General features: G+C 45.7%; 3 protein-coding genes and 1 pseudogene across 5 annotated transcripts; all 4 read left to right on the top strand.

The window, feature by feature from the left end:
* Window positions 1-11,728: 11,728 nt before the first annotated feature.
* On the top strand, window positions 11,729-14,716 carry LOC124249655 (transmembrane epididymal protein 1A-like; annotated as a pseudogene).
* Window positions 14,717-15,266: 550 nt separating this feature from the next.
* On the top strand, window positions 15,267-18,947 carry LOC124249652 (transmembrane epididymal protein 1A-like). The gene is made up of 2 exons (XM_046680814.1): window positions 15,267-15,319; window positions 18,144-18,947. The coding sequence occupies exons 1-2, from the start codon at window positions 15,267-15,269 to the stop codon at window positions 18,919-18,921; spliced, it is 831 nt and encodes a 276-aa protein (XP_046536770.1). The 3' UTR covers window positions 18,922-18,947.
* Window positions 18,948-29,825: 10,878 nt separating this feature from the next.
* LOC124250105 (transmembrane epididymal protein 1A-like) lies at window positions 29,826-31,869 on the top strand. Its single transcript, XM_046681880.1, has one exon. The coding sequence runs from the start codon at window positions 30,950-30,952 to the stop codon at window positions 31,853-31,855; it is 906 nt and encodes a 301-aa protein (XP_046537836.1). The 5' UTR covers window positions 29,826-30,949; the 3' UTR covers window positions 31,856-31,869.
* A 6,833-nt stretch (window positions 31,870-38,702) lies between these two features.
* GLUL (glutamate-ammonia ligase) lies at window positions 38,703-47,980 on the top strand. 3 transcript variants are annotated; one of them, XM_046681877.1, is made up of 7 exons: window positions 38,703-38,846; window positions 41,175-41,353; window positions 42,705-42,866; window positions 44,447-44,593; window positions 45,006-45,133; window positions 45,336-45,535; window positions 46,111-47,980. In XM_046681877.1, the coding sequence occupies exons 2-7, from the start codon at window positions 41,188-41,190 to the stop codon at window positions 46,427-46,429; spliced, it is 1,122 nt and encodes a 373-aa protein (XP_046537833.1). In that variant the 5' UTR covers window positions 38,703-38,846; window positions 41,175-41,187; the 3' UTR covers window positions 46,430-47,980. The 3 variants fall into 3 exon arrangements, with proteins under 3 accessions (XP_046537833.1, XP_046537834.1, XP_046537835.1); XM_046681878.1 differs by lacking the exon at window positions 38,703-38,846 and adding an exon at window positions 39,797-40,008; XM_046681879.1 differs by lacking the exon at window positions 38,703-38,846 and adding an exon at window positions 40,253-40,275.
* Window positions 47,981-70,735: the final 22,755 nt, after the last annotated feature.

The following is a 70,735-nucleotide window of genomic DNA, read 5'->3' as shown; positions in this document are numbered from 1 at the left end:
TCTGGGCCCTGGGTGGGCCTCTGAGAGAGAAGACTTGTTTGAGTTTCCCATCAGGAGAAGTGAGAGCTTCCTTACTGCTTTGTAGGTGGCAGGGCCATTCTGAAAGCTGACCCAGGGGCGTCAAAATAACTCAGCTCCCTTGAACAGCCGTAAGAAACAACGGTTTGGTTATGGGAACATCAGACAAAGGAGGACACAGCCCTTGTCCTGGTTTCCTATCTATGCAGATGTAAAAAATTACACATTAATAGTTTCACCCTCTCTGGACAGAAGTAATGTCACTCACTTCTGAAGTGAAAATAGAAGTGGCTCCAGCCCCAATCTCCCAGGTTGTCAGGAAGTGGATCCTTTGTCATCCGCCACAGTCCATCTCTCTCTTTCTCCAAGAACCCCACGGCTAACGCAGTCCCAGAAGATCTGTCCAACAGCCTTTATCAGAAAGGGAAGAGACATGACAGAGTGCTCTTGCTGTAGATACAGCAATGATGTCCCCGCCCCTCCAGCTTCAGAGGGGAACTGGAGCTCAGAGTCTCCAGGGCTGCAGCCCAGTGAGGTAGGGGCTGCCACAGCCTAGTGCCTGCTCAAGCTAGCAGGGGCTTTTGAAGGAGGTCCACTCTGAGTGGCCACAGTCACTCTGTGCTGCCTCAGACACCAGTGCTCCTTGCACAGGTCCCAGGACCTGGTTTCTCCAGTTGGATCCTGTCAGACCCCTGCTGACCCCACTGAGGCCCTGCTCAGAAGGCCTGATTGCATCTACTCCCAGCTAAACCCTGAGGCTCATGCTCTTCCCAGTCTCTGGGATTCCCTCCAAAGGCTGAGCTGCTGCTAGCTTTTTAACTTCCTGAAGCCCAAAGGGTCCGTCCTGACCCCTTCTGCTTCAATAGTTTGAGCACAGCAGGAAGGTTCTGCATTTTCAGGACAAAGAGAGGGCTGCCCACCCTCCTGAGAGACAAGGAGTATCCAAACTTCGGGAACACCGAGGCCTATGTGCCACCCAGGAGGGTATATAGAACAATACCTTTCATTCCTCCTTGATGCGTTTCCATCTCTTTTCCCAGGAAAGAAAAGGGAACTTTTACTGCAGCAGGGACACACAGACACATGGGCATGGATGTTAGCTCAGGGCCAGTCTTCCTCAGCAAGAAGAGGAGGATTGGTGGCAGATGCTAGCTCAGGGCTAATCTTCCTAAAAAAAAAAAAAAAGAGAGAGAGAGCTGTAGTTCTGCGCTGCTGATAGAGCCCAAAATCACCGATTTACAGCCGTTTTCTTTGCCTGCTCATTTCCTCCAGCTATGCATCTGCCCAATCTCTCTATATGAAAAACCCCAGGATCAAAAAGGATATTGAGTCGTAATCTAATAATCTAATAATTTAAAGAACTCAGAAATGACTGCAATCTCAGTTGAGCTTTCCTTATAACCTGGACCATGTGACTAAAGCAGGATTGCCAAAGAGTGGACTATAATCGGAGGCTAAGAGGGGCTGCACTGGGTGGAACTGTCACATTCCCGCCAGAAAGTACTGCCGCTTCTCTCCCATAGTTCTCCACTGACTCTGTCACTTATTGACTTGCCAGGACTGGAAGGCACTTAAAAAAACTAATGGCAGTAATAAACATTCTTTTTAGGTGATAAACAATGGGGGTAGTAAATCCTCACAATAAGCATCATCGCTGTTTGACAGTAAAGTAATTGAGATTCAAGGATTTATCAAAGGTCACGTAGCCAGGAGGTGAAAAGTAAGGATTCAAACCCGGGTCCAGCCAGGTGCTTGCCCCTGGGCCACACTGCCTCTCAGAGCCACCGTCTCCACTCGTTTCCCTGGGTAACTGGGCTGTGCCCACCACGCCTGGTCATAATCTCAATACTATACGTGACAAGATGAATTACCGTGACTCTGAAACACCCAGCCAGGTCACTGTTTTCTCATTCTGATTCACAGAAATGGGAGAGGCGTTGTTAAGGCATACTCACCCTCATCTGGGAAACCAGAGCCTGCCACCAACAGACCTCTGAGATAGCAGTGCCTTGCTTTCCGCAGAAACAGTCTGTTTTAAGGCCAGCATCAAAGGCACTCACTCAGCAGACCCATTCTCCCCGCCCCTCCTTAAATCTCTAAATTGAGTTTCTATTTCCCATTGATCTTTATCCCCAGAATTTTATTCCCAGGATTGTCCTAACTCAGGGAAGAAACTGAGGTTGGAGTTAGCATAAAAACGTATGCTTCTCATTAGCTTGTCTGGAGCATGAGTTGCAACCTGCCCAACTTCAACACTTGGAACAGAAGCACAGCACGTAGTCTGAAAAATATAATTAACGCTATATTCCCATTATGTTCCTGACTCCTCAAGATCTCTGGCTCCCTACTGATTCATTAGACCCAAAATAAATACCACGATCTGGCATTCAAGGTCTCCTGTCAGCTGTGTCTCCAGGTCTCTCTACTCAAGCCCGGCTGCTCCCTAAAAGCTCCCAGCTCTGCAGGCAGGCTGCCCCTCCTCCAGCCCCTCTCCGTCTTGGTGCCTCAGCCCGTGTCGGGACACCCTCTCATCTCCATGCTCCTCCTCTAACTCCATCATTTCTTTTAAGACTCAAAAGGAAAGACTCGGAGAAGCTCCTTCCCCACCAGCCCCTGTGGCTACATTTCTTTTTATTAGCGCTTCTTCAGTAGGCCACGGTTTACTGAGCACCTCCCAGGGTCCTCAAGCCCTTCTTGGGCCAACATTTACTGAGCCCTTCCTGTGTGCTAGGCGCTGTGTTAGGTGCTTCGCATTTCACCCTCTTGTTTGGCTCCCCTTTGCAGGAAACCTCCTCAAGGAAGTTGTTTACCCTCCTGTCTGGGTTCCTGGCCTCTCGTGCTCTTTTGAACCAACTTCAAACAGACTCTTGCTCCCACCTCTCCCCTGAACTTGTTCTTTTCAAGGTCACTAATGATTTCTGTGCTGCTAAATCCAGTGGCCAATTTCCACTCCTCTTCTCCATTGACCTTTCAACAGTATTTGATACAAGCATCTGACTATATCATATCTTCTTATAATGAGTAAGTTTTACTTAAGAGAAGTTAGATAGTATTCCAAAAACATTTTCTTCGTGTTTGACCTTATAAAATAAAGGCTGAATAAATATATATACACACACATAAAATCACTATAATTGTGTCAGCTACAATTGTAGTCTGATATACGTGTGGCTTCTCCAGTAACCAGTGTTGCTGCTAGCCATGTATTTTTTCATCCGAATAGTGACTCTTGATAGAATTCTGAACAAAGTACGATGTTCCTTTGATTTAAATGATTAAAGAATATTTTGTACCAAATATTCTTTCGTACTAAGAATATTTTGTAAAGTGGAAATAGAGTCTAGGCTTAAATAATTCAAATAATTATAACTTTTTTTCACTTAAGTGAATGCCTGACAGGACATTAAAAGTTGTGTGGCCCATGACATTGTTATTTTTGTGTGATACTGTCCCCTATATTGCAGGATGTCTGCTATCCCTGCCTCTGCCTGTGAAATAACAGTAGCACCCCCTGATCATTGAAAAACCAAAAATGCCCCTTAAAATTTCCACAATGCTCCTTTGAGGGTGATACTGTGCGGTGAGACAATTCTCCAAGGTCTCTTGCATTTCTGCCTGGCTCATGAGCAGAGACGCTAACTGGCTTTATTCTGGACTGTCTTTTCAAGGTTGTTTGTGTAGGAAGCAGCTTTGGGACACAGAGATAGTGTCCACCTCAGAGCAAAGAGCTTTTCGCCCACTACAAAATGTTCAGGTTTCCTCAGCCTGGGTTCCTTTCCTGTCATAAAATGCGCAGCGTGTGCAGGCATCTCTGGCCCTCTCCAGGCTGCCTTTGGGACTTGAGATTCATGGAACTGGGGAGGGAAAAGGTGGTTACTCTGGCTACAGCCATTGCTGTGAGTAAAAAAGGTCTCTGTCTATGACCCAGAGGCTCATGTCTTCTGCCGGCTTCCATGAGGCTGTGGTAGGCTGACTCGTTGACTAGTAAATAAGGTAAAACTCAGATCCTTCACACCTCTTGATAAGCGCTCCATTGAAAATCACCAGAACTATATGCTAACTCCCAAATCTATATTCTAGTCTTGATCTCTCCCGGAACTCCAAACATTTATAAACAACAGCCATCAATACTCAAACGTCAAACAGGCATCTCAAACTTAGCATGTCCCAAAGAAACTCCTTTCCCCCAAACCCTTTTCCTCCTGAAGCCTTTGCCATCCTCAAATAAAGGCATTTTCATTAATAGAATGCAAATTCATCTTTCCAGTTCCTCAGGCTGAAAATCTTGGTGTCATTGTTGATGCCTCTCTGTCTCTCAAGCCACACATTGAATCGATCTCTCGATCCTCCTGACAATACTTCAAAAAAATATACGAAATCTGACCCCTTCTCACCATCTTCACCTCTCTCATCCTGGTCTACACCACCGTCAGCTCCCATCTGGATAACCGCCGCAGTCCTAACTGGTCTCTTCCCCAGATGTTTGCCAACTCACTAGCTCACTTCACTTCTTTCGAGGCTCTGCTCAAATGTCACCATTATCACATAGGCCTTCACTGATGACCCTGTTTAAAAGAGCAACCCCTCACAGGCCTGCCACAGCCTATTCCCTTTCTCTGCTTTATTTTTCTCTCTAGCCTTTACCAGCATCTAATATATACATATATTACTTGCTTATTTTTTTATTATCTATCTCCTTCTGCTAAAATGTAATTATTTGTTGAATGAATGAATCAATTAATACAATCTTCACAACACACCCCTATAATTCCAAAAGTAAAATTTGAAATAGTCTCCAGAACTGAATTGCTTATAACATTTGTGGAGGGACAGGAACAAATGCCAGGAAACAACTAACAGACAGAACTTGAAAGCGGGAAGCCTGCGTTCAGATCCCAGCTATGCTATTGACCAGCCCTGTACTGCTGGGAAAGACAATAACACTGACCCACAGTAACTTCAATTGTCAAACAAGTATTAAGAGCATATTCCCAGCCTAGCCCAGGGGTTGTGGTCATTGTCAAACGAAGTAAGATATCCGAAAGAGCTTTGCAAACGGTATAGTGCTGTGAGAATTTAAGCTTTATGATTCCTATTTTTAAAACATACCACATTTTTCATTCCCACTGCCAGTTGTAGCCTATGTGATCTTGAACTCCAAGCATTCCTGCACTTTCTTGTATACCTGTCTTGTCTCAAGCAGTTCTGTGTGTATTGAATGTCTTTGCCCCACCTCAGATACCCTTCTACAAATGCTCCCAGGTCCTAAGATGGAATTTCCTTCCCATTTCCCTATATTCCATTGGAATGCTACTGGCAGGCTTTTCAGGGTGTGCCTTTTATTAAACTGCTCTTTAGCAGCCCCTAGACTGCAGAAATTGGGCTGTATTCAGCTCTTAACAGTGTGGTAATAGTTGGTTGAATGCGTGTGATCTGTCCAGGCGCAAGCTGGAAGCAGTTTATTCTTTCTCACCATGGACCCGCTACAAACCTGCTCCGTGGAACTGATTTTTTTGCTCCCAGGCCAATATCTCACTCACTCATATAATAAAGGTCCAGTCTGGTATAATCACCAAATAATCCAGCCCAACTCATATGTAATATCTAAACCCTAAACATTTGTCTAGTTTAAAACTCCCCGTCTCCTAGCTTGGGCTGCTCTAGGCTGAGAAGTCCACCAAGGTGGTGGAGGTGGCTGCAACAGTGCCTGTGGTCAGCTTCTCTCTCTCCCTTGCTTCTCCTCTGCCCACTCTCTAGCTGCCCTTTCCGATCCCTCCCTGGTTAGGCCCAGGGAACACTCTCCTCTGGGGTAAAGAGCACAGTCTTATGAGACTGGTATATCTGTCCATGCTCTCTGCTTGATGCTTTCTCTAGAGATGCCTTTGTGGCTTCCTCAGAGATGGTGCACTGAGGCTACCTTAATGCTGGCAACACCTCTCCTCCAGATGGCCACTTTTGACTCCTCCTCTGAATCCCTTAGGTCCTTTCACACCTCCATGGGGTCCTCTTGGGGAAAAACCCTCGAAGAAGCCCAGTCCTGCTGGCTTCCACAGGGTTCATTGCAGATCCTGGACACAACTGCCATTGTCCTTCTGTCAGTGGGCACACACCTCACCTCCAATGTATCACATCTCCCCGGCTGTGCACCAAGCAGAGGCAGCCCCATGAGGGCCTCTTGCCACAGAGTCAGACACAACCTCTTTGTCCCTCCAGAGAGCACATACCCTGCTCTCCACATAGCACCCTTGAAGCCCCTCTCACTTGGCTAAAGGTGAGGGGACTGCACATTCATCCCTCCCACTAGCCAGTGGGGATGGTGTATAGAGAATGAACAGGACATGACAGTTCTCTGCAAAGAAATCCCCACTTTCCAATCTCCTGTCAACCTCAGCTTCTTACATGGGCTCGAGCTGGCTGATGGGCAAAGGCCTGCGGCATGACTCCAGGCATTCCCTTTGAAAGTCTTGAAGGAGGCTCCAGCACCTCGCCTTGGAATGACAACCCGATTTCCCACCAACAGTTTTATTATTGGCCTTTGAAGCCTCTGCTGAAACTCAGAGGCAGAAAGATGATTACAGTTAAGATCCTGTTTCAAATATTTGTTGAATTGAATACCAAAAATGGAAATGAGAATTAAATATCAAAAATACCAAATGAGGTCTACTACTCTTGAGACAAGTCCGGAAGACCAACTCTGCTAAGAACAGAGCATCGGATGAATTGTTAAGCTCCTTTCTGGGAAAGTCTGCAACTAGAATACTGGGCAAGCAGTGAAGGAAATGTCTTTGAAAGAAGAGATTTTTGGTGATGTGGAGGTGACAGAGCACTTGGAAAAGATGACCATATCTTGCAACAAGGACGGGAACAGGGGGGATAGTGAGTCTAGGATTGGTTCTATGCAGGACACGAGGGCCCTTTTATGACGGGAAGGGACTGTCTATTCTGGGGACTGCCTGTGGCAATCCTAAACTTCCTTACTTAAACATCAGTATTGACCTGCAGATGCCTTGTTTTTGCTCCCAAACTCCATATTCCAGTAGAAATTCCTGGGGCTCTGCTCTCACCAGCTTAGGGACTGGAATAAAGTGTAGAAACAGAAACAGGCATGAGGGACACTAACTACCATTATTCAAGCACATACGATGATCTATGTATTGCCTATTACAATACAAGTCATTTAATCTTTACAATTATTCTGAGAAGTATATAGAACTAGCCCCATGGGGAAACTGAGGCTCAAACTGATTAAGAGATTTTCCCATGAAAACACAGAGAGAAGAAACAGGGTAGGAACAACTTACTATTCCCAGAACGTTCCCTGGACTTCCCTGCCAGTCCTCACACTGTGTGCTCCACCAGAAAGACCACTGCTCTCCCCCGCACCCCCCCAACCTGTCCAGATCCTACTATTCTTAAAGGGCAACTCCCATCTAACTTCCTGCATACAGCAGTCTTGGTTCCCTCCAAGGTGGAAGCAATTGCTCCTTCCTTGATCTGATGAAACTTTGTACCTCTTTTATGACATGTCAAAGTCCCCCTCCTAACTTGGTTTATTTCCTCTACTAGAGCATAAAATCCTTGAGGGCAGTGACAGTGTCTTACTCACCTTGGTATTACCCAAAGCATATAATAAAAGCATCAGAGCAAATTTCTTGCTTACGGTAGGTATTCAACACATGTTTGCTGAATGCGGAACACAGAGGCATTGCAAAAGATGAAATCTCAGGTATTCTGGTACTGGAGCCCCTTGTTTGCAGCTCAAATGAACAAGATCTGAGGGTTCGCTGTCATCAAAAGCAAACGCTGGCCTGTCTCCAGAGGGCATCTACCCCATCCTGGCTTCCGCTTCAAAGTTTCCCCTAAGTCCCCGTCGCAGCCCTCTTGATCTTTCCCTGTTTGCTCATTAAAGTTAATTTGGGACATGAAAGGATCCAGGAGGGAATATTTCATTAAGGCCAGGTCTTCTTAATGCAGCAACTGCAGACAAAACATAAAAATAGGGCAGAGGTTGCCAGTATGAGGCCAGCACATGCGGCGCCTTCTTAAACCCAGGACCCTCTGTTCACAGACTGACACCTTGAGTCAGTGTTGGGGATGCTGAGAATATCAAGAGAAGTAGATTATGTCTCTTCATAGAGATATCATGTGTCTTCAAGGAGCTCCGCAGCTCTCCTGGTGCCAGGTGGAGGGGAGGAAGAGGGGATTAGGGAAACGACAGTTTGTATGAAAATAGTCGTGTCTAGAGTCCTGGGTGTGGACTAAGATAATTATGAACAATATCAGCTACCATTTTCTGGGTTCTTCCTGTGTGCCCTGGACTGCCCTGTTTTTACATGAATTATGTCTTCTGATCCTCACAGTAACCCGCTAAGTGGTGCCGGTACTGACCCCAGGTCACTTATGAGGAAGATGGGGCTTGCAGAGGTTAACTTACTGGACTGAAATCTTATAACCATCGAACGGCAGAGACGGTGACAAAGCTGAGTTTCCAACCATGGCACAGTATTCCTGCAGTCATTCTACTAACCACCTCACCCTGTTGTTTCTTAGGATATCTCAAAATGTCTTTCTTAGCTGGCAGAAAAGACGCTAACCAATAACGCTGCAGTAACTGTGTTGCTCTGAATGAGGTACCCATGAGGGGAGGCCTTCATGTTTATTAAATTTCATATATAAAAATTCATTTATTTGAGGAACAAAAGAATGGAGGTTGTCACATAAACCGCTGTGTTGTGAGAACCCAGGCAAAACTCTCCTATGTGGCATGACCCTATGGCATATCAAGGTTCCAAGATCCAGCAGGATTGTTTGCAAAGTTTTACAAAGACAGAGCTGGACGGGTGAGGAAAGTTGGAGAACATGGAAACACAGTAATGTGTCACCGACCTCAAGTTCCCACAGCCTTCAGTTCTAGCAGACGTATCTTTATTTCCATGGAAGTCTTCATTCTAGTAAATGTAAGTTACTCATTCCTACGGAAATATTTTTAAAGGTCAGGACCGAGAAAGGAACAGGGAAGCATAAAATAAAATGTTAGAAATAAGTCTAAATATATCAGTGATCATGATAAATTTAAGTATCTTAAATTCTCCTGTCAAAATAACACAGATTTTTAGAACAGGTTAAAATACAAAGTCAAGCTACCTGCTGATTACAAGACATGTGCTTAAACAACTGGTCCCAGAAAGGTTGAAAATATAAGCATGAAAGTACGCTAGAAAATAATAAAGGAAAGCACATGTTATAATGCTAATATCAGACAAAAGTAAACTAAAGATGAGAATCATTAACAGCGAAAAGGGACAAATATATTTTCTTCTTTCTATTATATTCAATTCACCAAGAACATATAACAATTATGAATTTTAATGCATGAACTCTGTGGCATCTATATGCTAAAATAAAAAGTGGTAGAAATAAAAAAAGAAATGAACAAATCCAGAGTGGTGGACAAAGAAAATAACATACTTATCTCAGAAATCATCACATCATTTAAAATTAATAGGAATACAGGATATTTGTATACTTCTCATAGAAGATTTATGAAGAAAAATAACACTTTTAAAAAAGCAGAAATAACGTCAACATAAAAAGGATAATAAAAGAAAAAAGGAGGGGCCAGCCCCACGGCCAAGTGACCAAGTTTGCCCCCTCTGCTTCGGCATCCCAGGGTTCACTGGTTTGGGTCCTGGGCACAGACATAGTACTGCTCATCAAGCCATGCTGTGGCTGCATCCCACATAGAAGAACTAGAATGACCTACAACTAGAATGTACAACTATGTGCTGGGGCTTTGGGGAGGAAAAAAAAGAGGAATATTGGCAATAGATGTTAGCTCAGGGCCAATCTTCCTTACCAAAAAACACAAAGAAAGAAAGAAAGAAAAAAGGGCACAGTTTATTTGGAAATTAAAAGATGTTCTCCTAGATAACTTTTGGGTTAAAGAGAAAATAAAAATAGAAATGGGAAAGTTATTCAAAAGTGAACGATAATGAGAGCACTCCATATATCATAACCTGCGGGGTGCAGCCAGAGTGGACTCAGATAAAAGAGGCAGTCACCTTGCCATGCCACTGAGCCTTCAGAATCCTTACACCAGAGCTGTACCATTCCATACAATGGCCAGTATCCACATGTGGCTAGTCAAATTTAAATTTACTGAAATTAAAAGTTCAGATCCCTAGCTGTACTAGCCACATTTCAAGTGTTCAATAGCCACAGGTGGCTAGAAGTTATCGTATTGGACAGTACAGGTTATAGCAAACTCCCATCTTTGCAGAAAGCTCTATTTGGCAGTGCTTCTGGACTCAATGGTGGCCAGGAAAGTTCCAATATGCCATCTTCACTGACTGTAAGCCATCACTGAGTCCTGGTTTCAACTGGCCAAACTAGCAGACTATTTACACCATTCCCAGATCCTCAAGCCACATATTAAACCTAGAATCACAGGCAAGTAAACTCATATTGACAAATGTGGCTCAATCAACTCTTTGCATGGTCAGACACCTTTAGAATTCGTTCATATTCATGCTCCCCACACGCTTGCCAATACTAACTGGTGAGGTCTTGTAATTCTTTTGGTGTATTGATTTCCTCTCCCACTTTAGACCAGGTCTTGTACATCCTGGGCTATATTGGGATATACTCTCGTTATGGACAGGGAGGTGATAAGAGCGGTGAGAGTGGGTCCTACAAAGACTGGTGTACCCTTGTGATGGATGTCCCCCAGGTGTGATCATTGGAAGGTATTTATTCAGAGGAAGACTTTTTCCTCTCAGGTGGGAAGAGGGATTTCCTCCAGTGGAAAGGGAGGTCTGGTGGAATTGGGGAGTTCAAAGTTCTCAGCCTCACCTGTTTCCTCGTTCCAAACTCAGGGTCTCACTCTTTCTCTCACAAGTGTCGCTGTCCTAGCATTAGAGACTGGTAGGGCAAGCATTTAATTGGCCCTGCTGCTCTACAATCTATACAATACAGCACTGGATTCTTAGTCATAAGCGCCCCTGCAATGATAAGAAATGAAGGATTCCTTTAAAGCTGGTATAAAGGCTTTTGAAAGAACTTGACACTAAAACTTTCCCTGAGTTACTAACCGTTTTCTAGGATGTACCTAGGGATGATTCTGATTAACCTTGAACTTCCCCCATGAACAACTCCCGTCATTGAAACCTTCTAAAATGCACTCTACACATCACTCAGCATGCCATCCTCTAATTCTAAATAATTCTCTAACTAATGCATATTTGTGTATTTCATGTGTGAGTGTATGTCTGCGTATAATACACTTTTAACTATATTATAAGCTTTGTGAGGACAAGATTATCTCACAGCGCCCAGTAAATTCATGTTTACAAAATTCCTGAGGACTTTCTTGCTCACGCTGGTATTTCATATCAGACAAGTGGCAGCAGCTGTGCCAGGGGCGCCTGGAGAACGGGGAGGGGCTGTTGCAGGGCAGGCCTAGGGGACTCTCACAGTGGAGCAGCCAGGCCATGAAGGGCCTCCAAGGGCTCCTGCGGTCAAACTAAGTTTTCCTCATGACACAGGTTTCCAGGACTTGGTGTCCACAGGCTCCGGAGCTGTTTGCCAGTTCTGCTAATCATTCACCACCTTCGGCTTCCTTCTCATCTACTTGTGGGCAGTGTCTGGTTTGGGATGGATGATTCCTATCTTCAAAGTCTGAGATCAGGATGTCTGTGTTTTAATGAACAACATGTGGCTTTGGTGCCTGGCCAAGGTGGGGGCCCGAGCATCCCAGATGGGAGCGTAAGTGGGGCTACTTGTCCTCATACGTGTCACTTTCAACCTCGCATTGCTGTTGGGTCATTGCTGCTGTTCTCTCTCCTCCTCTGGCTACTGGCTCACAGCTGCCCAGAGTGGCCAAGAGATGGAGATAAAGGTGGTGGTCAGGAGAAGAAGGATATCTGCTTGTTCCTCAGTGTCCACTGCGTCCCGTAGACCCACAGCTCTGAGGTGTTGGAGATGATGTTACTACTGACCCAAAGCAACCTTTTCAACACCTGCAGTCATTCTCGGTAGAACTGTGCTACTCAAAAACATGCACTTGCTCTTTGCTGATGACGACTATTTAGTGCAGCAATGGACTTTGCTGCATAGAGGGCCGCTTCCCCTCAGAGCAGATCAATGACTTCCCAGAGCAAAAGCAAGGACCGAAGAGAGTAGCAGAGACTTCCCCCTGCTCCACTCATCACAATGTCAAGCTCACCGCTTCTCTTTGTACCTCCTCTGCCTGAGCATTCAGCACTTTGAAGTTTTCTGGATGTTTTGACCACTAGCTAAAAAGGAAAAATTGCAGTGCAACAAAATCACTCCCTTCTATGCAACAACGCCCATGTTTCCCTCTTTCCCACTCCCTCCCCCTCATCCTCTCCCTCCCTCTTCTCTCTCTCTCTACTTAGAGAACGCAGACACCAAAGCTCTTTCCAATCCTTAATAGAAAAACTGAAGCTCTGTTAATTAGGGGGAAATTGGGACTGGAATCCTGGTCTCTCAATTTCCAGTCATTTTATTTTTTCATTTCACAACCCTGCCTTCCTAAAGCTTGAGTTCTACAGCAAAACATGAACAGTGGTTATCATCAGGTTTGGAACTGCAAGTGCTTAATTTTTTCTCATTTTTTGGTTATGGATTTTTTCCAAATTTTTCTATAAAGATGATGTCTTAATTTTGCATTCTCTTGGGTGAACTAGCTGCTATGACAAACAACAGTGAAAATTTGCCCTGCTTTACCAAAATAAGTTTATTTCTTGACCACACATAGTCAAAAATGAGAGTTCCTGAACAACGTATGGGACTCCTAGAAGGAATCCAGGAAACCTCTTCCTTCCGTCTTGGGGTTCCTCCATCCTCAACAACATATGACTTTCAAGTAAGCTGTGATATTCTGTATAAAGCCAGAGGAAAAGAAAATAGCATGGAAGAGTATGTGAGGGAAGATTTTGTGGGTGAGACCATCTTTTCCATCACACTCCATTGGCTAGAACTCAGCTGCAAGGCTGTATCTAACAGCAGGGCATAACAACTTAACTTAGCAAATGATAATTAAAGAGAGAACAAAGTTAACGAGCTAACTCACTTAATATAAGTAACTCCCTGAATCTACTTGTCTCAAAATATCTGCATTTTATTAAGAAATTACCCCTTAACACCCTACAATTGATCTCAAAAGGGACCTTTTCAGGTTCATCTACTATTCATTGGAGAGAGAATTGGAGGCAGGTGAGGGGCTCTCTTGGTGGTTCCCCAAATCTATCTGTTACAGAAAAATAAAGAGGTCAGGTAGGTGCTCAATATGTATACATGTGAGCATACTCCCAAATGTTGATAAACTTTTATGTTCAGGAAGAATATATTTGCTTTCAATTTATGACCAGAGATATGAGTAAGGAGTTTTAAAAGATGTGCAAATGTTTGTGAGTAGCCTAGGCCTTTTCTGGGTGGTCTCCACGTTTATTCCCCTCTCCTCTGCTCCTCTAAGCACGGGACAGGGGAAGAAGAAAGCAAGCCACGGGAGAGAGGAGAAGTGTGTCCAGACACATCTCAAGGGCCCAGACATAGAGCTCACGAAAGCACACATTCTCACAAACGCATATTAGGAAATATTCATCCTCCTTTGTTGGCAGAAGTCAATTAGTTCTCAGTGTATCAGAATGGAATGGAACAATGAGCCCTACCTCGCCAAAAGTGTAGGCTTCTGTCCAGAACTTTCCATTCTGTCTGGGAGCGGTGGGCAGAGGGAGATGATAAAAGTAGGTACAAGTTAGCTCTGTCTACGCAGTCAAAAACTTGAGAGGCCCTAAGGGGGAGGAGGGCAGAAAGGGCCTAACTTCTGTTCTTCACTCCTTAATCAACCAGACCTATAAATTCATGGGAAAGATCAGTGGTCATTTTCACCCAGGGCTATATCTTTTCTGTTATAGACTGTATCAGGCAACATTGTTCTTTAAGGTCCCAATAGTCAATGACTCTCTCCTGTATCCTTCATGCTCTCCCAGGAATAAGGGAAGATGGGCCAGGCTGTGGAAAATATCCTATGGAGGTTTGTTGAAGATGGTGACTAGTCCATCTTAATGGTTTGTGTGGTCCCCTGTCTGGATGATGGGATGGTGTTGATGAACAAGGGGCTGCTGCCAAGATACATGTACCTCAAACAGTGGCAGTACCTCATCATGTTCATCCTCCTCACCCTCAACAGCTGAGTAGATGTCATGGGCAAGAACTCGCTGCCTCAGAGATGTGTACTCCTAGAAAAAGGTACCCTGGTCCTGACCTTCTACGTGCTTCTGCTGCTGCTGGTGTCACATGTTCAGGACTCGTCAGGGGTGGAGCTGAAGATTCATTCCCTGCTTATCTTGGTGGTCTTCCTGCTGAAAGGGTATTGACCGTAGAGTTGTGGGCACCCGACACATTTCACCTCTTGCTGATTGAGACCTTGCTGTTTCTCCTGATGGGCTCCTGGCTGACACAGGCAGCCTTCATTCTGTACAGACCTTTCATGAGCTACCCATGGCAGGACGATGACTTCAGTGACATCATGTTCATCACCACCTCCTTCTGCTGGCATGTGACAATCAATGCTTTGTGCCTGTTGGGAATCTATGGCGTCTCTTCCTTTTGGTATCCTTATCACAGTCCCAGCTTGAAGGAAGGAGGTGTGCAGTTATCCCAGGCTCCACTCTGACCTGTACCCAGAAATGTAAGCCTCAGCCAGGCGTGCAGAGGCCCATCAGCCTGTCCACACCCCAGGAAACCTGCAGGCAGAGACAGGAAGTGCTCTTTGAGGACAAGAACTATGTCATATACATTTTTATACACCCTGCCATAGTCAGTAAAATCTAGAGCAGTTACTAAATTCGGGTTTCCTGAACTCCTGAAAACATTCTTGCTCACTCTGGTATTTCATGCCAGACAAGTGGCAGTGGCTGTGCCACGGGCCCCTGGAGAACGGGCAGGGGAGTGGGGGCTGTTGTGGGGCAGGACTAGGGGACCCTCACAGTGGAGCAGCCAGGCCATGAAGGGCCTCCAAGGGCTCCCGCGGTCAAACTAAGCTTTCCTCATGACACAGGTTTCCAGGACTCGGTGTCCACAGGCTCCGGAGCTGTTTGCCAGTTCTGCTAATCATTCACCACCTTCGGCTTCCTCTCGGCTACTTGTGGGCAGTGTCTGGTTTGGGGTGGGTGATTCCTATCTTCAAAGTCTGAGATCAGGGTGTTTGTGCTTTAATGAACAACATGTGGCTTTGGTGCAAGGCCAAGGTGGGGGCCCGAGCATCCCAGATGGGAGCGTAAGTGGGGCTACTTGTCCTCATACGTGCCACTTTCAACCTCGCATTGCTGTTGGGTCAGTGCTGCTGTTCTCTCTCCCTTCCTCTGGCCACTGAGAACCAGCTCGCAGCTGCCAGGAACTGGGGGGGAGCGCGGGAGCTGGAGGAAGCTCTGCCGCCCCTGCCTCACTTGGACCACAGCCTCGAAGGACTAGGAGCAACATTAAGAGTGATCGAACGCAGCTCCTCTTGAGGCCTGCAGGCCACGTGCTTCCCAGCCCGGCCCTGCTGATGCTCAGGGGAGCAGTGGACCCTGTGCTTCTCCCAGAGCAACCCCAAACCAAAGGAACCCCTAGGCTTCTCTCCTCCCTGACTCACTTCAGAAATGTCGCTCAGAGTTTCCCCTTCTCAGTCCTGAGCTCTGCAGTGTGCTCCAAGGGTTGGGATAATACACCAAAAGGGAGAGAGACAGGAGATAAAGATGCTCACTACTGTGCAACCACATTCACGTCCTTTTATTTTCACTTTAACAGAAAGTTCAACCCCAACTTTTCAGCTAAGGGGTATGACAATCAGCAATCAGGGGGAACTGGGATTAGAACCCAGATTTCTGACTCCCAGCCAATGCGTCTCCACTTCCTCATGCTGCCTTCCTGAAACTATGTTTCTATACCTCAGTGGTGATAATGGCCACCTCTCGATTATGGAATTACAGATGATTTTTAATGTTCTCCTTTTTGCTTATATGTTTCACTTGGTTTTTCTACAAGGACTATACATTAATTGAATAAAAACACCTAAAATTAAAACTGAAAATAAGCAAATTCCTGCAGACTTAAGCTTTGTCTTTGCAATCTGCGTTCACACTCAAATCTCCAGCCCCACTAAATCTCTCAATAGTAAGAAGTAATCTGAATTATTGCCATCCTCAAGGGCAGAGAAACTTAATGTCCCTGGAGTTCAGTGGACTTGAGAAAGAGTCGGTCTCTGTATGGGAGTGAGGGCTCAGAGGCAGTGTTGTGATCTGGCTAGAAATGCTCCTGCCCACTAGGGGCGCTGTCAGCACGTAAGTGCTGCCTCTCTGCCCCACACCACTGCTGGTACTGTGAGGACAGCTGATTATGCAGATGACTGTGACGTCAGCATGGTTCCAGTGGAGTGACGAACTCCCTCTCCCCTCACCACAATTATCACCAACAGAGAAACTCCCAGTCCATGTAGCTCCTGCAATAAACCCAGAAGCATTTGTGGGACCCGGGCATGCCTCCCACTCCCTGTACCTTGTTCTCCACCTTCCTCTCTGCCTTGTACTCTGCTGGCTGCTACCCAATACCCAGGACACTGTCTTCTGAGGGTACATTAGATGGTAGTTAAGTGATAGATAGATGAATCTGATGGGCTAATTCTCATGGCCAACACCAGTTCACTGGAGACACTCCTCTCAACAGTATCTGAACGTGAAGGATTACACCTTAATCCCTTGCATCGCTGAGAGATGGATCATGGGAGCAGAGTGATACGGAATATGGATTTCTTATGGCTATCAGAACTTACACATTTGTAGTGAAGAAGTCTGTGGAAGGCTGGTTCCTCTCTGCTGTAGAAGGGGCCTCAGATCAGCAGGCAGGAAGTGAGGGAAGAGCAAGGACATACTGAAAGCCATGAGGACCAACTGGAGCCCGTGTCTGCCTCTCACCACCTCAGACTTCAGTGGCAGGTGACCTGCAGAAGCAACTGGTACCCTTCACACTAAGAGAAGCTGAGGGAGCTGTAGGCGTCACCAAGGAAGTGAGCCAGCAGCTCAGTGACGGGATGCGACAGCTACAGTGGCACCTGGCACCCTCCACCCTCAGAGAATGCTTAGCTTGCTGCTTGACTTCCACCTTCAGATGCTCAAGTAAATTTCTCTGGTAGCCAACCCAACCTGGAGCCACACAGGGAAGCAAATTCTGGGAAACGTGCTCAAGCTTAGTTAGGTTGACATACTACGATACCACCACAGTCCCTAAAATCAATATCAAAGGGTAAATTTCACATCCATTTACTGGCCAGTAGAGATGTTGAAGTGGAGGGAGGGGAGTGGGGATGTGAAGAGGTAAAAGGAAGAGGTGAAGGCAGCTTTCTTGGTGATCTTCAGAATGTGTCTATAAGAGAAGAACAGACGTCAGATAGGCCGTTACATGGTCACATAGCCAAATGTTTATAAATATATGTGTCCAAAAAGAAAAACTTACAAGTGAACCAAAGTTATGTCTGAGAAGTACTGAAGGATACTCAAGGGTTTGTAAGTATCCAGGTTTCCTCTGGACACCATGACAACCCCTACCCCCATCTCATGCTCCGCCACCCCCTCCTCTGGGTGCTGGGCAGCACAAGGGGAAGGAAGCCACGGGAGAAAGGGACAAGTGTGATCAGAGCACCTCAAGGGCCATAGAGGAGAGCCCCTGCAAGCACATGCACCAGTTTTCTTCTTTGGCAGAAGCCAGTTAGTTTCCAATGTACCAGAATGGAATGGAACAGTGAGGCTTTAGGCCATCAAAGGCGTAGGCTTGTTTCAAGAGACATTTCCTTCCTGTGGGGGAGCAGTGGGTGGGGTAAGATGATAAAAGTTGGTGGAAGACAATTCTTTCCAGAGCCCAGAACTTGAAGTGGCTCCAGAAGGTGTGGACGTGTCCGAGCTTTGTCTTCTCTCCTACGTTAGCAAGATCTGTAGTTCAATGGGAACCTTTGCTGGTCATTTGTACCCAGGGCTGTTTCTAGTCTTCTATGGACTGTATCAGGCAATAGTGGTCTCCAAAGCTGCGATATTCAATGACTCTCTCCTGTATTCTTCACGCCCTCTCAGGAATAAGGGAAGATGGGCCAGGCTGTGGAAACTATCCTATAGAGGTTTGTTGAAGATGGTGACTGGCTCCCTCTTGATAGCTTATGAGATCAGCTGTGTCACAGGAGGGTTGAAGCTGATGAACAGGGAGCTGCCACCGAGATTTATGTACCCCAAAGAGTGGCAGCACCTCACCATGTTCATCCTCCTCAGCCTCAATGGCTGTGTAGATGTCACGAGCAAGAACTTGCTGCCTCAGAGATGCGTACTCCTAGAAAAAGGTACCCTGGTCCTGACCTTCTACGTGCTTCTGCTGCTGCTGGTGTCACATGTTCAGGACTCATCAGGGGTGGAGCTGCAGATTCATTCTCTGCTTATCTTGGTGGTCTTCCTGCTGATGCTGGTGTTGACTGTAGAGCTCTGGGCTCCCGACACATTTTACCTCCTGATGATCGAGACCTTGCTGTTTCTCCTGATGGGCTCCTGGCTGATACAGGCAGCCTTCATTCTGTACAGACCTGTCACGGGCTACCCATGGCAGGACGATGACATCAGCGACATCATGTTTATCACCACTTTCTTCTGCTGGCATTTGATGATCAATGCTTTGTGCCTGTTGGGAATCTATGGTGTCTCTTTCTTTTGGCATCGTTGTCACAGTCCCAACTTGAAGCTCATGGAGACTAAAGAAGCTCCATATGCCACGAGCACTGTAGGATCCCTCTACAACTTGCTGCAGGAAGGGGAGCAGGCAGAGAAAGAAGAACAGGCTCTTCTCCTTTCAAAGAGTTCGCCCTGAGACAGAACCTAGATGCCTGGCACATGGTCCACTCCATCTTCCTCGTTGTGGGTTCTCTCAGACACGGCCATTGTACCCTCTCTGGTCCCCAGAGAAGGTAACGGCCATGAAGGAGAGCAGGTGGTCTCCATCTGCTGGTACATCTCCTGTCCCTGGAACCTCTAATCGCTGAGGAGATGAGGAGAGAGAGGCCTGAGAAAGGGACACTGATGGGGTTTGCGGGGGTGGGTGGTGGTAGGGGATCAGGGGAATAGGTAAGTGTGCATGAAAAGCCCTGGTGGGAGAGAAGGCAATAAAAGGAAAAAGAGTGGAATCCAGGAGTCATGCTGCCAACGGCTGCTTCTCCAGTCTTTTACTCCAAGAATAAAGACTTCTCACAAATCAAAATTGTGATGGTGGGTATTTCTGTTTGCCTTCGAAAGTGACACCACCATGTGGAAACAGATATAGTACAATTCACTTTCCTACCTGGTTGAAGTGATAAGAATCTCATATATATTTTTTAAACTTGGGTAAATTACCATGTTTCAAATTTTGCACATAAAATGAGAATTAATATTTTCATATTACAATTTTTCAAGTTTCCATAAACCGATTTTTACTAAATGCTGTCACATTTTTATTCCTGACTTCTAATCCAGCCAAAGCAAGGTGCTTAGCTACTTGTTTAACCACCGCCAGCCCCACCAGCAACTTACTACATCTTAATTTACCACATCCTAACTTGTGCCTTTGCCAAAGGACATGCTGTACAATTTAGAAAATGCTATTGCCAGTCACATATTTACTGCACAGTGCTGTTTTCTACCCAGCATTAAATCTCCTTGCACTACTACCATCAAGAAATACTCCTCCAGAAAATTCTCCTCTACTTCTTTGATCTGGAACTTTTCAGCAACTCTTCTAAATCTGCTGTTACTTTGTCCATGCTGCTGTTATACTCTGCTTTGTCCTGTTTCTCATATTGTCTTTCGTGGGGAAGTTTTGCCTCACCAACTAAAACATAGGCTCCTTAAGAGCAGAGAATTTGTCACATCCTAGTTACCGAATTTGCTCTGCGTGTTCCAGAGGAATAAAACGTTGTCCTCTACGTGGTTGATGTTTAATAAAGTCTCTGCTTCCAGAGCCTTCCTTCCTGTCCCTCCCAAAGGTAACGTCTGACTGCGCCGTGAACCTTCAGGGAGGCATCCACGGTCTAAAGTCTGAATCATCTAAGCAGCGGGTCCACTCTCTTCCTGGTCTGTGTGCAAAATAAACTCCACTGGCCTGTCTAAAATCGTTTCTCTGTATATCGTTGTTTAATATATCTACACAAGGTACACACTGTTGGCTTTCCAAAAGTCTCCATCACTAAGGCTCCAAAGGGTTCATTTGTCCAAAGACTCACTGCTGGTCAGAGACATGGCGGCAACTTTAGCTGGTAGGTCTGAAAGTCAAGCCCTTGCTTCTGTCATCTGGGTTGGAGTGACTGATCCAGAGAATAAAATGGGTAGAAAGCGGGCAGCACGGAGACCTAGAGCGCGTGAGTAGAACAATGCACTATCCCACATCCTTCTAAAGAGCATGTGCACATCACACTTCCTCTCTCTATATCCCCAGGCTCACGGGGGTGTGGAAAGGCTGAGGGGCCTCCTCACGCCTGGCTGGGGCTTACATTTCTGGGTACAGGTCAGAGTGGAGCCTGGGACAACATGTTCCTCTGACTAAGTATTTCTAATCCTCTTGTTTCTCCTATTACACCTGGTTCCTAGGCTCTTTCTTATTATTTTTCTTCTGGGCTTGCATTTGTTTATTGCAATTTTTAAATACAGTCATGGTAAATGATGAGGAAACACAGAAAACACTTCCTCATTGATCTTGACAAGTCTTTTGTGCCCAAGTTCTAAATTGCTAAGCAAATCTCTGATAATTAATGAATTTCTTCCAGTGTAACACAGTCGGCCCTCCAGCATCCGTGGATGCACCCACAGATACAAAGAGCCTAAGATTCTTGAGCATCTGACAACTTTGGTATCCCTGAGGGGTCCTAGAACCAATCCCCCACAGATACTGAGGAATGACTGTCCCTCATGAAACATAACTTCTGGGTAACATACTTGCATTTACAGAAACATTCTTAAATTAAATGCACTCCCAATAAAAAAAATTCTCAATATGACAATTTAACAGAATTTAATTTTAATGGAACTCAGCAAAACCGTTCTAAAATCTGGGAAAGAAATACAGAGAGGAGTGCAGGTCTTTTTTTCCCTAGAAGTAAAAATGAGGAATAAATTGCTTCATCAGCTTTCATAATACTTTATAAATATTCGATAATTAAAACTGTGGTGTTGGAAAGAACAAGTATGATAGGTCCATAAATCAACATAGTGTAATATAATAGAGACTCTAGAAACAGAAATAGGTAGTGTAAGAATTAAATACATATTAAAGATGGACTCTTCAATTAATGTGAGGAATAACTGGCTCTCCATTTGGGGGAATAAAAATCCACTTAATTTCTAACTCACAGAACTCATGAAAAAAGATTTACAGAGCCTGCGCTGGAGGTCTAGTGGTTAAGATTCAGGGCTGTCACTGCTGAGGCAGCTGGGTCGTTTCCCAGTTGTGGAACCACACCACCCATCTGTCAGTGGTCACACTGTGGCAGTGGTTACACAGACAACTAAACTAACAACTAGGATATATAACCATGCACTGAAGCTTTAAAAAAAAAAATTATATGTGGATTGAAAAGTTAAACATGAGCAACAAGGCTGTAAAAATGTTTTAAAGGAAATCAAGGAAGATATTTTACAGCAGAAAACATGAAAAACTTTCTTGAGCAAGAAAAAAAACTCTGAAACGATTACCCATTTTATTTAGATATCATGTAAGTAAAAGACACAAGAAAAAGAGAAAAAAAAACAGACTCTGTGAAGAATATTTTCAACATGTGTAACAGGAAAAAAAATTAATACCCAGAATATATAGAGATGTTCAAACATAAATAAACACAAAGGCAATTAATATAAAAAATGGGCAGATGATATAAATGACTGTCTTAGAAGAAGAAGGCTAATAAACATAAAAAAATATGATAACCTAACCAATTCTGAGAAAAAGCAGATTTAAATAAAGTAGGATCTTTTTTTTCACTGTCAGTTTGTCAAAAACTGTGAATAGTGTTAAGGAGACGGTATTACCCATTACTGGAGAAGATGTAGGGAAAGGGAAACTATTATGCACTGTAGATGACACTGTAAATTGGTCTATATTTTCTTGCAGTCAGTTTGGCAGAGTGTGCCAAAATTTAAAGTGCATATATCCTTCAAGCAAATAATTCCACTTCTTGCGATCTGCAGAGGACATGTGTCATATGAGCTTAACAACATTTTTGAAATATCCTCCCAACATTCTAATCAGTTTCCACCCTGTTGGGCCTGCCTTCTTGGTGGGTTTTGACTTTTAACTCCTGGCCTCCCCCGTAGCTACCTAGGGCACAGACATGGAACCAATTACTCACCTTCAGTTGAGACGTCAGCTCAGAAGCAAGCAATGGAAGGAAAGTGGCTCTGCATGGGATTTCTATTCCACAAAACAAGTGGTGGCAAAGATGGTAACCTCTGTTCTCATCATCAAGCTGGTTTGCCCTGTAGTTCTCAGGTCAGTGCCAGAAGCAGCAACCTAAGCCCATTTCGACAGTGGAGTTCTAGGCATTGGTCCTTCAAACTTAACACTGAGTCTCTTTCTCCAGCCCCACTGATGATTCTGTGAACGAATTCACCTATTTTAATACATCCCTTTCTCTTAAGCTAGCCAGATGGATTCTTGTTGTCTCCTGCCAAGAACTCTAATACAGTATCAATTCTACAAATATTCACACATCTACACAAAGAGCATGTACAAGAATGGTCACGGAAGCATTGTTTCCATAGGGAAGTTTAAATAACAAATGTTCACCAACAGAGGAATGATTCAATAAATTATGGAGTACTATGAAGGAGTTAGAGGGACAGGGCAGAACTGTATGCCCTAACATGAAAAGATCTCCAAGATGAGGTGAAAAAAGCTAAATGCAGAAAATATGGAGTGTATGAGCCAGGTTTTGGAGACGGGCGTGTTCTTGTTAACTCCAGAAGGTGTTAAATTTTCACACCTGTCGAGAATGGTCAGGCCCACAGGGCAATCAGGAGAGAAGGCATCTTGATGAGTGTGGTGCCTTGCCTCACGCAACACACACTACAGCAAACTCTATCTCCATTTGAATAATGATCCAACTGGAATTTAACCTATAGTTAAGTGACCATATAATTTATCATTCAAACCTAGATGCTTGAGAGGGAAAAGAAGCAAAATTAATTCTTGCCCTGGGACAACAGGTAAAAACCAAACTGCTCCAGACAGATGGGGATTTATGATTACCTTACCTATAACCTAAAAAGAGTTGTGCTGTATATCTTGAGTTTGCCCCTCCAAATCCATCTTTCACCTCCATCCTGCTCGCTCTCCCAGGAGACTGCCCTAGTCTGTAGCACATCGCTGAGCTCCCTTATCCTCTGGCTTCAGGCAATGTTCAGCCACTGACAAGCCCCAGCAGGGGGGTGGAGAAGACAGTAAGAATAGGGTTTTTATTCTCTTAGCACCTGCCTCTGTGGTCACCTCGGGCTGGCAGTATCCTGCCACCATCAGTATTAGTTTCCCAGGCTGCCACCACAATCTTAGTGGCTTAAAACAACAGAAATTTGTTCTCTCAGTTCTGGATGCCAGAAGTCCAAAATCAAGGTGTACACAGTGTTGGTTCCTTCCGGACTCTGTCAGGGAGAATCTGTCCCCTGCTTCTCTCTTAGCTTCTGATGACTGCTGGAAATCCTCAGCATTCCTTGGCTTGTAGATGCATCACTCTAATCTCTGCCTTCATCTTCATACTGTCTTCTCTGTGTATCTGTGTCTCAAATCTCTCTCTGCCTTTCTCTTTTAAGGTCACCTATCATTGGATTTAGATCCCACTCTAAATCCAGGATGATCTCATCTCAAGATCCTTAATTATATCTGCAAAGACCGTTACTCCAAATAAGGTCAGATTCACAGGTTCTGGGCGTTAGGAGTTAGAAATATCTCTTTAGGGCCCATCATTCCACCCACTACACCATCCTTACACATCCACAAACTTCTCCCCTCCCATTTCCCTCGAGGCCTTGAGGTAGTAAGAGTGCCAACTGTTACTCAACTATTCTTTATGGTTTCCTTACAACCTATGCACATCTAGGTAAGAAGTCCTTTTATTAAACCCTCCTTGAATTATCCCCATTTGGATTGCCATCTATTTCCTATTGGGACTCTATCTGCAACACCAGTGGAGCAATTGCACAGGAAGTCAGAAGCCTAAAACAGAATTCACCCCCAGATATTTGGAACAATGACCAGAGAAGAACTTTTACAAGTGAATTTCACAAAAGTGAAGACACAACAAAAGGGACTAATTTGTTAACATGTTGGTAATAAATTAAGAGAATCTTCTAAATTCAATCGAGGTGACCAAAGTATTAATTCTTTCATTCGAAAATCCTAAATAGCTACTATTTTCCAGGGAACCACGCAGAGATTAGCAATATGATAATGAGAAAGATACAAAGACAGACACAATTATAGTGCAACTTATAGTAATGATTGAAAAGGATTGGATGGTGAGGTAAGCAGTGCTCTAAGATGGCCCCCAAGGTTCCTCCCCCGATGTACACTCTCTGTATAAGCCCCTCCCCTTGAGCATGAGTGGGACTGCTGAATATAATGGAATATCACTCCCATATTAGTTACTAATTAGTTGAGTTTGAATTAGTGAAAAAGGGAGATTGCTCTGGATGGATCTGACCTTTGAAGTCTTTACAAGAAGAGGAATCATCAAGGAGATGCACTCCTGTTGGCCAGGAAGAAAGCAAACAGCCATGCTATGAACTCCTATGGGAGCCACATGGCAAGAAACTGAGAGCAACCTCTAGTTGCTGGAGCTAGGAGCTCCAGTCCTCGAACCACAAGGAGCTGAATTTTGCCAACAGCCAGTGAGCTTGCGAGAGGACCCTGAGCCTCAGGCGAGAATCACAGCCCTGGCTGACACCGTGATTTCAGCTTGGTGAGATTCTGAGCAGAGGACTCAGCTAACCCAGATTGGATTTCTGACCCATGGAAACTGTGAGATAATAAATTTGTGTTGCATAAGCTCCTAAATTTATGTTAATTTGTTATGCAGCAATAGAAAACTAATACAGGTGGTATGAGTTTTGGGAAAAGGTTCATCGAGCTCTGGTCAGTGATGAGAAGCACTCTATCTCATTAAGATATGTGGCCCTGTTACTGGAAGATTGTATCCAAAATGAAGCAGAGATCCCAATGAGAATGAGAAGCTTCAGGACCATCAAGCTCTTGCACTCCGTGTCTGTAATCATAAGGCAGCCTTTGTGGGTTCAGTTTCCAGGGCCCCAGAAACAGTGGTGTGAACAGGGCTGATGAGAACTCTAGACTTGGCGATACTAAAGGCAGAGGAGAGAGCTGGGTGGAAGTGATCAATTGAACCCTCCGGGTGGTTTGTCACATCAAAGTTGATGACCAGGAGTTGAATTTACATGAGCTTCCAGTGGGCCTCTTGGAGGCTTGGTAGACAATGTATATTAATTAACGGATATAAAACAGATAAACCCTTCAATCTTATTGGCTCAGCACAACAGGTTATTTCTGTCACACTCATAAAGTCAAATGTCAGCATGCCTAATTAGTAGACAGCCTTTCACCTGGTCTTTCAGAAGCCAGACTCCTCCCATGTTGTGACTTTGTCCTCCTCTAGGGCCTCAAAGTCCTCTGTATTCAGCCAGCAGATATGGAAAGAAGAGGTGAGGAACAGGAGGGAGGTTTCCATGGTCCACATCTTGAAGTGGTGTACATCACTTCCACACGCATCCCACTGGCCCAAACTCAGTCACTGTGCGGCTGAGCAATTTGCTCCCCGTAGGGGCAGCAATTTCCTAGGAACACTACATTGTGGGAGGGGAGCAAGAATATTCAGCGGTCAGATAGCTGTCTCTCCCACAAGGAATTTTGGAATTTAGAATGGGGTTCTCAAATTACAGAATTAAGAATCCCAAACAAGAGGCAGCAGAGGGTAACACCTAATTTGGGGATGCATATTCTTGTTTGGAAGAGAAACGATCCATGGAAAAACAGACTCAGGGGCCTTGAGTTCTGTCCTCAGCCACGGGTATGAGTTCATAGTGTAGTATTAGGGCAGAACTCAGTACAACAGAGGTAAGGCGAGCACGTGCTTCCTCCTTGCCCAAAGTTTCCAGAAGAAAAGAAATTTGCAGCTGTTGAAATGTGATTGTCAAAAAGTACCTGATATAAATTATATAAACTGTGAAACGTAAGTCACGGTTATGCAATGAGGTAAAAAGCTCACATTATAGAAAATGCCAGAGGAAAATTATGAGCTGGTATGCCAGGAGAGATAAAGCATGCATGACCTTTGACACTAAGAAATTAGACTTATTTTCCGTCTCTTGGGAGCCTTGTTTTGGTAACTCAGTGACAAACCCTAAGGCTTAGTAATCTTTACTTGAAATAAAATCAAAGTTTGGTGCATGAACAGATGGCCTGTCTGTAACCTGGTCCCAGTTTCTAGGGACCTGCTCCCTGTGTGGTTCTGCTTGTGCTCTCACCTCTGGCTTTCTCTTTTCCTACAGTGTATTCCTGCCTTGCAGCAAGGTGAGTTACAATCATTTTTTGATGATGATGATAATGCCTTTAAAAAGAAAGGAAGTAAATTAAGAGAGGCTTTTGGGGGCCGGCCCCGTGGCCAAGTGGTTAAGTTCGCACGCTCTGCTTCAGCGGGCCAGGGTTTTGCTGGTTCGGATCCCGGGCACGGACACGGCGCCGCTCGTTAGGTCACGCTGTGGTGGCATCCCACATACTGCAACTAGAAGGACCCACAACTAAGATATACAACTACGTACTGAGGGGGTTTGAGGAGAAAAACAAAAGAGATGCTTTCGGAAAGCAACATACTAAAATCCCACAGCCTGACAAGTTGATAGTGTAACTCTCTAGATGCCATTTCTGACCAAACTTTGACCTTCTCCATGAACTGCTCTTTTCACTAAAACTTAAAAGTTCATTCAACTTGTCATTCTATACTGTCTAAATCTATGCAATCCAATAGACAGCCAATAACTACATGGAGCTATTGAGCACTTGAATATGGCTTGTCTGAATTGAGAGGTGCTTGAAGTGCAAGATATGCGCTGGAGTCTGAAGACAGTATGAAAGAAGGATTACAAAGTACTTCATTGATAATTCTGAGATTAATTACTTGTTGAAAAATATTATGGAAATATTTGGTTACCCATCTCATTAAAAGTAATTTCACCTTTTTATGCTTTTTTATGTTGCTTTTAGAAAATTTAACACATGTGACAATCTCTATGGAACAGAGGTAGTCTAAATAGTTCTCTAATGTCTGTGTTTTGTGCATGTGCAGAGGTGTGTGCCTTCAACTAAGTTGTAATCTCTTTGAGGACAAGAACTATGTCACAAAATTTTTTATACACCCTGCTACCCTCAGTAGAATCCAAAGCAATTAGTAAATTCATGTTTTCTGAACTCCTGAAAACATTCTTGCTCACTCTGGTATTTCATGCCAGACAAGTGGCAGCGGCTGTGCCAGGGGCCCCTGGAGAACGGGCAGGGGAGTGAGGGCTGCTGGGGGTCAGGACTAGGGGACCCTCACAGTGGAGCAGCCAGGCCATGAAGGGCCTCCAAGGGCTCCCGCGGTCAAACTAAGCTTTCCTCATGACACAGGTTTCCAGGACTCGGTGTCCACAGGCTCCGGAGCTGTTTGCCAGTTCTGCTAATCATTCACCACCTTCGGCTTCCTCTCGCCTACTTGTGGGCAGTGTCTGGTTTGGGATGGGTGATTCCTATCTTCAAAGTCTGAGATCAGGGTGTTTGTGCTTTAATGAACAACATGTGGCTTTGGTGCCAGGCCAAGGTGGGGGCCCGAGCATCCCAGATGGGAGCGTAAGTGGGGCTACTTGTCCTCATACGTGCCACTTTCAACCTCGCATTGCTGTTGGGTCAGTGCTGCTGTTCTCTCTCCCTTCCTCTGGCCACTGAGAACCAGCTCGCAGCTGCCAGGAACTGGGGGGGAGTGCGGGAGCTGGAGGAAGCTCTGCCGCCCCTGCCTCACTTGGACCACAGCCTCGAAGGACTAGGAGCAACATTAAGAGTGATCGAACGCAGCTCCTCTTGAGGCCTGCAGGCCACGTGCTTCCCAGTCCGGCCCTGCTGATGCTCAGGGGAGCAGTGGACCCTGTGCTTCTCCCAGAGCAACCCCAAACCAAAGGAACCCCTAGACTTCTCTCCTCCCTGACTCACTTCAGAAATGTCGCTCAGAGTTTCCCCTTCTCAGTCCTGAGCTCTGCAGTGTGCTCCAAGGGTTTGGATAATACACCAAAAGGGAGAGAGACAGGAGATAAAGATGCTCACTACTGTGCAACCACATTCACGTCCTTTTATTTTCACTTTAACAGAAAGTTCAACCCCAACCTTTCAGCTAAGGGGTATGACAATCAGCAATCAGGGGGAACTGGAATTAGAACCCAGATTTCGGACTTCCAGCCAATGCATCTTCACTTCCTCATGCTGCCTTCCTGAAACTATGTTTCTATACTCAGTGGTGACAATGGCCACCTCCCTATTATGGAGTACAGATGATTTTTAATGTTCTCCTTTTTGCTTATATATTTCACCTGATTTTTCTAAGTGACTATATATTAATTGAATAAAAACACATAAAATAGAAATTTACAGTAAGCAAATCCCTTCAGAAAGCAGAATTAAGCTTTCGGGCTGGCCCGGTGGCACAGCGGTTTAGTTTGAACGTTCCGCTTCACTGGCCCCAGGTTCGCTCATTCAGATCCTGAGTGTGGATATGGCACCACATGGCAAGCCATGCTGTGGTAGGCATCCCATATATAGAGAAGAGGAAGATGGGCACGGATGTCAGCTCAGGACCAGTCTTCCTCAGCAAAAAGAGGAGGATTGGCAGCAGATGTTAGATCAGGGCTAATCTTCCTCAATAAATAAATAAGTAAATAATAAAAAAACCAATTAAGCTTTGTCTTTCCAATCTGCATTCACACTCAAATTTCCAGCCCCACTAAATCTCTCAATAGTAAGAAGTAATCTGAATTATTGCCATCCTCAAGGGCAGAGAAACTTAATGTCCCTGGAATTCAGTGGACTTGAGAAAGAGTCCATCTCTGTATGGGAGTGAGGGCTCAGAGGCAGTGTTGTGATCTGGCTAGAAATTCTCCTGTCCACTAGGGGCGCTGTCAGCACGTAAGTGCTGCCTCTCTGCCCCACACCACTGCTTGCACTGTGAGGACAGCTGATTATGCAGATGACTGTGACGTCAGCATGGTTCCAGTGGAGTGACGAACTCCCTCTCCCCTCACCACAATTATCACCAACAGAGAAACTCCCAGTCCATGTAGCTCCTGCAATAAACCCAGAAGCATTTGTGGGACCCGGGCATGCCTCCCACTCCCTGTACCTTGTTCTCCACCTTCCTCTCTGCCTTGTACTCTGCTGGCTGCTACCCAATACCCAGGACACTGTCTTCTGAGGGTACATTAGACGGTAGTTAAGTGATAGATAGATGAATCTGATGGGCTAATTCTCATGGCCAACACCAGTTCACTGGAGACACTCCTCTCAACAGTATCTGAACGTGAAGGATTACACCTTAATCCCTTGCATCGCTGAGAGATGGATCATGGGAGCAGAGTGATACGGAATATGGATTTCTTATGGCTATCAGAACTTACACATTTGTAGTGAAGAAGTCTGTGGAAGGTTGGTTCCTCTCTGCTGTAGAAGGGGCCTCAGATCAGCAGGCAGGAAGTGAGGGAAGAGCAAGGACATACTGAAAGCCATGAGGACCAACTGGAGCCCGTGTCTGCCTCTCACCACCTCATACTTCAGTGGCAGGTGACCTGCAGAAGCAACCGGTACCCCTCACACTAAGAGAAGCTGAGGGAGCTGTAGGCCTGCCTGCTGCCCATACCAAGGAAGTGAGCCAGCAGCTCAGTAACGGGATGCGACAGCTACAGTGGCACCTGGCACCCTCCACCCTCAGAGAATGCTTAGCTTGCTGCTTGACTTCCACCTTCAGATGCTCAAGTAAATTTCTCTGGTAGCCAACCCAACCTGGAGCCACACAGGGAAGCAAATTCTGGGAAACGTGCTCAAGCTTAGTTAGGTTGACATACTACGATACCACCACAGTCCCTAAAATCAATATCAAAGGGTAAATTTCACATCCATTTACTGGCCAGTAGAGATGCTGAAGTGGAGGGAAGGGAGTGGGGATGTGAAGAGGTAAAAGGAAGAGGTGAAGGGAGCTTTCTTGGTGATCTTCAGAATGTGTCTATAAGAGAAGAACAGACGTCAGATAGGCCGTTACATGGTCACATAGCCAAATGTTTATAAATATATGTGTCCAAAAAGAAAAACTTACAAGTGAACCAAAGTTATGTCTGAGAAGTACTGAAGGATACTCAAGGGTTTGTAAGTGTCCTGGCTTCCTCTGGACACCATGGCAACCCCTACCCCCATCTCATGCTCCGCCACCCCCTCCTCTGGGTGCTGGGCAGCACAAGGGGAAGGAAGCCACGGGAGAAAGGGACAAGTGTGATCAGAGCGCCTCAAGGGCCATAGAGGGGAGCCCCTGCAAGCACATACACCAGTTTTCTTCTTTGGCAGAAGCCAGTTAGTTTCCAATGTACCAGAATGGAATGGAACAGTGAGGCTTTAGGCCATCAAAGGCGTAGGCTTGTTTCAAGAGACATTTCCTTCCTGTGGGGGAGCAGTGGGTGGGGTTAGATGATAAAACTTGGTGGAAGGCAATTCTTTCCAGAGCCCAGAACCTGAAGTGGCTCCAGAAGGTGTGGACGTGTCCGAGCTTTGTCTTCTCTCCTACGTTAGGGAGTTCTGCAGTTCAATGGGACACTTTATCGGTCATATGTACCCAGGGCTGTTTCTAGTCTTCTATGGACTGTATCAGGCAATAGTGGTCTCCAAAGCTGCGATATTCAATGACTCTCTCCTGTATTCTTCACGCCCTCTCAGGAATAAGGGAAGATGGGCCAGGCTGTGGAAACTATGCTATGGAGGTTTGTTGAAGATGGTGACTGGCTCCCTCTTGATAGCTTATGAGATCAGCTGTGTCACAGGAGGGTTGAAGCTGATGAACAGGGAGCTGCCACCGAGATTTATGTTCCCCAAAGAGTGGCAGCACCTCACCATGTTCATCCTCCTCAGCCTCAATGGCTGTGTAGATGTCACGAGCAAGAACTTGCTGCCTCAGAGATGTGTACTCCTAGAAAAAGGTACCCTGGTCCTGACCTTCTACGTGCTCCTGCTGCTGCTGGTGTCACATGTTCAGGACTCATCAGGGGTGGAGCTGCAGATTCATTCTCTGCTCATCTTGGTGGTCTTTCTGCTGATGCTGGTGTTGACTGTAGAGCTCTGGGCTCCTGAAATGTTTTACCTCTCGCTGATCGAGACTTTTCTGTTTCTCCTGATGGGCTCCTGGCTGATACAGGCAGCCTTCATTCTGTACAGACCTGTCACGGGCTACCCATGGCAGGACGATGACATCAGCGACATCATGTTTATCACCACTTTCTTCTGCTGGCATTTGATGATCAATGCTTTGTGCCTGTTGGGAATCTATGGTGTCTCTTTCTTTTGGCATCGTTGTCGCAGTCCCAGCTTGAAGCTCATGGAGACTAAAGAAGCTCCATATGCCACGAGCACTGTAGGATCCCTCTACAACTTGCTGCAGGAAGGGGAGCAGGCAGAGAAAGAAGAACAGGCTCTTCTCCTTTCAAAGAGTTCGCCCTGAGACAGAACCTAGATGCCTGGCACATGGTCCACTCCATCTTCCTCCTTGTGTGTTCTCTCAGACATTGCCATTGTACCCTCTCTGGTCCCCAGGGAAGGTAATGGCCACATGAAGGAGAGCAGGTGGTCTCCATCTGCTGGTACATCTCCTGTCCCTGGAACCGCTAATCGCTGAGGAGATGAAGAGAGAGAAGCCTGAGAAAGGGACACTGATGGGGTTGGTGGGTGGGCGGTGGTGGGGGACCAGGGGAATAGTTAAGTGTGCAAGAAAAGCCCTGTGGGGAGAGAAGGCAATAGAAGGAAAGAGAACAGAATCCAGCAGTCATGACGCTAGCAGCCTCTTCTCTGGGCACAAGCGACTGCCCTGTACCTGAGGGAATAATGATTTCTCGCAATTCAAAACAGGAATCATTCAAATGTCATCCTGATAAAGAAAAGTGGGTACATCTGTTTGCTTGCCAATGTGGCGCCACCATGTGGGAGTAGCGTAATCAGAATTTATAATTAATTTATATTCATTGAAATTACGTTGTTTTTGATGCCCACTCTCCCCCGCCCCTCTTTTTAAGGATTGGCTTCTTTTCAAATTCAGATCAATAAAGTGAGACTTTACCAATGCTTTAATATAGTAACATTTCAAATTTGTAGAATCCAAATTTTTATAGACTTCAAATGCCTCAGTACTTCCCCCACTTCATATTTTATTATTCCTATTCCTCACAAAGCTTACCTATTCCGCCCTCGCAGTCTCTGCACACGTAATTTACTAGATCTTATCCTTGGATCTTTGCAAATTTCACTCCCTTGCATCTCACAGAAAGCCATTCCACAATCACATTTTTACCATGTTATTTGGTACCCAGCATAAAACCTACCTTCCCCTGCACCCCAATGAGCACCCCCAAGGGGGCCTTCTCCAAGAGCTCTCGCTGACTCCCGTGTTCGGGAACTCTTAGGCACTTATACTAAACCCGCTTTGATAATTTGCTCATACAGCTGATAGACTCTGCTTTGTTGTGTTTCTGAAATCATTTCCCTTGGGGAGGTTTTTCCTCACCACCTAAAGTGTAGACTCCTAAAGGGTAAGGACTTTGCCATATCCAAGTTACATCATTTCCTATGTGTGTGCCAAATATGTAGCATAGGTGATGCTTAATGAAGGCTTATTTGCTTCCAGCATCTCCGCCAACACCTGTTCCTTCTAAACGTGTTGCCACATGGGTCCGAGGTTCTGTGAGCCTCTGGAAAACACCAACAGCCCTGAAGCCTGAGTCATCTCCTTAGTAATGAGCCCACTTGCTTCCTCGTTCTTGGGATAACAAAATCCACTTTACTCTGTTATTGTTTTTAATTCTCACAAGCATTCCTATAAGGAACCTCCAGAAAACTGAGACTCAGCAGGCTCACTTGCCCAAGTCTTACAGCTGGTATGAGGCAAGACAGGAATTCAAGTGCATCTGTGTCTGACTCAAGCCAGTGACTGTGTCCTCCGGGACACAGTGACTTTGCTAAAGGCAATGGAGCAGGCAGTGATCCTCAAAATGGAATTGTTAAAAAAAAAGAAAGAAAAAAAGTTCAGCCAGAAGGCCCAGCTACAGCTGCCGCTCGGTGTAAATAGTTTAGACCCCCGCAAAGGGTGAGTCTATGTCCCACTTTCTGTCCATCCCCAGCCCCCACCCTCTAGTCTTCTCTGGAAGTGAGAGTCTGGCGGGCTCTCAACTTCTGGCTAGGTCTTAAATTTCTGGGCTGGGATCCGAGTGGGAGCTGCGGAAAGACTTGTTTGTGACCAAGATTTCTGATCCTTGCCATTTCCCCTTAACTCTTGGTTCCTAGGGGCTTTTCAGTGACCTTTCTCGAGGGGCCTCCTGTTCTATTCACTTCTCGCACGCATTGACGGGAGATGATGAAAAAGCAAGCTGCCCACTTCTAGTCATTTGAGGGCTAACTTTATATTGATAGCCAAACCTCTGGTAATCAGTGGATTACCCCAACATAACATCTCTTAAATATCTGGTGTAGGTAATAAGCTTACGAATTCTTAATTTACTATATTTCCGATGTAACGGAGAGCCCCCCCCCCGCCCCCACCTTTGAAGGCCAGTCGAGAAAAAAAACTTCCCCTCTTCAGCTCGTGGGGAAGAGTTTCTCACAAAACTCCACCAGAGGGCACTACGTTCACACCACCCCAGCCAAGCCTTTAGCTCTCCAACCCTGTAAACAAGTCTCTCAAGAAAGGGTTTAAAAGAACTGGGAGGAGGGGAAAGGAGGTCAGGAAAAGTACAGAACCAGCCTAAGTATTGCCCAAGCATCCAGAAAACATATCTGTGGACTGTTTGTTTCCTGCTAAAATCTGGCATGTGAATGTGAAGTAAACAGGGATTCAAATCAACTAATGGGATGGGGGGTGAGGGAGGAAGGGCTGTGGATCCAGTTGAGGATATCTTCGGGAAAAGCGCTAAAGGACACACTGTGATCTTTTTTGACTACAATGCTAAATTTCCTAAACTTTTTAATAAGCTTCAATAATGTTCCAATCAATCTAGAGAACAAGGATTCATACATACACTGAAAATAAGGAACGGAATTTATCTATAAAAAAAAATCCCAGATTCACAGCACAACGAAACTAGGGACAGATTATTAAATAGGCAAAATGATCTCCAAAGAATCCTTTACAGAGAAGCTGCCATAAAGCTTTTCTTTTTCTGGTAATCTAGTTATTCACAAAGAATAAACTGAACATCCACTGTATGTAAGGCACTGGGTGAGACACAATGTCGGATTGAGAGGTAAACCGGTTAGTCCCTGCACCGGGTACTTTCCTCAGGGGTAGAGTAGGGATCTCAGTGCTTTCGAGGTGGTGGCTCAGAATGCCTCGTCCACAGCCTGAGGAGATGGGAAGGAAGGGAAGCAGAAAAAGGCTCTCAAGGGAGTTACACCCTGGAAGCACATTAGGCTGTGAAATGCTGCACAGAGGTGACTTCAGCTAGCTCCTCCAAGTCACTGAGGCCTCAGCTTCCTCACCTCTACGATAGAATAAGAAATGTCAGACAGAGAAGCCAAATACTGTATGATTTCACTCATATGTGGAAGATAAAACATAGATACAGAGAATAGATTAGTGGTTACCAGAGGGGGAGAGGGGAGGACGAAAGGGGTCAAAGGGCAACGTGTATGTGCCGGAGGGTAACTAGACTTTGGGTGGAGAACATGACGTAGCCTATACAAAAGTCAAAACATAATGCTGTACACCTGAAATTTATATAACGTTATAAACCCATGTGGCCTCAATAAAAAATTAAATAAGATAGAATGGTGTGAAGATTAATTCTAGAATTGCACAGCTTTAATTTCCTCAGGAAGACTTATTTTCCCATGTTGTCAGCTAAGATGAACTTAATTACTCTAAGCAGTTTCCTATTAGACACAAGTTTTGGGGTGGGGCTCAAACAGACCCGAACCTTCAGTCATAACGTGCAGTTCAGGAAATGGTGTGTTCCCCATATTCGAATGATTTCAAGAGGTCTTCAACAAAACTCAAATCAGGCTAAAGAAACACAGCTGAGATTTGAACTTCTAATTTCCTAACCTGAGCTTAAGAATATCAAACAATCAGAAAGGATGTAAAGAACCATTCCTGTGTGTTCAGTGTTGGATAATGAATTGAGGTAAAACCTAGTCTTTCTTTAATTGTGCAGAGGGAAATTTGAAAGCTTGGCTAACTGCAGCTTTGCCTCAAAATTTGGCTTAAGAGTAATGACATTAACTTCCAAGGCTGTTTCTTTTCTTCTTTTTGTTTTATTTTTGTTTTGTTTTAAGATTATACTATGGTCTATTCTTTCGGAAAGAACCAGTGTTGGTTTATTAAAAAAAAAAAAAAAATAGTTGACAATTCTGGGTTGGGTTTCCAGGGTGTTCCTCAAGCCTGGGTCTCAGCTGGGTCTCTTTAGCCCAGGTTAAGGGTTTAGTTGAATGCCTGTTGAAATCATTCAAATATAGGGAAAACTCCATTTCCCACACTGCATGTTATGGTTGAAGGTTTGGGTGTGTTTGAGCCCTCCCCCAAATCTTGTCTCTAATGAGTGCAAGGCACCCACACAGACCCTGGGAAAGACATACCGAAAGTCCCTGTCTGAGATGAATGTCGCATCTGTCATTTTAGATAAGGGCTTATGACCTGCAGAGGGAGAATGAGTCCTTTAAAATAGAAAGAAAGAAATTGAGAGAACTCGCAGGTAAAGCCCACCCAAGACAAGGCCTTTACTTCAGGAAATGGAACAACATTCACGAAACGCTTTTAGTCTCTGGGCATTTCTGGAGGTTTGGAACAAAATCTTTACCTATAATATTGCTCCCCGACTCTATCCACCCCTTGGACAAAGCTACTCTAACTAGAAAGACCTGACTTCAAAGCACATGTAATGGAGCCCCCTGTCAGCTTTGACACAGGGTGTACTAAGAGACAGAAGGGTTCATGGGTTCAAGTATTCTAATGCTCTTTTTATGGAGGGGGTGGAGGATGGGGGTGGATGGCAATTTGGGGAAGAAGGAGAACAAAGGGCAGCAGACACAGCAAAGTCAAACTGGGTGACACAGGCTGTTCTACTTTTAACTTCTCTAAAAGTACAGCCTGGGTTTCTGGGGGCGAAATAGTTAGTTAAAGGACTTTCTTCTGCTTTTTCTTCCCTCATACTCCTTTAAGCTTTCCTCATCAGTCCCTGGACTCCTTTGGGCCCTAATTCGGTTGGTTTAAGTAAGTAGGGGGCTGCCTGAGGAGGACGAGGCCTCTTGTTCCCTCCTGAAAGACTCAGTGGTCATGTATTACTTTCCTAACCCTCACAGAGTGTGCCCCTGGTCACATGAATGGATCAAAGCAAATCCATTCTCATTCTTGGAAAGGCAACTCAAAGCACATGTTCTCTTGATGATGCCGCTGTCATTTCTGTGTGGTCAACAAACATCACTTATTGAACACTCACCCTGGACACTCCCGGGAGATACACAAGCTGCTCGGGGAACTTAATGGTGCTGAGTGCAGTAGAAGGCTCTGGTTTATGCTCAGGCAGTTTGGCATCTGGAAATTACCATCTTTTTAAAAACCAGAACATCACTTGTCCCCTCCTCCACTCTCTCTCCTCAACCTCTTTAAGACTTTATAGAAGAAAATGGAATGAGGACCGCTCACTCTATTACCAGGTCCAAGCCCACTCTCATAAAACTAACAGTGGAACATCACACTGTTAGAAAGTTGTACTGAATGGGTTGTTATGGAGAAAGATATAATCCAATCTCTCCAGTTTATCTTGGCCTATAATAATTATATTACTGTTTTCTAAATATTCACTATGTTCTAGAGACTATCCTGATCTCTTTTGCATATGCTATCCCAATTCATCCCTACAAGATACAAGGTAGCTATTTTGGAAGCAGGAAACTGAGGCTTCATGTGGCTAAGTCACTAAGCCAGCACAAAGCTAGTAAGAGGTGAAGCCCAAATCTGAACCTAGTTTGTCTCAGTTGAAGCCCAGCCTTCACCCACGACATCATAACGCTTCAACACGCAGCAGGGAAACTTAACATGGAATCTCTTACACCTGCAAGGCACCTTACCCAGTCCGGATTGTCATCGGTCTGAAACACACCCAAAGTCCCTGTGTTTGAGATGAATGCTGCATCTGTTACTTTAAAGCACTACAGTGTTAGACACACTCTTAAAGGCAAGGGATGTTGACCGAAGAAGCCAAGTTATGTGTGTGTGGTCATAGGCAACGTTTCTTTTCCATACTTGTGGTACAAAAAACAACCAGAAGAACAAACTTCTTCCCTTCCTCCTGCAAAAGCACTGGAAGCATGATTTCTTGGTCTTCAAACAAAAAAATCTCAAAGACTGGGGCTCCTGAAAGATGCAATAAAAGCTAGACACCATCAGGTGGATTTCAGGTAATAAAAATAGAATGATCAACTAATAGCACTAGTAGCGATGAAAATATATGTGTGTATATAAATTAATTAATGCACATACAATTATTGTGCATGTTGACAAGCAACCATTTCACGACTGTGTTCACATACACATTTCCTCAACCATCACAGCAAGGCTGAAAGGAAGAAGGGGTACTAATTCTCATTTTTCAGACTAAAAAGAAGGCGCAATAAATTACTTGAAAAGCAGTATAAACACAGCATGTTGATCAGAAACATGAGATCGCAGACTTCCCTTCGCTTCCCCCAACCCACTGAGAGCCAGGAGGGGGCTCTTCCAGGCCGACCCTCGGCGGTCCCCTCTCTGCGCCGCCCTGTCCGCAGGCCCGCGCCATTGCCCAGGCTGCCCAGGGCTTCCCAGGGGCCCGCGCCCCGCGCTCCCTCTCAAACTGGACACGAGCGCCGGGAAGGGGGGGCCGGAGGTTCTCTAACAACAAAAGGCCAAATTCTGTTCCCGTGGGTCAGATTTGTCTCAGGGAGCTCTGGGGTCTGCAGTATGACTTCGTAAAAGAGGATCGCCTGCAAAACTGACCAACCTGAGGGCAGCAGGGGCGGGGGCCGGGGGCGGTGTGCTGGGCGCCTCCAGACCCGGGGACGGGGGCTGCGGGGAGGGCCCCGGGCAGGTGGGGTCCTTCCCGGCAGGAACTCAGCCCTCCGCTCGCAGCCAGCCGGCCCTTCCTCCCCTCCCCCCGGCCCTTTCCCTTTCCCTTTCTTTCTTTCTCTCCCGGCCCGCTCGCCCCAACCCGGCGGCGCCGGCACTGCTGCTCGTCCAATGGCCGCGGTGCCTGGGCGCGCATCAGCTGATCCGCCCGCTCCCGGCCGATGGGAGCCAATCAGGGCGCCGGGGGCGGCCCTGGCCGCCGATAAAGGGTGCGGGGCTGCGGGTGGCCCTGCAGAGCCGAGAATGGGAGAAGAGGGGAACCATTAAGCAGCGCCCGCGGCCTCCTCTCCTCTCCACTCCGCACCTCGCTCTCGCAGCCTGCCCGCCCTGCTGCCCGCTCGCTGCTCAGGTAAGCGCCCAGCCGCCCGGGGGCCGTGGAGGGATGCGCGCCGCCCTCGCCGCCGAAGTGCCCGCGGCGCCCGCGCTTTTGCCCTCGGCTGGGCTCGGCCCCTTCCCACCTCCGGCCCCTCCTCTGCGCCTCGGCTTGCGCGCCCTCCCGCGTGCTTCCTTCCGCCGCCTAGAACTGCTTGCGGCTCGGGGTCGCCGACTGTGGGCGCGCCCGTCGCCAGGCGTCGAGGAGGGCGGGGAGTTGTTTTGATCTTCTTTCGCTGCTTGCGGCCCAAAGCGCCCTCCCCGGAGGTTGCTTGGCGTGGCGAGTTAGGGAGCCGCTGCCCGGGCCCTGCGCCCCCGGCTCGGCCGTGTCGTATGCGCTCTGATTGGAGTGGCCAGGTGGCCTCCTGCGGGAGCCTGGCCTTAGGGATCGACGTGGTCTGGAGCACCTTTCAGACGCCCGTTGAGGCGAGCGTGGTTAGGGCGGCCGGCCGGCCGGTGCGCGGGTCCCGGGGCCCTGCACTGTGACTGAACAATGCGGAGCCCGGGCCGCGGCGCACCCGGGGGAGGCCTGGCCTGGCAGGGGCAGCCGCGGCGCGCTCAACCTCCTGCCACCCACGCCCCACGCCCCCCTGCCCCCCCAGCCCCCAGCCTCGGCCCTCGGAGGGGATGGCCCCTTGGGCGAGGCCCTGAGATCCCAACGGGGGCCCGAGGGGCGGGGCGCAGACTTTCGAGACAGTTCAGTAGGAAAAGGCTGCTTTCAAAGTGGATTATTCCAGTTGCCCGGGGGGCGGGAAGAGGGGATCCTCCCCCGGCCGCCAGTCTGCGAAAAAGACCGCGAGGGAAGATGAAGACCACCTGGAGTCCCGGTATCCCCGGTCCCCCTCCAACTGCTTCGGCTTCGTCGCCTACTCAGTGAACTCCGGCGAGAAATCGCGGGGCAAGCCTAAGACCGAGACGTCCCAGCCTGCGTCTTCCTGCACGTCCCGGTGGGATCCCGATCGCTCTCTGACTCCCTCTCCGTCCCCGTCCCCGTCGCCCTCTCCGTCTCCCTCGCCCGGAAAGCTCCGGTGCGTGGACCACCGAGAGCCGGAGGGGGAGGAGAGGCGCGAACACAGATCCAAAAGGAGACGGGCTAAAGAGGGCAACCCCAGCGATCCGGTTGATCTTCTGTGGCTGGGGTGAGTGAGGAGGCAGGGAGGACGACAAAGACAGCTGAGAACTGCAGAATCCCGTTTTTCTCCCCAGCGGGTAAACTTGACACCGCGGCGGCACCAGTTGATACAGTCGTCTAGGCTGTTGTCATCCTTGGAGAAGAGCAGGAGATGGGATCCCAGGCTTAAGGGAGGAAGTGTGGCTTGACGTTAGAGCTGTAACAGATGGGGAGGAATGGACACTGGGTTGTAGCTTTGAGTGGGAGCTGAAGGATCCGGATTGTGCTGGTAAAGGTAGGGGTAGGGGCGGGGGTGGGATTTGACCGGCCGAATCTTCTAGACTCAGTAGGCAAAGGAATTGGTTCTCCTCTAACAAGACTTGACAGACGAGGTTCTCGTTCCCCCGGGGGAAGGGTGAGGCTGTTGGAGGGAGAAGCAGTTGTTTTCAGCTGGGCAAACATGGCCGGTTGCCCATAGAAACTTTGCCACTGTACTTCAGAAAGTTGCCCAAGTCACTGGAGGAGAACAATGTGTTCCCTTTCCTTTCTCCGTGGGCCACCGAGGGGGAGGGAGAGAGAACCTCGTGTTGAGGCTGGTTTTGTGGCTTCAGAGTTTCAGAGGTTTTGTGGTGGTGGCTTGTAGTTTTTAGCATGCCTCAGCTTTTGAAACTCCAGATCTTTTTGATTTAGAAGTGGGGATTTCTGAAATTACTTTGATAAGTGCTCTAGCGAAATCTCGGAATGTCATTCTCAAACTTAAAATACCTTCTGAAGGGAGAACTTTGCCTCAGACTGATGGAAATTATCGCAGTGTGCATCTTAGAACCCAACTTGAATCAGCTATTTTTACCTCTTGGGATAAGACACCCCTTAGGCTACAAGGAAAAGGGAAGGACTCACCCAGGAACAGGACGGAGCAGCCAAGCCTTTCTGTGGCTGGAGTTTACTTCTATTGGGAGACGCTATCTCTTCTGTGAACTCTGTGTCTGAACTTTTGTATTTTCTTTTGTTTTTTGAGGTATTTCCCCCCAGCATCTTAGTATAAAAGATAAAACAATTCCCATTTGAGTGTGGGACTTCCAAAGGGAGGAGCCACCACTCCCACTGTGACTTCTTGATCTAATTGTCCTCATGGAGTCATTCCTGCAGAGGATCAGTTTGAAGTCAGCGTTCTTCTGTTTTTTTTCTCTCCAGAACATCTTCCACCATGGCCACCTCGGCGAGTTCCCACTTGAACAAAGGCATCAAGCAGGTGTACATGTCCCTGCCTCAGGGTGAGAAAGTCCAGGCTATGTATATCTGGATTGACGGCACTGGAGAAGGACTGCGCTGCAAGACCCGGACCCTGGACAGTGAGCCCAAGTGTGTAGAAGGTGAGAGGCTGGGCGGAGTGGGAGCAGCCGGGAGGTGGGCTGCAGCCTGAGGTCAAGTCGCTAGATTTAGCCTCTTGATTATTCTGTTTGTAAGGCTTTTCTAAGGCCGGGCTTTTTCAGACTTACTCAGTCAACGTGAAGCTCCTACACTGCCTCAAAGCATAGCAACAATGGACTCCTTTATTTAAGTGGGATCTTGCGTGTAAGCTAGTATATTGAAGAAGAAAGGGTAAAAGTCTGTTTTGGGGGGTGGGGGGACTAGAGACTGCTGACTTGCGCATCCCTACTTAGTTGGCGCTGAGGCACCCTGAGAACCCACTTGGAGAACCACTGCTCTGTCTGACCTGCTTGTGCCATCTACTTTACAAACTCCTTAGACTGTTTCAGTCACATCGCTGGGGTTCTAGATGCAAAGCAAACACCCTAAAGTGGTTTCTTAATAGGACCAGCCACTCCTTTGTTTTTAGTTGATGCCACTTTTGGAAATTCTTAAGCCATCTGATTGCTTATCCCACTTGGAGCTATTATGGAAGAGTTCGTTTTTCGATCTAGAACAAGGCCATAGCCTTTGTCCTGCAAAGGGGCCAGTGGAGAAAAACTATCACCCCTTACTTTACTTTAAGGATGGCTTACTCTTCTGATAATGTGCACGTTTGAGTGAATGAACGATTGACTAGACATAAAGCATATTTGTAAACCCGCTCCGTGGTGAGCATTAGACAAGCACTGGGGGTACGAGGTAAGAGTTTGGTCTCTCCTTCGGCAAACTCATACTTAACTGGAGAGATGAAGAAAGCAATCTATAAAACATAGTAGGAAAAGTGGGTAAGTGATATAGAAGCATCCTTCAATAAGTTATATCCTGCTAGTCGTCTGTTTGCTCATCTACAAAGTAAGGATATGACTTGAGCTAGGGCAGTCCGCAGACGCAGTGTAGGGGATGAATTAGAGAAAGAAGGTACGCAGCTGGCCTAATGGGGAATCGGAATCTTTGTTTCTCCTATTTCAATGTTGTAAATGATGACTGACTTACTGGTGATGTCAGGTTACTTCACTTTGTCTCCTTGGTGTCCGGTAGACTTATTTAGGGAGGAAATGTCATTCTTAGATTGTTCTTGTGATTGTTAGTTCTTTTAAGGAAGTAACGCAATGGTCTTGCACTCAGATAGGAAAGACTGTAAGGCCGTGTACAGACGTCAGGGTTTGCGTATTAATAGTGGCAGTCATACATCACTGACTTTGGAGAAGAGTGTAGGTCTTCAGAGGTGGAAAGATGAGTGAGGAGCTGTATCTTTCCTATAAAGCTGCTGTGCATTTGTAACTTAATTTTCCCCTTTCTTTTTTTCCCCAGAGTTGCCCGAGTGGAATTTTGATGGCTCTAGTACTTTTCAGTCTGAAGGCTCCAACAGTGACATGTATCTCGTCCCTGCTGCCATGTTTCGGGACCCTTTCCGCAAGGACCCCAACAAGCTGGTGTTCTGTGAAGTCTTCAAGTACAACCGAAAGCCTGCAGGTGTGTATGGGATAGGTGTGGGTGCCCCACCGCAGTCTGTGAATGCCATTCAGGAGAGGGAGAGGATGCTCCCAAATCCGTATTGGGAAGACAGGACTGTCTCAGAACTGTTTTAGGAGCCTTGGGGATTGGACGTGCATCTCTCCACCCTGGACTTCCTCATTCACAGAGGTGGTGTGGCCCATCTTCCCTTGGTCTCCCCTATTGGTTGCGTAAAATGACACTGGATTCTCCTAAATCTGTTAGCCAGTGGAGTCCCCCGTGACACAGCCCTCCTCCCTGCCTGTGTATTAAGAACGTGGATTCTGAAGTTTGAATGTTGGATTTGATTCTGCATCTGCCCCTTACTGGCTGTAAACTTGGGCAAGTTATTTATCCCCTATACTTTCATTTCCTTGAACTTAAAATGGGGAAAGTAATAAAAATCCATCTCATCAAGTTGTTTTGAGGATTAAATGAGTTAAATGTGCAAATAATTGAGAACAGTTGTACATCAAATACTGGTTGCTATTTCACTCCAGACAACATGTTTTCTTTCTCTATCCGTCTACTGACTGAAACGTGAGCATCTGGGTTCATTGAGAACATACTCGCCTTGAGGTTGTTGTAGCTGTACCTTTGGGTTTTGTCTGGCATGCCCGTTGCTCCCATTTCCCAGCCCTTCATCGTCTTAAACTCAGATGAAGTCTCATTTCTCTGGAGTCTCGTGCTGCACTCTGCCAGTGAGGCTTTTGGCAAGTCACTGAGTGACTAGACTTGACTTGCCTTTGTTTTGAGAGGCGCTATCCTACTATGTCAAGGGGCAGGAACTCTGAAGCCAAGACACCATGGGTTTCCTGGCTCTGCTGCTGGCCCTGTAACCGAGGCAGACCACCTGACATCTCTGAGCCTCATTTCTCATCTGTAAAAAAGGAGGCTTAGAAGACCCACCTCACAACTGAGTTGTGAAGACTCAGTTGTGGGTTTCCTTTAATCCGTAGGTCTGAAAATGGTTCGTATGACAGAGTTAAGCAGTCAGTAATACGTCTGTTTACTTGTTTTAAGATTCCCTTCTAGCTTGGAAATTGTTTCCAGTTGAGCTCCTCTTGTTTTCACATTGTTTTCCTTTTGCACTACATAACTTGGCACTTAATCTTCTCACCTGGAATGTAAGGCTCCGAATAGACAAATGATCCTCTCAATAAAAATTGTAGATTTGGCTCTGAATGTCTGAGAAACCAGGAATAAGTCTGACACCTAGAAGCAGCTATGTAGTGATTAGAGGGTTTAAGTGCCTGACATTTGGTACTTGGGAGGTGGCCAGCATGCAGATATGGTGAAAACTTATTCTGTTCTGGAACCACTGTCATGTGACTTGGTTGTAACCGAGTTTAGTTGTAAGGCTTTGGGGAGCCTCCCTACAGATGTATAATTGCAGCTTTTCTCATCTTGATGGGACACAGAAAGGTTTATACTGGGTCAGTTCATCTCATCATCAACACTTTAGCTGCGTGGAATCCAGAGATCTTTTTCCCGTCACCACTGGGCTTCACTGTATTTGTCCATACGTCCCTAATGGCGTGCTGATTCTCTTTTTGTAGAGACCAACTTAAGGCATACCTGTAAACGGATAATGGACATGGTGAGCAACCAGCACCCCTGGTTTGGAATGGAGCAGGAATATACACTCATGGGCACAGATGGGCACCCTTTTGGTTGGCCTTCCAACGGCTTCCCTGGGCCCCAAGGTAAGTCCCCTTGGTGAGAGGTGAACCTCTTCCTCCCCAGTTGCTTTATTAGCGAGGAAAGTCTCCTCAGAGATGGGCGTGACTCCTTGTGAATCAAAAAGCTCTGGGAATATCCCTGAGATTGGCTGAAACAATACTGTAAAGAGCCCTCATGTTACCTAAATCCAGACGTAGATGTTTCAACATTAACGTTGAGGGAAAACCTTTGGCTCCACCGAGGATATGGCCAAGAAGAGCCCCCTGCATACACATACACACACCCCCGCCCCCCCAGGTGAAGGCAGGGAAAGTGATTCCGGAAGCAAGTGTCGAGAGCTTTCTGGTTTCTGACTTTGGTGTGTGCATCTTACATGGAGAGGGATTTTTCTGGGTGTGTCCTGTCTCTTGACACTTTGTCTTGATGCCTCTGCAGGTCCATACTACTGTGGTGTGGGAGCAGACAAAGCTTACGGCAGGGATATTGTGGAGGCTCACTACCGGGCCTGCTTGTACGCCGGCGTCAAGATAGCAGGGACAAATGCTGAGGTCATGCCTGCCCAGGTAAATGTCTTTAGTCCATCACTTTCTGCACCTATAGGCAAGTCGGGACTTGTGCTAGCAAGGGCCGCTGATGCACCACTGCTCAATCCAAAGCCTAAAGGGCGGGTTGGAGCAGAGGTGAGAAGAGAGCAGATTTCAGAGCTTCTGAGTTGAGGTGAGCAGTTCGCTTTATTTTAAAGGCCACCCTTCTTGTTCTCTCTAGTGGGAATTCCAGATAGGACCCTGTGAAGGAATCGACATGGGAGATCATCTCTGGGTGGCCCGTTTCATCTTGCATCGTGTGTGTGAAGACTTTGGAGTGATAGTAACCTTTGATCCTAAGCCCATTCCTGGGAACTGGAATGGTGCAGGCTGCCACACCAACTTCAGCACCAAGGCCATGCGAGAGGAGTGTGGTCTGAAGTGAGTGCCTTCTGCTGGGGCCATCTTACTCTCTTTTCAAGAATACTTGCCAAGGATTTGATGTTCTGGAGAGGAGTAAACCAGACTTCTCAGCCAGTACCTTAGCTCTTGGCGCTTGGCTTCAAAAATTCTCTTCTATTCCTATCCTTTTGTTCCTATTTGAGAAGCACTAAAAAATACTCTAGGAATAGAATTCAAGGATGGTGATGGGAGAAGAGGACATAGATTAATGCATTTGAAAATCTAATAGGAACTAAATTAGGACAATACAAGCATGTGAATGAACTTAATGCTTATGGGTGGGAGAAAGTCTTTAATTAGGGTCTTTTGTTTGACAAATACCATCTACTGTGTGTCTGGCACTCTTCTGAGCACTGGGACACACAGGTAACAGGGTAGAGTTGCTGCCCTTGTGGAGTATTTCTTCTACTTGGGCTGTGTTTCGGTGAATTGGAAACTGGAAAACAGTCTGATAGATGAGTCACTCCATTCTTGGATCCAGACCTGCTCCTCCGACCTTGAAGGGCAGATTTCCTGAGGACAGGTCAGATGATCATCTTTTCTGTTTCCTTTAGGTACATCGAGGAGGCCATCGAGAAACTGAGCAAGCGGCACCAGTACCACATCCGAGCCTACGATCCCAAGGGGGGCTTGGACAATGCCCGGCGCCTAACTGGATTCCACGAAACCTCCAACATCAACGACTTTTCTGCCGGCGTGGCCAACCGTGGTGCTAGCATCCGCATTCCCCGGACTGTCGGCCAGGAAAAGAAGGGTTACTTTGAAGATCGTCGCCCCTCTGCCAACTGTGACCCCTTTTCGGTGACAGAAGCCCTCATCCGCACGTGTCTTCTCAACGAAACTGGCGATGAGCCCTTCCAGTACAAAAACTAAGCGGACTAGACTTGCAGCCATCAAACCCCGCTCCTAATTCTACATCCTGCTCCCACTGTCGCCCCTCTCTCAATTGTCCTAATAGCTGTAACTCAAAGGGTGGAATATCAAGGTCTTTTTTTTTTTTTTTTTAATTCCTCGTGCCCAGTTAATCTCTTGCTTTTTTTGGCCAGGATAGAAGGGGTCACGTTCTTAATCTCTTCACACACCCTCACCCCCTTTTTTCCTATCACTGAGGCTTTCTAGTGCGTTAGTGGGGTGGCGGGGGGGGACATAACCACTGCTTCCATTTAATCAGGTGTATTTGTCCAATAGGTGTAGCTATCCGGACAGAGAGCGTAGCATTTGTGACGGAGAGGAAGGACTTTTTCTTCAAGGTAGCTGAGTGGGGAGAGGCCTGGCTTACTCTCTGGTTAGGTTAGGATTTCCCCTCTTAGTGGGAAGTTCCATTTTTCTGTTAAAAGTGAGGATTGGGGGAGAAAGAAGGATGGGCATCACAAAGGAAAACGCCCTGTCCTCCTAGCGTGGTGCCTCCCTTGCCTGGGGCTGAATGCCCTCACCCGAAGCCGAGAGAGCTCAGCCTAAACGGATGGACAGCCCTACCTTAGAAGAAAAAGCTCTTATTGCTTGGTCCTCCATTTATAACACAAAGCAGAGTAGTATTTTTATATTTAAATGGAAAAACAAAAAAATTATATATACGGGTGTGCAGAAATGTGTGTTTTTTTCCCTGAAAGAAAAACCATTCTGGTCACCGGGAGCCAAATCTGGGGCGAGTAGTCTGGTTAGGCATGGGGATGTCATACGTGGGGTGAGGGAGGTGATGCTTGAAAAGTTGGTTCTTGGAGGCTCTTATTCCCTTGCTACCACTTAGGGGTTTCTCTGCCCTGCCCACCCTTCTGGACGGGTGGGCACTTCGGTTAACAGGTGGCAGCAGTCAGCCAGCCCCGGGGCTTTGGTTTAAAAGACGCACATGTACTTGTACACACGGGGTTAGAAATATGAGTTGGCTGGTCAACTTGAGCATGTTACTGACAAGGGGGTTTGGGGGTTATTTTCTGGTGGGACTAGCATGTCACTAAAGCAGGCCTTTTGATATATTAAAATTTTTTTTTAAAAAAGCAAAACAAGTTTAGATTTTAATCATTTGTAGGGTTTCTAAGTCATTGTTTTACAGAATTGCTTGTTTGCTCCCACTGTCTCCTTCCCATCTCTGCTCTCTGAGGCGACGGGGACAGGACTGAGCCAAACACTTGTAATTTTGTATCCTGGTGTCTATTCTGAGTGGAAATATTCCTTTCCTTTGTTAAGATTCCTGAGGAGTTATTTTTTCTTTTATAATAAAAAACAAACCCCACCTTCAGCCCTAAGCTTTCCCTACTGTTTGTGGCTGTTTTTGTGCTGGCGGCGGCAGGCCGGCTGTGGCTTTCTCTTGCCGTGACGACTCGTGATTGCCATGTACAGTATGTTCGGAGTTAGATAACTCCTCATTGTAAACAAGCTGTGTTAACTGCCCAGAGCAACTCTTATAAATCAACCTAACATTCGTAACATCTCTTCTGACTTGATTCTTTGTGATTCTTTTAAGACCCTGTGTGCTATTTCAGCCTGTTCTTGCCTACCAAAAAAGGAGTTTTTTTTAAGAGGCAAAGTAAGCTCAGGTTTACCTGTTCTTGGAATTTTTTAAAAATCTTGAATCATGTTGCTGATCAGCTGTTCCCCCTATCTAGTGGCGTCTCTGTGTTAAGGCATAGCCCAGCCCTAGAGTTGGGTAGTAGAGTACAAACCCACCGTCCCCTCCCCGTGCTCCAGAGCTTGGTTTTCACCTACTGTGCTCTCACATTGTTTTGAACACTCCTCTGGCTTAATTTTATAGCAGCCGAGGATATTTCATGTGCTATCAACTGGGCTCACTATCCTTGCTGGTCTCAGTTTCATCATCATCTGCCCAGCTGCCAGTGATTCACCTAAACAGCAAATATTGACCACGTTGCTACCCTGGTTAAGGCCTCTGAGGCTGGCTGTGCTCCGGGCTGGCCTTGGATGTGCCTTTCCTTGCGCTAGCCCAGTGAACCACTGATGTTCCTCCCAAAAGCTCCCTGTCCCTTGCTCTTGGTCCCTTTACGTGGCAGTTCTTCCACCTTATCCCGGCTTATGAGTACCTTAGCTGCCTTCCACTCCAGGCTGGCTCGGAGCTCCCTCCTGTTCCACGGCACTGTGCACAGACCTCTAGCAAAAGCACTTACTCGTCCAACACTAAGGTGCCAGGTACGGTGGCAGGAGTAATTACTGTTTGTCAAAGGTAGTGGCCTCTGCCAGCTTCGGGGTAGCTGGGGCCTATTACAGCAGACTTAGAGATGAGTTTTCTTTGGGCAAATGTATATTTCGCTCTAGTCTTACGGAAGACTAGGTATCTGTTTTTCTGGGAAGGTTGGCTCCTGGCCATAATCCTAATTTTCAGTGTAGGATGATCTTACCTGTTGGTTTGCTGGGTGAAGTCTCAGTTCGCACCTGTTCCAGCATGCATCTTAAGTGTGCCCTCTGTCACTCAGCGTTTTCCCCATCAATTATGTGGTTATCCTTATTTCAGTTGAAGTTCTGCTTCCCTCTCCCGAGCCCAAGTTGGCCTCCCTTCACTGGGTTGCCCCCACAGTTCTTGGTAGGGTGTATTTTGCACAGCGCCAGCGCTGGATTGAAGAAGCAATGACCTGACACTTTGACTTTTTGCTGATTGTAACTAATTCCCCAACAACGATTACATGAGAAGGAATTCTAAATTAATATCAGGACTTAGGTAGGAACAACCAGCATGTTTCCTTCTCCAACCTCTCACCTAGAATTAGCTTCGGCCTACAGTGCGATCCCCTTGTATTTCTAAGGTGTTTTTTATAGCTCATTTAACAGGGTTACATGATAACTTTGTCCGTGACAGATTAAACAGAATGACAGCCAAGCCTTCAGCCTTAAAGAGACAGGCCGGTATTCACAAAAGGAGTTCTCCATTTTAAACATGAGTTCCCTAAATCTAGTCCTGCCAGTTATTAGATAAAAGCTTAATGACAGCACAAGGTAATAGACGGATGTCAGGGAGCTGATAGAGGATCTAAGGAGTTCCTGGGACGGCTACTGTTGGGACCCTTCAACAAGCCAGATGTGTGCTGCTGGGTAGATATGCCAGTGGATAAAAAAAGTTCCTAAACAAAGTGTTGGTGCTGGGCCTCCAAAAATCTCACCAAAGGCTTCCTTTAGCTAATCCCAGCTACTGCTTGGCCCTGACACCCAGACTGTGCAAAGTCTGGAAAGTAACTTGCTATCCCAGAGAAAGCTCATCACTCAGGCCTTTCTGATTGTAAATTTCGTGAAGGCAGGGGTCCCGCTTTCCTTTCTCACCACTCTGTCCCCAGACCTGTCACGGTGTCTGCAGTGCTTGCTTATGCATTATTTTTAAAAATCGGTTTTGTGAGCTCTAAGCCTACAGCTTGATTGCTTGGTGTGAAACCCATGAGGTCCTGGTGATTTGCCTGCGTTTTAACTCTGGTCATGGCACGAAGGTGACGTTCTGTTGTACTGAGCTTAAAGACTGCTGGCATGACAGTTCTGGCTGGAGTCAGGCTGCCAAGAGCCTTGTGTTGCTTTATGAGATATAACTAATATAAAGTGGTAATTCATCATGTAATTCTAAAGGCTTCAGGTGAATTGCCACTGTAAACAATTAGAGCCGATTAGAGCCCTGCGATTTTATAGCCTTTGGCTCAATCACCAACCACTCATTAGGAAAAAATGTCATCCTTGATTTTACAATCTGCAGATAAATGCTCATACACATATGCACAATACAGACATAAACCATATTTGTGGGCATATGTATACGTGTTCACGTTAGATACACAATGCAAGTATCCTACATGAACCTTTTGCCCAAGATGGAACATCTTATAAAGGAGACTGGAACTTATGAATATCTCTTCCAGAAGCAGTACACTCGAGAGTTCACTGGCCTGAGAAGCTATCACCAGGGGCAGGAAGGCAGGACATAGAAGCTATAAGCATTCTTAAAAAGCCTGCTTGTACTGCCAACCCTTTCTTTCTTTCTTTTTTTTTTTTTGAGGAAGATTAGCCCTGAGCTAACTGCTGCCAATCCTCCTCTTTTTGCTGAGGAAGCCTGGCCCTGAGCTAACATCCATTCCCATCTTCCTCTATATGTGGGACGCCTGCCACAGCATGGCGTGCCAAGTGGTGCCATGTCTGCACCGGGGATCCAAACCGACGAACCCCGAGTCGCCAAAGCATAACATGTGCACGTAACCGCTGTGCCACCAGGCCGGCCCCAGCCAACCCTTTCTCATTCCACCCTCCCTGTGCTTTATGGATGGGAAGTTCTAGGCACTGACAGCTGTTGAGTATTTGCCTGTGGTTCACTGCCAAGAGCCCCTCTGATGTAAGCGGGTGGTGTCCTAGTCCCGTGTTACAGAGGAAGTATCCACGCAGTTCCTGTTGTCATTTGATGAGTTGATTTTCGGGAGCCTTGGACCTCCGCAAGTTGTCCTCTTTCTCATGGGTTTCAGATTGTCTTGAGATTGCAACTCGTCTCGGCTTACTCAACCTCTCTACCGTATGACACAGTCAGCATATCTGTTGACTTAACTCCAGTGAGCACACTCTCACTAAATCTAAACTCTGCCTGGAAGCCTTCCGCATTTGCCTTTCTTTTTTTTTTAAAAAAGATTTTATTTTTCTCCTTTTTCTCCCCAAGCCCCCCGGTACGTAGTTGTATATTCTTAGTTGTGGGTCCTTCTAGTTGTGGCATGTGGGACGCTGCCTCAGCATGGCCTGATGAGTAGTGCCATGTCCGCGCCCAGGATTCGAACTGATGAAACCCTGGGCCACCGCAGCGGAGCGTGCGAAGTTAGCCACTCAGCCATGGGGCTGGCCCCTGCATTTGCCTCTCAATAAAAGTTCAGAATAACTCCTCCCTTGTGACTATTATACTGCTCTATTGACACTAAATGGAAGAGGCCTTCAAGAGACCTCCAGGGGCTGGCCTGGTGGCACAGCAGTGAAGTTCACATGTTCTGCTTCAGCAGTGCGGGGTTTGCTAATTCAGATCCCACGTGTGGGCCTACACACTGCTTGGCAAGCCATGCTGAGGCAGCCGTCCCACATAAAATAGAGGAAGATGTTAGCTCAGGGCCAGTCTTCCTCAGCAAAAAGATGAGGATTGGCAGCAGATGTTAGCTCAGGGCTAATCTTCCTCAAAAAAAAAAAAAGAGACTTCCAAAATGTAATAAAATGGGGGCTAAATAAGAACTGTTTTTGATGTTTTCATGCAAACCTATGAATATGAATATGAACGAATATGAATATGAATGAATATGAATATGAATGAGGGGGGGTCAAGTGAATGGAAATTCTTCTCTCCCTCTTCTGCGTGTCCCTCCTCCTCTTACAGCTGAAAGAGTGTCATTGGCGTCACCCAGAGTTTGGGACCTCTGGTCCTGTTGCTATGTGTACTAGCTTATCCTCAAACGACTTTGTGAGCTGTTTTGGTAAGTCTACTCAAATAACGCTGTAGCGAAGTACAGTATCATATCAGTAGAGGAGAGGAAGGAGGAGTTTTTTGGAAGAAGTAAACACTTGTCTGGTCCCTGGGAAGGAATTTGCGATACATTAAGAGCTAAGTTTAGAGAGACAATGCAATAGGAGAATCCACTTCCCCAGGGCCTCCTCTAAAGGAAAAGATCAAAAAAATGAATGTTCTGGGGGCCGGCCCAGTGGCGCAGGGATTAAGTTCCCACGTTCCACTTTGGTGGCCCAGGGTTCGCCGATTGGGATCCTGGGTGTGGACATGGCACCGCTTGTCAAGCCATGCTGTGGCAGGCATCCCACATATAAAGTAGAGGAGGATGGGCACAGGTGTTAGCTCAGGGCCAGTCTTTTGGGGGTGTTTTTTGTTTTTTTAGTTTTCTTTTAAGGAAGATTAGCCCTGAGCTAACATCTGCTGCCAATCCTCCTCTTTTTTGCTGAGGAAGACTGATCTGAGCTCACATCCGTGTCCATCTTCCTCTACTTTATATGTAGGACGCCTACCATAGCATGGCTTGACAAGCGGTGTGCATAGGTCTGTACCAGGGACCCCAACCAGCGAACCCCAGGCTGCTGATGCGGAACCTGCGAACTTAACTGCTGTGCCAACAGCCGGCCCCTGAGGTCCAGTCTTCCTGTTATAGGAAGATGTTATATATAGGCAATAGATATTAGCTCAGGGCTAATCTTCCTCAAAAAAAAAAAAAAGAATGTTCTGGGTTTCTCCTCCCCATACAACCTACCCACCAGACTTATTCCTAGGTGGGCTTAGGATCCAGAAACTGCCAACCTATTATCATTTTTCTATAAATATATTGCGGCCTGGCTCACTTACGGCACTTAGCTGTGTAAGCCTTCAGTAAATGTTTGTTGAATTAAATTGTCAGAGAAAAGTCATTACCAGGATCACTAGCTAAAGGAAGTGGATGGAAGCTTGGGGTGGGATGGGGGTGAGGTGGGGTGCAGTTTATTCACAAGCATTAATCTTAGATGTTAATGGTTTGTGTATGAGCTGCCCCATTCCTGCAGTTAATCCCAAATTATCTGGTCCAGAAATATCCTCCTCTCTCTGATCCCAAATGCCGGGCCTCTGGGCGTGATCATCCCAATTGCTATTTTCTGGAAGCAGCTGAGTCTTCCAGGTTCCTCCCTTCCCCTTGGGAGGGGACAGTTGGGAGTGTACTTAGACTATCTGGCATTAAGTGATTCATTGCCGTGGAAATTGACACGATTCTTACAGAATCAGCCTGAGATAAGCTATAGACGTCCCTGAAATTTCTCCCGATTTGGAATTCTGTGCTGTGAACCATCATGTCCAATAGTGAAATGAAGCAGTTCAGAGTTGAATTTGCTTTCTTGGAGGATAAGAATATTTTTCCGATTTGTGATTACTTATTTGTCATCAAGGTTCACAGTTTAATTCCGAAAGTCAGGTGCATTGGACAAGTCTGAAAGAAATGAACAAGCCATATCTTAATACAGCATTTCTTTTTTTTTTTTTAAAGATTTTAGTTTTCTTTTTTTCTCCCCAAAGCACCCAAGTACATAGTTGTATATTTTAAGTTGTGGGTCCTTCTAGCAGTGGCATGTGGGACGCCACCTCAGCATGGCCTGATGAGCAGTGCCATGTCCGCGCCCAGGATCTGAACCAGCAAAACCCCGGGCCGCTGAAGCGGAGCACACAAACTTAACCACTCGGCCACGGGGCCAGCTCAATACAGCATTTCTTTTGGAGTGAAAAAAACTATGAGGCCACATTTCAGTATGAGTAGCAATAGGAATATTTCATCATAAAGTGAATTAGAACTCATTTCTTCTGGTTAAAGAGAAACAGTTCCCTATGTTTGAAGGCTCCAGCTTCATGTACAGGAGTCCTAAAGCTGGATTCCAATCCTCAGGGAGCTCAGCCCTCTCTGTTCACCCCTGAGGGATGCATATCATTTGAAGGCATTGTAAGTATATTATCTATTGTTGCATAACAAATTAACCCAAAAAAGTAGCAGATTAAAACAGCAAATACTTATTATCTCATACAGTTTCCTAGGATCAGGAGTGTGGGAGTGACTAGCTGGGTGGCTCTGCCCCAGAGTTTCTTTGGAGGCTGCAGTCAACTGTTAGGGCTGCAGTCCATGAAGACGGGGACTGCAGGATCTGTTCCCAAAGTCATTCCCGTGACTGTTGGCAGGAGACTTCAGGTCCTTGGCACATGGGCCTCTCCATAGTGCTGCACGTGACATGTCTTTCGCCAGAGTGAGTGAACCAAGAAAGAAAATGAAAGAGAGAAGAGAGAGATGGAAGCCAGTCTTTTTATAACCTAATCTTGGAAGTGATATTCCATCAGCTTTGCCATACTCTAGAAGCTAGAAATGAGTCTCTAAATTCAGTCCACACTTAAAGGGAAAAAAAGCTCCACCTCTTGAGGGGAAACGTGTCAAAGAATTTGTGGGCAAACGTTTAAATTCATCACAATGGTCAGCTTTGGCCCTGAGACAATAGTTAAGATTGAAGTATTATCCAGGGAAGAAAGTATTGGAGGTTTCTGGTTTCTTTCCTTTGATTCCTGTTCTTAATTTATGCCGTCTTCTCTGTCAGAGAGTGGAATTAAGGATTTCCAGGCCAATGTCTGTGCTTAATTGGGAGGGAGGGATAATGTTGGTTACTTCTTTCCCTTTCTCCATCCCAAACAGCAAGGGTGTCCTCTGGGAGCCATACAGGGAACCTGGAACAGGCAAGAAGATAGAGGCAATGTCTACAGGGACCAAAAGAGCCCCAAAGAGTGTGTTTTTGCACATAAAGTAAATTCCCAGACTGGACTCCTATAGGCCTTCCAAAGCCAGTTAGAACCTCTGCGTTCACATTAGCTCCACTACAAGCCCAAACCCACATGCTCCACTGTGAGACACCTCCTTCCCATCAAAGATGCCCTTGATAGTCACTGTACCCACCTTCCATCTGGATTAAGATGTTTGGAGAAGACATATACCACAATGTGATTGATTCCCTCCTTACCCAAGGCTAAACCTTCTCAAATCCTAAAAAATTACTTTATGACTCAGTCCTTCTCCTGATACTTAGGAAAGAAAGGCAAATACTTAGCAGAAAGAGTACAAACCCAGAAACCCCAAGAGACTTCTATGTTCTTACACAGCATTGCCAGGAGGGACCCAAAGGGAGCCACATTAATATTTCTGCCTGAATAATCAGGATCCGGGAGCCAGTAACACCCCCAGGGGACAAGGTTACCATAAGCCACTTGTGGGAGCTTTAAAATATTGATATGACCCTATGCTTTTGTCTACACAACTATTGAGAAACCAAGAAACACTTCTAGGGGCTGCTAAACTCATGTGGATTGTGCAAAGTTTTTACAGAGATGCCAACTGAGAATCCCAGAGGTAGGGACAGAGCGTGGAAAGAATGGAAGATTCTTGTCCTAGTCCTCACTTTATTTAATCATTTAGTCTCTCTTTGTCACCACCCACTCTACTCCCACACTCCCTTGTCTCTGACATATTCCTTCTCTGCCTTTTAGCGCATTGGAAAGCTCTAAGAGCTCAAGTCTCAAGAGAGACTTAGATGTCTGGGGCACTGGAAACATGTAAGCCCTTTTCTGCTGATCCTCCTTGCAAAGAGTCCAAGAGAGCCCAGCAGTGCCAAGCGCCGGGTGTTTTTTTTTTTTCACTCTGGGTTTCACCCAGCCTGGCATGGCAGGCAGCAGACTCATTTTGCTTTCATAAGCCATATTATGTAACTAAGATCTTGAATAGTGACACTGAGCCAACTTAGAGGTCACAACAGAAGGGTAGGTGAAGAACAATCAAAGAATGGACAGAGAATAAGGAAAGAGAGCAAGAAGGGAGAAGGAGAAGAGAGAGAAAAAAATGGAGGAGAGAGTGGAGACTGCGAGGCCATTTGATATCTATTGCCTGTTCGTAGGTTCTGGATCTCCAGTGACAAGATATACTATACGAAAAGTTCTTCTCCCCTCATTTTACCTGGGCAGGAGGCCTCCTTCAGTTCACAATACGGAGGAGCTCGCTGAGTGCCAGCTGCCTATGGGCATCACTCTGCAGCCCACTGGTGCACCTATTGGAGGCTGCAGCAGCATGGCATGCTGTAGCACTGAATGTTCTCGGTGGAAAACAAACAGGCATGACATTGTCTCCATTCACCCAGCATCCGTCACAATTCCATGCTGACTTACATGAGTCAGGGGGCTGGTGAAGGAGGAAGCCCAAAAGAGTCTTGGGGACCTGAGGTCATTTTCTTCTGTATTTCAGAAGATTATAGCCCACTGTAGCTCACTTCCAGGAACTCAGATAGACAACAGGAGCAGGCGCCAAAGATAGGGTAAAGGGTTCTGAATTTATACCCATAAAATGTCACTTTGTTTCATTTGCTTTAATCAGATTAAATCTGAAGGCAATAGTAGTGATGCTGAGGTATGGCCTCCATCTATGTCCCAACCATCTAAGGAATCTTCTTTTTTCATCAGTGCTTCCTTAATGGAAATTTCATTGGCCTTTGATGTTCAAAGTTGCTACCTGAAGTAGAATCCTAAAGAGTTGGAGCATATATTTGATGACCACCCATAATGGATGCAGGGTTCTTAAACCTGGGAGGCTGGACAAAATGACCAGTGGGGCAGTCTTGACAGGATTCGCGTCTCCATTGAGCCATTTCTTTCTCAGATTAAACATTCCTAGGTACTTCTATTCTGTAATGACTTCTAAATCCTTCACCAGCCTGTTCTTATTCTTCTAGATATTCTCTGGATTGTCAGTCCAGTTCTAAAAGGCCAATTCTCCAGAACTGGTCTAATGGGTGTGATTTCAGAATAGGTGACTTCTTCTTCCTTCCAGACACCAAATTTCTAATTAACATAAGAAAAACTCTAGGAACTGGCCTGGTGGTGTAGTGGTTAAGTTTACACACTCCACTTCGAGGCCCCGGGTTCACAGGTTTGGATCCTGGGCCCGGACCTACACACCACCCATCAAGCCAAGCTGTGGCACACAAAATAGAGGAAGGTTGGTACAGATGTTAGCTCAGTGACAATGACACTGTAATCTTGTAAATCTACTTGCCTTGTAAATCTATTTGGAATAACTGAGTAGATTCTGATGGGGATTATGGGATTGGTAAAGCCACCATACCTCAACATCACTACTATTGGCTTCAGATTTTTTTTTTTTTGAGGAAGATTAGCCCTGAGCTAACTGCTGCCAATCCTCCTCTTTTTTCTGAGGAAGACTGACCTTGAGCTAATATACGTGCCCATCTTCCTCTACTTTATATGTGAGACGCCTACCACAGCATGGCATGCCAAGACAGTGCCATGTCTGCACCCGGGATCTGAACTGGCGAACCCCGGGCTGCCGAAGCAGAATGTGCGAACTTAACCACTGCATTTTGTGGGTGTAAGTTCAGAGCTCTCTGCCCTATCTTCGGCATCTGCTCCTGTAGTCTATCCAATTTCCTGGAAAATACTCAATAAAAGTTGTTGAATGAGTAGGTGAATTCTTATGGATCTGAGCTACCCATCTATATTCCTCCTCTATCTTTTGGGCATGTGCTTTAAAAAATTACAAACTCTACAAAAATCCATGTAATGAAAGACTTTATCTGTAAAGGTTTCTTTCCCCCTGCGTTGGCAATTACTGCATGCTAGGTGCTGTTGACCCATTTAACAGCACAACGACCCTAGGAGGTGATGTTACTCTTACTGTTCCCATTTTACAGATAAGAAATCTGAGGCATCTCAGGATGAAGTCGCTTGCCAATGGCCACACACTAGTAAGAAGCAGAGTCGGGATCTGATCCCAGGCAGTCTAGTTCCACAGTTTCCTGGAACTCAGTCTGTTTGCTCATCCCTAAAATGGCAGTGATAAGTGTCCGGTGCACTCTACTATATCGCTGTGAGGACACGGTAAATGGGAAAGTGCTTTGCAACTTGTGCGATGCGGCATCGACGTACATTAATTTTAGTTACAAGAGTAACAGATCCTTTTCTTTTGTTTTAACTTATTGTGACATGGCCACAGTTTTATTTTAGAAACTGTTCTTGGGGCCAGCTCCTTTGTCTTTTTGTCTCAGAAAGGGAACATTTCTAACTCAGGGAAGTTTTTGACTTCTTGGCGCCTTGGTCTTCTCCCTTTCAAAGTGGAATCTCTCAGTTTATGGTTTTAGATCATGCTGATTGGGAAGCGACTTTATGCTGGGGTGGAGAGGAAAGAACAGAGGAAGACCTGAAAGGAATGTGGTCATATCTGCTTAGCTTTCCTTTGCGACCTGAAAAGTCTTAAGTGTGACGATGATGACTCTATTATATTCCTAAAGATCTGCGCCTCAACAGGGGCTAAAAAGACCAGATGGATGAAGAAGGAAAACAAACAGCTTGAAGTTTCCACTATGATTCTCACAGTTCGCTTGGCTCCTCACATCTAAGTAGGAGGACCCAGCAGGCAACCTATTGCATCTTCGAGATGTTCCTAAAAGGCAGCAGAGAGGAGGTTCAAGTGAAGAAAGGAGCATGGGAACATGGGAACTATGGCAATGGCTATACAGCTAGTGTATTCCTTGACCATCTAAGTTCTGCTCTTCAAAAGACAAAGGACTTACTTGTTTTAATTGGCAGGAAGACATTAAACTAAGCTGGAACTAACCTTTCACCTCCTCTCCACCTTTTCCTCAAACATCGCAACCATAAAAAGATGGTCCTCTACAATTCCACGCTAACCAAAGAGTTCTGTGTTCCCAGCACCACCTTTCCGCAACTGCAGTAATGGGGCAAATTGTCAACTTTCAGAATCAGGGACTCCACCCTAGACCTAACTACATAATAATCTCCAGAGGAGGGGGAGAGGGAGTATGTATTTTAAGAACCATCCCAGTGGTTGGCCCAGTGGCAGAGTGGTTAAGTTTGTGCCCTCCGCTTCAGCGGCCCAGGGTTTGTAGGTTCAGATTCCCAGGCACAGATCTAGCACCTCTCGTCAAGCCACGCTATGGCAGCATCTCACATAAAATAGAGGAAGACTGGCACAGATGTCAGCTCAGCGACAATCTTCCTCAAGCAAAAGGAGGAAGACTGGCAATAGATGTTAGCTCAGGACCAGTCTTCCTCACAAACAAAAGACAAAAAACAAAGAAAACCATCCCAAATGATTCCTCTCAATCAAGCTCAGGAAATACGTATTGGCTTCAGAGTGCTGAAAAGCTCTGATTCTGGACTCCCAGGACCTGGGTTCACTCTCCATCTGGCATCAATTTACTTAAATTCATCAAGATTAATTTTCCATTCTTGTAAAGTGGGGATCATAACACACCAAGTTGCACAAGGGAGTGTGTTGCTACAAAGCCCAGTCTCCTTCCTCAGGCATCAGGACCATTCTGGACCATACTTTTAACTGATTATCCAACACTAATTCTGTCAAGCCCTTGTTTTTCTCAATCCAGCCAGAGCTTGAAACCTCAGCCTTCATTGCAGGGTCTCTCACATCCATGCTGCTTCACATATTCCCTAATTGGACCCGTTCATTCCTCCGTTCCCCACAGCTGACCCTTCCACTGTGCTCTCTGGAACTCCTGGCTTGTGATCAGCAGGCTCCCTGTGGAGTCCTAACTTACTCTCTGCTCATGCCCTCCGTCTCATCGCCTTGACCAACACCCTCATGACAAGGCTTTCCTTCAGGACCAGACAGATATATGAGTCCAGAACTTCTGGATCCCAGATACCTCTGTGAGTTCTTGGCTCCTCTTCACCCCTCATCTTTCCTGGCCTTTCCTTTGCAATTTCTTTCACCGGCTCCTCCTCCTCCTTTGACTGGCTCCAACCTCTACATCTTGGAGAGCTTCTAGGGTTCTAACCTAGACTCTCCCCTGGTAACCTTCAGTCTCCATGCCACAATTTTTATCTCCAGCCTAGATCTCTCCCTTGAGCTCTCCAATCGCGTACTTGACAACCCTACTTGGCTAACAGGAATCTAAAACTTAAAGGGAACCCCATATGGAGCTCTTTATTTCAGAGCACCTTTTCTAAGACCCTTCCTCCCCATCTCTCTGGCACCATCCATTGTTGCCCCAAACTTAGCAATTAATCTTGCCCCCCCCCCTTTTCTTTCCTGGCATTCTCTCTTTCCATCTTGTCCATCAGCAAATCCTGTATGTTTTACTTACAAATGTATTTGGAATCCTTCCGTTCTCATCCATCTCCACCATCACATTCCTAGTCCAAGTCACCATCATGTGTCACTTGTATTTCTACTTAACGCCTCCCTCGCAAATGATCTTTCTCCTTCAACTCTAAGCTCTAATTAGTGTATTTCCCAACAGCAACCAGAGTAATTCTTCAAAACCTAAATCCGATTATGTCCCATCCCTTCTAAAAGTTATTAATGGTTTCCCATTGTTGCTGTAATGAAATTCAAACTCCATTTGTTGTCTGTTAGGTCCTGCATTGGTCTGGACCCCTCCAACTTCTTCTAAGACCCATGTCCTCACTCCCTGTGCTCAGTCCTACTGTCCTGCTTTTTGTTCTGGGAGTGCACCAAGATGGTGACCTTTGAGTGTGCTGTTTCTTCTGGGGGAAGAGGATCTTCCCCGGGTTCCAAGCAGAGCTGTCTGATTCTCACAGGTCTCAGCTCACCTGTTACCTTCTCAGAGAAGCATTCCCTAACCACGCATCAAAACCTTCTCCTCTGTCCTCCCTTTTATTCTATCATATCAATCTTAGGATTTCTTTTATCACAAACATCATAATTAGCTCTTTTTTAATCATAACTTTCCCATGCTAATCTATTTATTTATGTTTTTATTATCTGTGTTCCTTATTATAATTATTATTTTCTATATGATGTACTAGAAAGAGTTTGGGATATGGAACTAGATGGAAGGCCTAACTTAATTTTAGGTCCCATTACTTACCTATTATGTGATCTTGGCAATTTGCTTTCTCTCTGTGCCTTATTTTTCCATTGAGTAGAATGGGGTTAACATAGCACTGTGAGGTTGTTGTTAGGATTAATGAGATAACATCCATAAAGTGCTAAGCAGAGTTTTTCCTGCTCCTACATGCCCAGCATGGCATTTCTAAAGACATTTGCTTTCACAAAATTACATCCCAAGTAAAATCATTTTAAGAATTGTTAAGTCTTCATAGAAAGTTTTTTCCTATAGTTCCCCTCCCATTTTTAAGGCATGAATCAAGGAAATGCTCTGGGCACCTTCTTCTTGCAAACCAGTAGAGTGGACACAAGGCCTCTCACTCTTGGAGAACAGACGTTAGGGAAGGAACCCACATAGCAAAACATCGCTCTCCAAACAAGCCCAGGGACGCCCAGGGAGGGCTTGAAGGAGATCTGGCAGAGACAAGGAAACGTTTTAAAGTAGCTCCCTGCAAACACTGGACTTGTGAGGGTCAGAAAGGGGACTGGCCATTGGAGCTTGTGTTGTGATTTGTTTAGAAGTTTATATTGCTTTCTTTACTCCTAAGAGCTAAGCTCCAAAGGTAGAGACTCTATCCCTTCTATTTCATTGAAATTCTGGCTTTCTTCCACCACCTTTAGATCATGTCTATTTGGGAGGTAACTTTTGCATAAAAAGAAAAATTAAATACTAGGTTTCAAAACTGAAGTCCTGGGGTCAGGGCACTGGTTCTGTCAGATACAACGTAGACAGAGGTTCTGCACCTTTCTGGCATGCTTATATGCTTAGAGTCATACACTATTCCTGGAAAGGTTTATAAGTCCTGATGGTAGTGACATCGAGATGGGTCAGAGAGAATTGTTTGTGGTTGTTTTTCTCTACAGTCCAGGGTTTTAAAAAGATCGTGCATTTATGATCTTTTCAGGAAAAACGTCTATACTTTTTAGCACCATGGCACTAAGTGTATGAATCAGTGATGGAGAGACGTTTGATCCTCTTAACTTTGGGCAAGTCCCTTAATCTTGCTGAGATATTTCATCATCTGTAACGTGGTTATAATGATGTACAGCCCTAGGATTAAGTGAGGCTACTATGTGATGGTGCCAAAGCACACCATTAGGGAACACAGCAGATGTCTAACAAATGCTCATTAGTCTCCCTTTCTGTCTCCCCCACCATAGGTAGGGCCATCAACACATCATCTCTCATGGCTTGGGTTTCCTTTCTTAGGCCAGGAAAGTTGCTGCAGATGCCACAGCTATTTAAATCAACTGACCTTTCCTGCTAAGGCTCTGGGACACCTCTATCTTAGGCTGGGATGACTCAGTTTGCTGATGACGAAGTTACTGGGAGTGCGTTGGGAGGTGGGGCAGGGGTGGGGCCATGCCTTGGTTAGACCCATATGACTTACTGGCTCTTATGTTCTGCAAATTTCTCTTGATAGAGATGCCTGCCAGCCAGACTGGTAATCTCTGGGAAGATAGAAACAGCAGGGCTCATGGCTCCAGCTCCCATCTTCCCCTTGGTTTCCTTTCTCCACTGTTGCCAGTTCTAATTTCCTTTGTTGCCTTGGCTGCACCAAGTCCTCTCCTGAGGGTGATGGAGCTTTGTCTGAGCAGCAAGGTTGGGCTGGCAGGCTTTCCAGAAGACATGATCTAGAGAAACAGACAAGAACCTTTCATTATCTCCTTAAGAGGCACTGTCAGGATGTCACTGTCCCACCTGGTTCTTTCAAGCCAAGTGACCCCACCAAGGGAAGTCACATAATTTAATCACAATTTCCATCAGCTCTACTTGCCCCCATCCCCCATCACGCAATCTAAATAAAAATAGTGAGTTTGCTAACGCCAGAGAGTAAACCCACTCCACACACACTACCACAACCTACTAGAAAATTCCTCCTGGAGTTAAGCTGAACTTATTCAAGACTGAACACTGGACATGGTTTTTCCAAAGCTTTGCAAAAATACTGTGTTGGTACGAGAAGCAACTTACACAGAGCTCCATTTGATCCTCATAGCTTTTATTTATAAAAAGCACAAAGTGTTAATTTTATGTATCAACTAGGCTGGGCCATGGTGTCCAGATATTTAGTTCAACATTATTCTGGATGTTTCTATGAAGGTGTATTGGGACGAGATTAATGTTTAAACTGGTGGACTTTGAGTAAAGCAGGTTACCTTTAATAACGTGGGTTGGCCACGTGCAATCTGTTGAAGGCCTTCATGAAACGAAGACTGACTTCCCCCCAGCAAGAAGGAATTCCGCTATGACTGGGACTGCAACTTTTCTCTGAAATTCCAGCCTGCCGGCTCACCCCATCAGATTTTGGACTTGCCAAGCCTCCACAACCGCATGAGCCAATTCCTTAAAATAAATCTCTCGTGCTCTGTCCCCCTCCCCCCACCGCCTCTCCCTCTCTCTCTCTCTCTGTCTCTGTCTCTCCTCTCCATAAATATATATGTATTTATATTTGCAATTTTGTCCTATGAGCAAACAAAACCTAGTTCAATAGTTTTCATCCACATCTTACCAAAGTCAAAACAAAGAAAAGTGTGCATTGAAAAAACTGGAAAAGGGGGTGGGCCTGGTGGCACAACAGTTAAGTGCGCACGTTCCACTTCTCAGTGGCCTGGGGTTCACTGGTTCGGATCCCGGGTGCGGACATGGCACCGCTTGGCATGCCATGCTGTGGTAGGTGTCCCACATATAAAGTAGAGGAAGATGGGCATGGATGTTAGCTCAGCGACAGTCTTCCTCAGCAAAAAGAGGAGGACTGGCAGTAGGTAGCTCTGGGCTAATATTCCTGGAAAAAAAGAAAAGAAAAGAAAAAACTGGAAAAAACATATGAAATGTTAAAATTAAATGGTGGAACTATGGTTGATTTTCCTACATTCTCTATATGTCTGCTAATGGAAATGTATTGCTTTATAATGAAAACATTTAAAATGAATTCTTAATAGGGAGGTTAATGTTATGACAAAATAGAATTCTTAAGTATAAATTTCAGAGTAAAACAAAACAAGACAAAAATAGTGTGCTTGCTGGGCAAATATAGCTTCAAAGCAAATAGCCCAGGGCTCTCTTTCAACCAGATTCTGCCACTAACGCCCTCTGTCTAGGAGTTTTGCTGTTCCTTGGGTATTCCTGAGAGCTGGGGCTGCATGCCTCCCCAGATTCAGTATGACCAGTGGTCTGTGAAGACCAGCTAGACACCAAGCTTGAGCTAGGTGCATTGGCTCGCAGCTAGCTTTCATCTGGTTCTCATAACTTTTCTATGTGAGAGGTAGGTTATTCTCATTTAACAGATGAAGAAACTGATGCTCCAAGAAATTATGTGATTTGCTTAAGGCCACATAGTTAAGAGGCAGAACCAGAATTTAAATCCTCGTTTCCTAACTCCAGCCCCTGTCTTTCCTGGGATACCAGGAGACGTGGGAGAGGGCAACACCAAGAGTCTGGTTCATTCTAGATCAGCTTTTATGTCAGAGGGGGTGGGATGTAAAAAAATGCATATGATCAAAATTTTGCATAACATTTCCTGGGGCTCATTTTTTCGCCACCCCTACCTCACAAGTCTCTATGAACCCCACATTACGACTTCCTGCTCCAAACCCCTTGAATTCACCTGAGGCGGTGACACAGAAACTCTTAATCTCAAGTGTGTGGGTCTGATGCACAGTAAGCCAATCACTGAGACTTGGTGCTTGGAGATGGAGAAAGGTTTATTTGAATTGGCCAAAACAAGGAGGCAGGAGGATAGGTTCTCTCAAATCTGCCTTAACAAGAGAAAAAAGCAGAGGGTTTTGTAGAACTAAGGGGCCTTGGCAGGAGTTTCAGAGAAACAAAGGGGTAATCTATACTTCTTTCACTCTAGATAAGCCCTTGGGCAATCTGACTTCTGGGCATCAAGGCAGCTGGGGGCTGGTTATCTGGTGATGTAACTTCCTTGAAGGCATTTTCTTTCTTCTGTAAAACAAGCTCCTAAACACTTGTGACCCTTGAGTCACCCCTCAGCTTAAACAAGAAAACATCAAATTAACAAGATTAACTTCTTTTCATCTAAGTCTGTGTAGAGAACAAGGTCAAATGGTAGTCTTATTGAATATTTACAGGAGCACTTATGTACCTGGCTTCAGTGGTAGGCCCTGGTCCTCATCCCCCTCCTGGCCTCCATAGTGGTCATCTCCCCTTTATCTTTCTCTGCCATTCTTTTCACACCAAAAAAACCCCATGATCCTGGCCTGCCTCCATCAGAGCATGGGAGCAAGGTGAGGGCATCCTGTTGACATTGAAAGGAGGTGGCAGGCAGCCAGGTGGTGGGGAGGAAAGGTAGAGAGGATGGGGATGGTGGAGGTAGCTTGGGAGAGTGAAGACAAAGCTTCTGAGGGAAGCAAAAGGATAAAAAGAAGTGGTTAAGAGCACAGACTCTCTGGAGCCAGATTATGTGTGTTCAAATCCCAGCTCTGCCCTACTGTCTCTGTGTGACCTCAGATGAATTATTTCTCCTGTAGAGTATCTACTTCATATTAAAAATTAAATGAAAGGTCGATCCAGTGGCATAGTGGTTAAGTTCGTGCACTCCGCTTTGGTGGCCCAAGGTTTATGGATTCGGATCCTGGGCATGGACCTACACACTGCTCATCAAGCCATGCCATGGCAGCATCCCACATACAAAATAGAGGAAGATTGGCACAGATGTTAGCTCACCGATGATCTTCCTCAAGCAAAAAGAGGAGGATTGGCAACGGATGTTAGCTCAGGGCTAATCTTCCTTTCACACACACAAAAAAATTAAATGAATTAATGCATGTAGAGAATAAAGATCCTGATACATGCACTGTCTGTTTGCTTTTATAATCCCCAAACTAGCTGTGTGACTTGGGCAACTCACCTCCTCTCTCTGACTTTCATTTTTCTCATTTATGAGCGAGGGGGTTGCCTTAGGTAATCTAAATTGCTTTCTCACCTTCAAGTTGTAGGCTTCTGACCTCGTTTTAGACATTGGAAAAGTCTCTCGAGTTTCTATCAAGGACTGGCTCTATGTAGTGTCATTTTAATGGTCGCAGTACCCTTGTCACTTGTCATCTACCATTATAACTTTGCTTCTTTGGACATTACAAATGTTTCGATTTTTAAGATTGTCTACCGGAAGTTCAAATTCTCTGAGAGACCCTAAAAGCAAAAAGATTGAAGGACTCGAACAGCAAAACAGGAGCAGCAGGCACCTGGGGAGTGGGTGGCAGAGGGCATGGCTGCCGCCTGCCACGTCCTAAAATTACCACTCAGTTTACCCCATCAGTCCTACCCACTACTTCTGTTACCACCCAAGCACAGTTGTCTGTCCGCTGCAAGACATGCCAATAGTCCAGAGGTAAGGTGGAAGGAGAGAAAGGGTCTTATTACAGCTTGCTAGCAAGAGGGAAGAGGACTGACTGAGGTGCGAAAGAGCCATCTTACAGAACAAAGACTACAGGCCAGTTATATATAGGGGACTGGTCTCTGGACAGGGCCAACATCTGGTCTCCAGGTGGGGCATACATATGGTCTTACTTCCTGATAATCTTTTATTTTACCAGTTATGCATCCAATACTGGAGCAACATCCTCTACCCTGATTTAGTTTAAACATAATAAGAACAAAGTCTTTACTGTGTATAGTAAAGATTACTGTTTATGTGAGTGGTGCCAACACTTCTTTGCCTAGGCAGGCCTACCTTCCTCCTTTCCCCAACCTCACCATGTTGTTAAGCTACTACCATATTTGTTCTTTCCTTTCATTGCCAGGCTTTAGGAAAGCATGGTCAACCCCAGCTACCTACACCGTCTGGCCACCTCCCCATCCTCCCTGGCCTCTCTGAGGGGCTTGATCCAGGTGTCTCCTTCTCAAAATGCTCCTCCCCTTTCGTGTCAGTGACTGAGACTCTTGTCTCTTCTTCTGTCTGCTTTTGACTTTCAAACAGCCTCTAACTCTAGTTGAGCTCACCCTTGGCCAAACCCAGGCCTAGGGCTGGTCAGGCTCAGGGAATCCCATCAGGAGAGATTTGGCCCATCTGAAAATATCAGGATTGCCTCGGGGAATACAAGCCTCGGGGAATTTAGACATCAATACTCCATTTTGAGGATGTGTACCATTCTTCTTTTCCCTTCTCCTAATCTCCTTTTTCTACTCTTCAAGCATCGCCTTCCCTTGCCTGCTTTTGAAACAAATGTTCAGGGAGCTGCCCAGGCAGGTTCAAAATGAACAGCTGCCAAAGCCCCAGCCCTTCGCCTGCGCACTTGCTGCTGCCATAAGTAGAATGGGATCTATAGCCCTAAGCACTGGGGTCAAGTTGCAGATACTCAACCCTCTAGCTGACTCTCCTTCTGCTCTGTGTTTTCACTTAGGAGGATCTGAAGTCCCGTGGGCCCCTTGGCTTCATTCCATGTTTCCCTGCGTCTTTGAGGGCGGCTCTGTCTAATGGCTGGGTGTGGCTGGCACATGGAGTGGGCCTGGTGGTCCCAGGGGAACTTGGAAGGGAGCAGCAATTCTGTTACATTTTCAAAGCCAGGCTCGGCTAAGGCCTTTCAGGCATCTCTATTCTTTCCCAAAAATGAGGGTCTCTAGATTCCCGTGTGTTCATTAGACTACGTTTGTCAGCGTGGAACCTGACTGTGGGCTTAACCAAGGAGAGGTTTATTTTTCACACAATGAGAAGTCAGAGGTAGCTGCCTGGGCTACGCGGCAGTGCCAGGATGTAATTAATGATCAAACTCCCTTTAGATGGCTTTTGCATCAGCATTATTTCTGTATTCTAGGCCAGAAAAAGGATGAGTGGGGAAGGGCAAAAGGCCAAAGGGGCACTTGCCAGCTGCCTTTGCTCCTTTAACAAGCTTTAAAGATGCAAACAACCTCTGCTTGTGTCTCCTTGGCCAGCACTGTCACCTGGCTGCCCCGAGTCCAAAGGAGCCTGTAAGGGTTTTAACGGAGGGACTTTGACAGCTGGCACCAAGTCAGGGTTCTCTTGTTGAAAAATAGAGGGGACATTGGTATTGTAGATAGGTACATTAGTATTGGACATTGGTAGATAGGTAGCCCTGTCTGCCGTAACTGGGACTTCCCTGACAGCACCCCCATCCAAGTTCACAAATATTTCCAAGTCCCAGCTCTACCACGTAAATGTGTGCTCTCTCTGTACTTGGGCAACACAGCAGATCAGTTAAGTCTAGACTCCGGAGTCAGAAACATATGTGTTCAAATCCCTATTCTATATTCACTAGCTTTGTGGGTATGGTCATGTCACTCTGGGCCATGGTTTTCGCCTCTATAAAGCAGGGATAATAATTGTTCCTACTTCTAGAGTTGTGATCAGGATTAAATGATTTAATAAATAGGTAGCCCATGGTATGTAATAAGAACTCAACAAATGTTAGCTGTTATTATGCAGTTGCTGTACAGATCATGCTAAATTATCTTTTAACATATCATTTAAAAGGTTGTGGGCCTGTTGAGTGAGGATGTTGCCTTCTCCTCTTCTCATCCACTTTTAAGTGTGAAAGCAACTATATTAACTAAAGAAGTGATCCACAAATTCACTTGCCTCGTAAAAATTTAAAACATTGCAGACAAGGCTAATGGCCCTTTTGACAAGCCGGTCCTCTCACCTAGAATCCCTTTTCCCCATCCCTGCGAGTGAGCACTGTTATCACCTTTTGTTTTTCCTTCAGACCTTTTTCTATACATTTCATATGCATATGTATACCCATGGAAAATATGAAGTTTTTTGTTTTTTGTTTTTTTGAGGAAGACTAGCTCTGAGTTAACATCTGCCGCCAACCGTACCCTTTTTGCTGAGGAAGACTGGCCCTGAGCTCACATCTGTGCCCATCTTCCTCTATATGTGGGACGCCTGCCATACATGGCTTGTCAAGCAATCCCATGTCCGCGTTTCAATTCAACCATATGTCTTGGTAATCTATTCTTTTATTAGATGTAGCTTTCCCAAGCTTCTATTTTCTTTTACAAACTGCTTCCTGGCATTTCCTAATATGTATATATGATACCATAGTTTATTTAGCCAATCTCCTATTCATTGACACATAGGCAATTTTCAATTTAGGCTATTGCAAATCAATGATGCAAAGATTATCCTTATAAACATGCCTCTTTTGCACATGTAGATACCATAAAAAGAAATTTCTGGGTTTCAGGATGCAAGCATTTTAAACCTTTAAAGATATTGCCAAGATACCCTCTCCTTTCCCACAGAGATAGCTGTATCAAAGAGTGTGGTTTTTCCATCGTTAACTCAGGTCTCCCTTTGGGCCTAGCACAGTCTAAGCTCCACAAATGCTCGTTCAATTGTGTGTTCCACCAAGATTTTGTATGGAGATTACACAGAGAATTTGCTACATTCCGAGGCCCCCTTGGACTGTGTTCCACGTTAGAAAACTCTTTCCACTGAGTCTGACACTCTCTCTCTACTGCTGCGCTCTGCTCTATTCCGCCCTCAGTTCGAGGGAGAACAAACCTGATTCCTGGTTCACATGATGTGCCCGCCTGTATCAGACTGAAATTCCTGCTCCTTCCCCCCACCAGGCCCGTTTTTAATTTTTCAGGGTTTTTGTGAAGATAAATGAGATAATCTTTGTGAAAGTAGTATGAGTTCTTTTCAAGGCTGAAATGTAAGTAAGGCAACAATATGTCCCCAGTTTTTCAGGACAGATTAGTTTCTATCTGATGAACTCATTTGGTTCTATTTAAGTTTTTGAATATGTCATACCTTCACATGGCTCAAATATTCAGAAGTACAAAAAGGTACCCATTGAAAAGTCTTGCGCCCACCCTCATCCCTCATCCTCTCAGCTCCTAACTCCTCTACCCATGCCCTCAGGTCATCACTTTCATTAATTTCTTGGGTATCATTCCATAATTTCTTTATTTAAGTACCTACATACATAAAAATAAATTTTTACGTTTCCCTACTCTGCACCCCACCCAACCCCGTTCCTTACTTCTTTCCATTCACGTTGTATCTTGACGATATTTCCATGTGTGAACATAGAGTGCTCCCCAATGATTCCTTTAGACTTTTTCCATTATGGAAAATTTAAAACTTAGTATATAGAAAATTTACCCTCTCATATAACCTCCACCCAGCTTCAGCAATTATTGATAATTTGCCAATCTTTAAATCTATTCTACTTTTACAATTTTTCTTGTAGAATTTTAAAGCAAATCCCTGACAGCATATCATAATTCCATTTACATTTTTCATTATTATTTTTAATGGATACACAGATACTCTGATGCAAAGATATGTACCCTAATTTATTTTAGCAGTCCACCGTTGATGGATATTTTAGTTGTTTCCAGGGTAAAATTTTTTTAATAAAAGGGAATTGCTATATATGTGTGTATATATAGATATAGCTATAAATACAGATGTGGATACATATACATAGGTGCTATAACTTTTTCTACTCTTTAAAAATGTCATATAAATAAATTCACCCATCATAAAAGGAAATCCTTTATCAGATGATGGTTTCAGTTTGGAGTTCCTAAAATCCAGTCGCCGCAGGACCTGAGCAGCGACCGCGGAGGCTACAATCTGGGAAGCCAGGACAGCCCCTGGCATTTTGTTCTTCTCGAAATGCTGTAGGAGCTCTGATTTTAAGTACCTGCCTCTATCGATACTCTTCTCACATTTTCATGATTAAGAAGACTATGGCTTTCCTGTACCTTACCCTTTTCTTTTCTTTGCAAGGCCTTTCTCAACTTACCCAAACTCGTTCAGAGTTTCTCAATCTCAGCACTATT

The sequence above is a fragment of the Equus quagga genome, chromosome 13 (assembly GCF_021613505.1).
Source record: "Equus quagga isolate Etosha38 chromosome 13, UCLA_HA_Equagga_1.0, whole genome shotgun sequence".
In the NCBI taxonomy this organism is placed as follows: domain Eukaryota; kingdom Metazoa; phylum Chordata; class Mammalia; order Perissodactyla; family Equidae; genus Equus; species Equus quagga.
The sequence above is the reverse complement of the archived record's forward strand: the minus strand, read 5'-3'. Positions and strand labels throughout refer to the sequence as shown.

Excerpts from the sequence above, each read along its gene's own strand:
- LOC124249652 (XM_046680814.1), top strand. The coding sequence starts at position 15,267 with ATGTGGCTTTGGTGCAAGGCCAAGGTGGGGGCCCGAGCATCCCAGATG. Across the intron at positions 15,320-18,143 it reads CGAGCATCCCAGATGGGAGC|GAATAAGGGAAGATGGGCCA; the intron begins GTAAGTGGGGCT and ends ACGCCCTCTCAG.
- LOC124250105 (XM_046681880.1), top strand. The coding sequence starts at position 30,950 with ATGGGACACTTTATCGGTCATATGTACCCAGGGCTGTTTCTAGTCTTC.
- GLUL (XM_046681877.1), top strand. The coding sequence starts at position 41,188 with ATGGCCACCTCGGCGAGTTCCCACTTGAACAAAGGCATCAAGCAGGTG. Across the intron at positions 42,867-44,446 it reads GTACAACCGAAAGCCTGCAG|AGACCAACTTAAGGCATACC; the intron begins GTGTGTATGGGA and ends CTCTTTTTGTAG. Across the intron at positions 45,134-45,335 it reads CTGAGGTCATGCCTGCCCAG|TGGGAATTCCAGATAGGACC; the intron begins GTAAATGTCTTT and ends TGTTCTCTCTAG.